The sequence below is a fragment of the Phyllobates terribilis genome, unplaced genomic scaffold, assembly GCF_046119375.1.
Source record: "Phyllobates terribilis strain yellow unplaced genomic scaffold, ASM4611937v1 Scaffold_8__6_contigs__length_399053987, whole genome shotgun sequence".
NCBI classification, from domain to species: domain Eukaryota; kingdom Metazoa; phylum Chordata; class Amphibia; order Anura; family Dendrobatidae; genus Phyllobates; species Phyllobates terribilis.
Window position 1 is genome coordinate 199,672,360 of NW_027362768.1, and position 72,089 is coordinate 199,744,448.

At 49.5% G+C, this 72,089-nt stretch overlaps 1 protein-coding gene across 1 annotated transcript; it reads right to left on the reverse strand.

Moving 5' to 3' along the window:
* Nucleotides 1-21,732: 21,732 nt before the first annotated feature.
* Nucleotides 21,733-60,212, reverse strand: B4GALT2 (beta-1,4-galactosyltransferase 2). Its single transcript, XM_073644031.1, has 6 exons — nt 59,814-60,212; nt 54,116-54,351; nt 49,578-49,765; nt 49,255-49,377; nt 25,791-25,895; nt 21,733-24,090 (listed from the first exon to the last, which is right to left on the reverse strand). Exons 1-6 carry the CDS (start codon nt 60,133-60,135, stop codon nt 23,940-23,942), a joined length of 1,125 nt encoding a protein of 374 aa, XP_073500132.1. The 5' UTR covers nt 60,136-60,212; the 3' UTR covers nt 21,733-23,939.
* Between the last annotated feature and the right edge of the window lie 11,877 nt (nt 60,213-72,089).

The following is a 72,089-nucleotide window of genomic DNA, read 5'->3' on the forward strand; positions in this document are numbered from 1 at the left end:
GAGCCAGTTTCTTTGTAGCGCTTGATGGTTTTTGCAACTGCACTTTCAAAGTTTTCCCAATTTTTCGGACTGACTGACCTTCATTTCTTAAAGTAATGATGGCCACTCGTTTCTCTTTACTTAGCTGCTTTTTTCTTGCCATAATACAAATTCTAACAGTCTATTCAGTAGGACTATCAGCTGTGTATCCACCTGACTTCTGCACAACACAACTGATGGTCCCAACCCCATTTATAAGGCAAGAAATCCCACTTATTAAACCTGACAGGGCACACCTGTGAAGTGAAAACCATTTCCGGTGACTACCTCTTGAAGCTCATCAAGAGAATGCCAAGAGTGTGCAAAGCAGTCATCAAAGCAAAAGGTGGCTGCTGTGAAGAACCTAGAATATAAGACATATTTTCAGTTGTTTCACCCTTTTTTGTTAAGTATATAATTCCACATGTGGTAATTCATAGTTTTGATGCCTTCAGTGTGAATGTACAATTTTCATAGTCATGAAAATACAGAAAAATCTTTAAATGAGAAGGTGTGTCCAAACTTTTGGTCTGTACTGTATACCACTCACATATCAGACACATACACCGCTCACATATTGTCATGCATCTGAGTTTGAACCCCAGAGCCTTTGCTTTGTTCTCAGCTTCTCTGTCCGACGAGCCGCAGCAGATACACCATTTCTCCGGGTGTTTAATTTCTGTTATCCTTGTGTGATGGTGTGATACGGTGTGTGGGGTATCATTCTGTCTATGTTCATATTCTTACTGATTTTAGTAATGTTGTCCTGTTGCTCTGTATCATTCTGTGTATTCCTCGTATTGTTTAGAGTCTTAATTACCTTACAATAGGGCCGATAATTGATAATTTGAGTTAGCTCAGTTACCATCTGCAGCCTGAATGTGTCCATGCCTCTTGATGAACCCCTGCTGACATTATCACCCCCATAGTGCCGTGATCTCTGAGGCGCCATTCTCAGGTCTGGGAGGCCTGAAAACCATCCAACCTGTCTGCCTACCCCTGGATATAAGGAGGGGGTCTGAGGAGGACAGAGAGACAAGTAAGATAGATCCTTTGTGGGATGCTGAAGTTAAGGCCAGCACCGCAGAGAGACTAATACTGATAGAGGAGCCTATGCTGAGAAGTATCTGGAGCCGCACTGCCATATTGATCTCTAAGGATTGGGACTCTCATCTCCCGGGCATTTATCCCGTTACTGGCTGTATCCGTGTTCCTGGACTATTTCATCCTCTGTGTGGTGGATTATTTTATAGATCTTTCAGCTTGCATGCAATAAAAGTTCTTGGGACTGTTCACTCTTCTCTCGCTATGTTGATTGTGTGATACCGGAGTAGGAACCCGTGACAACTTGTTTCAGATTTTTTAGGGTAACAGATGTTTTCATTTACTCATTTGCCTGCCCTATCACCTAACAGGTGCAGCCTTATATACTTTCCCCCGCTTGTATTTCCTGCTGGCGACAGTCTCATTTGGATGACTAGCCATACTGCTGTAGTTTAAGCCAGTCAGTGTATTTCCAGCTGGGGTATATCTGTAAATAACGGCCAGGAAAAAGTATGCAGCTATTGAATTCTTGTGCTATTAGAAGTGGAAATTAATAAAAACAACAAATTCTGCATAAAAATAGAGCAGCAAGATAAACCGGGTAAAAATTAAAATGTGTCTATACAGATGCACAGAGCATGGTAAAGAAACATGGAGAACTGGAGCTGCTAACACAGGAAGAGAGATATGACGTCATAGGCATCACTGAGACGTGGTGGGGTGATACAAATGATGGGAATACAAACCTTGAAGGCTACAACTTATTTATTACAAACAGGATTAACAAGAGGGGAGGAGGTGTTACATTGTTTATTAGGAAAGTGTATATATTTCTACAGAGATCCAAGCTTCAGAGAATGGTAGCTCTGTAGAAACTGTTTGGGTAAGAATACAAGGAGAGAAGAACAGAAAGGACACTATTGTAGGAATTTACTACAGCCCACCTGGACAGACTGAAGATATGGATCTTTTTACATCAGATGTTTTTTATTCTCAAAAAAAGTATGACAGTGATCATGGGATATTTTAACTATCCAGATATTTGTTGGGAATCTCTCTCAGGCAAAAGTAATGGGTCCAGAAAATTCTTATCTTCTCTCACGGACAACTTTATCTTTCAAAAGATAGAAGAGAGAACAAGAGAATCTGCCATCTTGGACCTTATTCTTACAGATAACGAGGAAATGGTTGAGGAAGTTAAAGTGGCTGGGAATTAAGTAGGCAGCGATCATGCTAACCTCGAATTTTAGATTACAAGAGGAGGAAGACCAGCAAGGACTCAGACAGGCAGATTTTAATGGACTCAGAAAGAGGGTAAGAAAGGTCCAATGGCCGGATGATCTAAAGGACAGAAATGTCCAAGAAGGATGGGAGATTGTGCAGTGAGAATTTCATTTAGCAAAATCAGTAACAATCCCAAAAAGAAGGAAGAATTGGAAGCATTTACAGTGACCAAGATGGATGAAGTAAAAAAGTATATTAAATGGAAAGAGGGAGGCATATCTAAAGAAGAATATAATGCTGTGAGCAGGGAATGCAGGGCAAGCGTTAGAAAAGCTAAAGCCAGTCATGAAGTGAGGCTTGCAAGGTAGACAAAGAGCAATAAAAAAGGATTTTAGAGGTATGTCAAAAGCAAAAGAAAAGTCAAAGATGCTATAGGATTTTTACAGGATAAAAAGGGTGAAGTGGTCAAAAATGATGTTGAGAAGACCGAACTTTTAAATTCCTATTTTGCATCTGTTTTCTCTAAGAAAGTAAATGTAACATCAACTGATCCTCACTGTCCTATCAAAAGAATAAAAGAATCCACACTATCTATAAAGAGAGAGATAGGAGGGAACACATAGCTAATTTACATGAATTTAAATCTCCTAGTCTAGATGAATTGCATCCTAGGGTACTGAAAGAGATAGCAGAAGAAATTGCAGAACCGCTAACCAAAATCTCTAAAAATCCTGGAGAACAGGTGAAGTCTCAGAAGATTGGAAAAGGGAAATGTTGTCCCCATCTTTAAAAAAGGATAGAACATGCAGCCAGGAAATTACAGGCCAGTGAGCCTTACTTCTATACCAGGAAAGATCTTTGAACAAATGATTAAACAACATGTATGTAAGTACTTGGATAAAAATACAGTAATTAACCAGAGCCAGCATGGGTTTGTAACTAACAAGTCATGCTAGACTAATCTAATTTCCTTCTATGACAGAATCACTGACTGGGTGGATCAGGGAAATGCGGTAGATATAGTATATCTTGACTTCAGCAAAGCATTTGATAAAGTATCTCACACCATCCTTATTGAAAAAATGACCAAGTATGGAATGGGCAAGGCTACAGTTAGGTGGATTTATAACTAGCTCAGTTATCGTACTCAAAGAGTGGTAATAAATGGTTGCACAGATAGTTGAAGAGTGTTTCAAGTGGGGTACCACAAGGCTCTGTCCTGGCCCCAGTGTTGTTCAACATTTTTATAAATTATCTAGATTTTATCTAATTATCTCTGGGATGATTTAGTGAATCCTGCTTTGAGCAGGGGATTGGACCACATGACCCAGGAGGTCCCTTCCAACTCTACCATTCTATGATTCTATGATTCTAGATGAGGGAACTGAAGATAAACTAATCAAATTTGCAGATGATGCAAAGCTAACACTAGAGAAGACAGAAAAAGGATTCAGAAGGGTTTAGATAACTTGTACAATGGGCAGCGACTAATAGAATGGTATTTAACAGGGAGAAATTTGAGATACATCTGGACAAGAAAAACAAAAATTACATCTACAGAATTGGAGGAATAGAACTAAGCAACAGCACGTGTGAAAAAGACTTGGGTATACTAATAGATTTCAGACTACACATTCAGGGCTGCCACCAGGAATTTCAGGGCCCATACTGGCAAAATTTTCGGGCCCCCTTGAGACTCCGCCCCAGGCTCCACCCCAGCTCCGCCTCCATCCCTCGAACCTTCTACAGTCCTTCCGCCCACACTTGGAAAAACTCCACTTCTGCACCACATCCTCACCAATCACACATTAACAGTTCCCGTTGAACACCAGATCACACACATAGCCAGCAGCTTTTGTTTTGGCCAAATGATTTTTAAAGCCGCCACCGCTATAAGGTAGACTCTTCTGGCCGGGCCCTACTCTACTCTAACCTATTAAAAAATTCTTAAAATATCCAATACTCTTTTTAGGTATATTTGTATTTATTTTTCTTTAAGGGAATGTGTCATATACATTTCTTAAAATGACCAATAATACCACATACAAGGAATACCACCACACCGTGACTAGACCACATATTACCACCACATCGTGACCGAATTCTACAATACTGATCATTAATAAAAAAAACAATGCTAATATTACTATAAGTGCCATTATACACGGTAGCTCTGTACATGGTATACAGTGTATAATGTAAGTGTACAGGTAATTTAGTGATCACCAGTGACATTATACACAGGAGCTCTGTATATAGTGTACAGGTAATACAGGGATCACCAGTGACATTATACACAGGAGCTCTGTATATAGTGTATACTGTACAGATAATACAGTGATCACCAGTGACATTATACACAGGAGATCTGTATATAGTGTACAGGTAATACAGGGATCACCAGTGACATTATACACAGGAGCTCTGTATATAGTGTATAGTGTACAGGTAATACAGTGATCACCAGTGACATTATACACAGGAGCTCTGTATATAGTGTACAGGTAATACAGTGATCACCAGTGACAATATACACAGGAGCTAAGTATATAGTGTATAGTGTACAGGTAATACAGTGATCACCAGTGACATTATACACAGGAGCTCTGTATATAGTGTCAGTGTACAGGTAATACAGTGATCACCAGTGACATTATACACAGGAGCTCTGTATACAGTGTATAGTGTACGGGTAATACAGTGATCACCAGTGACATTATACACAGGAGCTCTGTATATAGTGTATAGTGTACAGGTGATACAGTGATCACCAGTGACATTATACACAGGAGCTCTGTATATAGTGTCAGTGTACAGGTAATACAGTGATCACCAATGACATTATACACATGAGCCCTGTACATAGTATATAGTGTACAGTGTCAGTATATAGATAACACACTGACTCACCGGTGACGTCTCTAGGTGAAGTCCTTCATCTTCGCTTTTCTCCTTCATCCAGCACAGACCACCGTCACTTCTTCCAGCCAGGACTCATCTCTGCATAAAATAACACACAGTTATCAAGAGCACATTCCCCAACTTCTACATTACACAGCTGAATACAGACGTGCACCCACCATTAATATATAATTAGTCATTATGCAACCCACCATTCCAATATATAAATTGTAATCCACCACTGCGCCCCCCACTAATTGTAAATAGCCACTTCTCCAACTAATAAATATATAAATTAATTAGAACCTGTACTCTTTCCCCCAATTTATTACCAGTCACACTCCTGCATCAACGCCCCCTACTCTGTACCTCCTGCTCCCCGATTCATTATATTTACATGCACCCTCTGCCCCAATTCATTATGTCATGTCCGTTCTCTCCCCAACCCCACCCTCTATTCATCATTTACTCTCCCCACTCCCAATTCATCATGTGCTCTCCCCACTGCCATCTCCCAATTCACCATTTGCTCTTCTAAACCTCCACTCCCAATTCCCCATGCGCTCTTCCCACCCTTCCTCCATTCCAAATTTACCATGCGCTCTCCCCACCCTTCCTCCACTCCAAATTCCCCATGAGCTCTTCCCACCCTCCACTCCAAATTCCCCATGCACTCTTCTAACCCTCCCTCCACTCCAAATTCCCCATGTGCTCTTCCCACCCTCCACTCCAAATTCCCCATGCACTCTTCTTACCCTCCCTCCACTCCAAATTCCCCATGCACTCTTCTTACCCTCCCTCCACTCCAAATTCCCCATGTGCTCTTCCCACCCTCCACTCCAAATTCCCCATGCACTCTTCTTACCCTCCCTCCACTCCAAATTCCCCATGTGCTCTTCCCACCCTTCCTCTACTCCAAATTCCCCATGCACTCTTCTTACCCTCCCTCCACTCCAAATTCCCCATGTGCTCTTCCCACCCTTCCTCTACTCCAAATTCCCCATGCGCTCTTCCCAACCTCCCACCACTCCAAATTCCCTATGCGCTCTTCCCACCCTCCATGTGCTCATCCCCAAGACCATTCATTAATTTAAAAAAATAACGTTTTCATAATTACCTCTCACACGATCCCTGAAGCTGTGCTGGCATCCTGGCGCGGCTCCCGGAGTCATCGCATATGCGCCTTCACCAGCGTGTCACAGGGGAGGAGGAACCCCCTTGGAGCTGCTGCGCAGCCGTTCAGTGTTGAAGGCTGTGAGCACTCTGGGGGTCCCTGCACCAGGAGAGGAACGCGCGTTGGGTTCCCCTGACTTTTGGTCAGCTGACCAGAAGTCAGGAGAAATATGAGAGAGCTGCTGGCACAGCTCCGGTAAGGTACTGAGCGCTAAGGTGTGCGCCGCCAAAGGCAGTGCCCGGCGCTTTGCTACAGCATGGGACCCCTTGAGCAGAAGCACAAGAGGGGGGGCCCCGACTGGGCCCGGACCCCCCCTATGTACTGCTGCTCACGGGTCACCATACAGCAGAAAGGGCAGTAATGACTTGATGGCGGCCCTGCTGTGCACATTAATCAACAGTGTGATGCAGCAGCAAAAAAGGCAAACACAGTTCTGGGATGTAGTAACAGAAGCATACAGTCTAGATCACGTGAAGTCATTATCGGTCTTTACTCCTCTTTGGTCAGACCTCATCTGGAATACTGTGTACAGTTTTGGGCACCACATTTTAAAAAAGACATCGACAAACTGGAGCAAGTTCAGAGAAGAGCGACCAGAATGGTGACCGGTCTGCAAACCATGTCCTATGAGGAACGGTTGCAGGATTTGGGAATGTTTAGCTTGCAAAAAAGAAGACTGAGAGGAGACTTAATAGCTGTCTACAAATATGTCAAGGGCTGTCACATTGTAGAAGGATCATCTTTATTCTCATTTGCACAGGGAAAGACTAGAAGCAACGGGATGAAACTAAATGGGAGGAGACACAGATTAGATATTAGAAAAAACTTATCAGACACATACAACATACACACCACTCATATATCAAACACAGGCAGCACACACACCGCTCACATATCAAACACAGGCAGCACACACACCGCTCACATATCAGACACACACAGCACACACACCACTCACATATCAGACACAAACACCGCTCACATATCAAACACAGGCAGCACACACACCGCTCACACATCAGACACACACAGCACACACACCGCTCACATATCAGACACACACAGCACACACACCGCTCACATATCAGACACACACAGCACACACACCGCTCACATATCAGACACACACAGCACACACACCGCTCACATATCAGACACACACAGCACACACACCGCTCACATATCAGACACACACAGCACACACACCGCTCACATCAGACACACAGCACACACACCGCTCACATATCAGACACACACAGCACACACACCGCTCACATATCAGACACACACAGCACACACACCGCTCACATATCAGACACACACAGCACACACACCGCTCACATATCAGACACACACAGCACACACACCGCTCACATATCAGACACACACAGCACACACCACTCACATATCAGACACACACAGCACACACACCGCTCACATATCAGACACACAGCACACACACCGCTCACATATCAGACACACAGCACACACACCGCTCACATATCAGACACACAGCACACACACCGCTCACATATCAGACACACAGCACACACACCGCTCACATATCAGACACACAGCACACACACCGCTCACACATCAGACACACACAGCACACACACCGCTCACATATCAGACACACACAGCACACACACCGCTCACATCAGACACACAGCACACACACCGCTCACATATCAGACACACACAGCACACACACCGCTCACATATCAGACACACACAGCACACACCACTCACATATCAGACACACACAGCACACACACCGCTCACATATCAGACACACACAGCACACACACCGCTCACATCAGACACACAGCACACACACCGCTCACATATCAGACACACACAGCACACACACCGCTCACATATCAGACACACACAGCACACACACCGCTCACATATCAGACACACACAGCACACACACCGCTCACATATCAGACACACACAGCACACACACCGCTCACATATCAGACACACACAGCACACACACCGCTCACATATCAGACACACACAGCACACACCACTCACATATCAGACACACACAGCACACACACCGCTCACATATCAGACACACAGCACACACACCGCTCACATATCAGACACACAGCACACACACCGCTCACTTATCAGACACATACTGCTCACATACACCACTCACATATCAGACACACACAGCACACACACCGCTCACATATCAGACACAGGTAGTGCACACATATCAGACACAAACACCGCTCACATATCAGACACACACAGCACACACATATCAAACACAGGCAGCACACACACCGCTCACATATCAGACACACACAGCACACACACCGCTCACATATCAGACACACACAGCACACACACCGCTCACATATCAGACACACACAGCACACACACCGCTCACATCAGACACACACAGCACACGCACCGCTCATATATCAGACACATACAGAACACACACCGCTCACATATCAGACACAGGTAGTGCACACATTGATCACATATCAGACACATACAGCGCACACACCGCTCACATATCAGACACACACACAGCTCATATATCAGACACATACAGCACACACACCGCTCACATATCACACAGGTAGTGCACACACCACTCACATATCAGACCCATACACCGCTCACATATCAGACACATACACCGCTCACATATCAGACACGTGTAGCTCACATGCACCACTCACCCCGCTCACATATCAGACACACACACAGCTCATATATCAGACACATACAGCACACATACCACTCACATATCAGACACACACAGCACACACACCGCTCACATATCAGACACAGGTAGTGCACACATATCAGACACAAACACCGCTCACATATCAGACACAGGTAGTGCACACATATCAGACACAAACACCGCTCACATATCAGACACACAGCACACACATATCAAACACAGGCAGCACACACACCGCTCACATATCAGACACACACAGTACACACACCGCTCACATATCAGACACACACAGCACACACACCGCTCACATATCAGACACACACAGCACACACCGCTCACATATCAGACACACACAGCACACACACCGCTCACATATCAGACACACAGCACACACACCACTCATATATCAGACACATACAGAACACACACCGCTCACATATCAGACACAGGTAGTGCACACATTGATCACAGATCAGACACATACAGCGCACACACCGCTCACATATCAGACACACACACAGCTCATATATCAGACACATACAGCACACACACCACTCACATATCAGACACAGGTAGTGCACACATTGATCACATATCAGACACAGGTAGTGCACACACCACTCACATATCAGACCCATACACCGCTCACATATCAGACACGTGTAGCTCACATACACCACTCACCCTGCTCACATATCAGACACACACACAGCTCATATATCAAATACATACAGCACACACACCACTCACATATCAGACACACACAGCACACACACCGCTCACATATCAGACACAGGTAGTGCACACATATCAGACACAAACACCGCTCACATATCAGACACACACAGCACACACATATCAAACACAGGCAGCACACACACCGCTCACATATCAGACACACACAGCACACACACCGCTCACATATCAGACACACACAGCACACACACCGCTCACATATCAGACACACACAGCACACACACCGCTCACATATCAGACACACACAGCACACACACCGCTCACATATCAGACACACAGCACACACACCGCTCATATATCAGACACATACAGAACACACACCGCTCACATATCAGACACAGGTAGTGCACACATTGATCACAGATCAGACACACACACAGCTCATATATCAGACACATACAGCACACACACCACTCACATATCAGACACAGGTAGTGCACACACCACTCACATATCAGACCCATACACCGCTCACATATCAGACACGTGTAGCTCACATACACCACTCACCCCGCTCACATATCAGACACATACAGCACTCACACTGCTCACATATTGATGATGATGTTGCAGTTAGATCCCTCAGATGTATTTGTGGTCAGGTGACCTCAGGGTCGGCAATCACAGTCTTCCTCCGTGTATTACGGCGTATCATGATGGTTATTTCTCTCATCATTTACAGGTCCCAACTGCTATGCTGATGCCGCCCAGAGACGCGTGATTCCTGCTGGCCAGTACGTGTGGGTGGACGCTTGCACCAAGTGTCGGTGTCATGATGGACAGGATGTGGGCTACTGGGAAGGAAACCGGCTGGCCAAATGTGAGAAGACCAAGAACTGCAGCATGGAGGGAGGGCGGGAGAACTCATAGACAGATGGAGCCCCCAGACCTCGGACCACCCCTAGTTAGTGTAGCAAGGTATGACATGGTGCCCCACAATCCTGCCATTTGTCTGATGTGATCAGCGGGCAAAACTGTATCACCCCCAATCATATTACAAGACAAGACAGTTATCTGTAGACACAGCAGGGGCCGGACTAATCGCTCCTCGTGGGCGTAGACCGCACAATAGAAATGTTATACAAAAGTTATACTAGTTATGAAAGTAATGATATCGCACCAATGTTATAACATGAGGATACATTATAACAGGTCATCCTTATCTCGTAACAAGTCGCCCCCGATATTACGTGACAGGTTACCCCATGTGATAACGTGACCACAGTTTGCCCTTATGAGATAATGAGATAACGTGACAAGTCGCCCCGATGTTATAATGTCACGACAGGTCGCCCCGATGTTATAATGATGTGACAATATCGAGAGCATTTACAAATGGTTTGTTCAGGGGTCTCTAGCTATCATCTGGATAGCTATAAACAGGTGGTATTGCTAGGCAGCCCTGTGCGGCTATTACTAGGATGCTGAGGGTAGTAGTCCTCTGGATTAGGCTGTAAACCCTCCTTTTAGTGTTAGGTGGTGCTCGCGTGATCTGGGTTATAGGTGGTGCCCGCGTGATCTGGGTTATAGGTGGTGCTCGCGTGATCTGGGTTATAGGTGGTGCCCGCGTGATCTGGGTTATAGGTGGTGCTCGCGTGATCTGGGTTATAGGTGGTGCTCGCGTGATCTGGGTTATAGGTGGTGCTCGCGTGATCTGGGTTATAGGTGGTGCCCGCGTGATCTGGGTTATAGGTGGTGCCCGCGTGATCTGGGTTATAGGTGGTGCTCGCGTGACCTGGGTTATAGGTGGTGCTCGCGTGACCTGGGTTATAGGTGGTGCTCGCGTGACCTGGGTTATAGGTGGTGCTCGCGTGACCTGGGTTATAGGTGGTGCCCGCGTGACCTGGGTTATAGGTGGTGCCCGCGTGACCTGGGTTATAGGTGGTGCCCGCGTGATCTGGGTTATAGGTGGTGCTCGCGTGATCTGGGTTATAGGTGGTGCTCGCGTGATCTGGATTATAGGTGGTGCTCGCGTGATCTGGGTTATAGGTGGTGCTCGCGTGATCTGGGTTATAGGTGGTGCCCGCGTGATCTGGGTTATAGGTGGTGCCCGCGTGACCTGGGTTATAGGTGGTGCTCGCGTGACCTGGGTTATAGGTGGTGCTCGCGTGACCTGGGTTATAGGTGGTGCTCGCGTGACCTGGGTTATAGGTGGTGCTCGCGTGACCTGGGTTATAGGTGGTGCTCGCGTGATCTGGGTTATAGGTGGTGCTCGCGTGATCTGGGTTATAGGTGGTGCCCGCGTGATCTGGGTTATAGGTGGTGCCCGCGTGACCTGGGTTATAGGTGGTGCTCGCGTGACCTGGGTTATAGGTGGTGCTCGCGTGATCTGGGTTATAGGTGGTGCTCGCATTCTCCATGTTATTGTGCGGTGGAGCGCGCAGATCGGCGGTCGGCCTGGCATCCTGATGGCGGGAGCTGAACGTGTACGGACTTTACATTAAACACTTATATTCTTGGCTTCTGTCTCCTCTTTTGGCCGCGTTCACACTGCACGCCACTGATACAGTTGCTTAGCCCGACTGCGCTCCACACCAATAATAAGATTCATCCCACAAAATTTTCAAGAATTATTTTATGAAAACTGTAAAGACGGAGAATCGAACATCATCATATCCAAACCCCACACCGGTCATAGAAAAAGAAGTACAAGAAGCTTCCAAGGTGGAGGGACCTCCACCGATAGCAGGGCAGCGCTGCCTCCAGTCCTAGGACGCTGCGGCTCATCACCATCTGCGTCAGCAACATCGTAACCAAGCTTCAGCTCTGTCAGATTGGTTTCAGTCCTCTCTCCAGTATAGTCTCACCCCACACCTGCCTATATAACCACATAACTCCACCCACTGTGGCCTGCACCGGATACGGGGGCTCATGTCACTGGCAAACCATGATTATTACGTATGGGCCTCATTCACACATCAGCGATTTCTGCTTCTCACTGCAGGGCCACAATCGGGCCGCACATGGATGGTGTCCGCTCATGTCGCTGAGTTTTACTTGTGGAGATGATCCAAGACTCAGACCAGAAGAAGCCTCCATTTTTTTTTTTTCTTTTTTCATGAGAAAACACAATGATGTGAACAGCCGCATGAGGAATGACATGTAAGTGTTGTATCCATGACCAGTGCAAGTGTGAATGAGGCCTAACAGCAACGCTCTAGATAAGCGCGGTGGATGGCGGTCAGTGAAGGCACGTGTCAGAGATCAGATGTGGAGCTCATGGATCCGATCACCAGCATTTCCTCACCTGTTATTATGTCGTAGTGTTACCATGAGCTTGTCCACACTCCACATGAATACTCAACCAGAACGGCAGAGAAACCAACCACTTCTGATGCTCCACACCATCCCACTGGTGCAAATCCTCAGGTCACGCACAGCAGTCTGATGTCACGCTCATTCATCCCACTAGAGACCACAGACATCACTGGTCCACGCTCACACTGGGGACTCAGCGACCAGTCAGGCCTTGTTCACACATCCGATCAGTCTGTGCGGTTGGTAAGATCTTGTGCACACGTGTCAGGACTCGAACCCAGCAGCGCTTGTGCACTAGGTAGCAGCTCTTCCCTCTGAGCTATTCAGCTCGCTCAACAGCTCCTGGCTGACCCAGTTACTAGTACCTGTGTTGTTCCTGATTGGCTCTACCCTGTGAGTTCCTGATTGAACACTTAAACCTGGCCTGGCACCCCCTTCCTTGAGAGATTATTGAGCTCCCAGCCTTTAATCCAGCTCTCCTTTCACCTGCTGCCTCATCCAAGACTATACTGCTGTTCCTGTGTACTGACCCTCTCTATTCCTGACTACTCTACCTGCCGCTGCTGCCCCTAGTGGTTGCAATAACACTACTCCAACCCAGGTCAGTTCTTAATAACACATCCGTTCAGTCTGTGCAGCTAGTAAGGTCTTGTTAACACGTCCTCGGCCGGTCAGGCCTCGTTCACATGTTACTTAAGTCTGTGCAGCCGCTCGGATCTCGTTCACGCGTCCGTTCAATCTGTGCGGCCGGTCAGGCCTCATTCACACGTCCATTCAGTCTGTGCGGCCGGTCAGGCCTCATTCACACGTCCGTTCAGTCTGTGCGGGTAGTTGGGCTTTGTTCACATGTCCGTTCAGTCTGTGCTGCCGGTCAGGCCTCGTTCACACTTGCGTTTCTCATACAAAACATGTACCTATTACAATCTATTATTATTAAATATTTATATAGCGCCATTAGGTTCCATGGCGCTTTACAAGTATAGGGGCAGACAGGGACACGAACATGAAGCATCAGACGAGGCGCACTGGTACAGTAGGGCAGGGGGTCCTGTCCACGAGGGTGCACAGTCTATAGGGGGTGGGTGGGGAGACAGGAGGAAGGGGAGAGGAAAGGGTGAGATGATGTAGCAGATGGGTCTCAGTGTGGGCTGTAGGCCTGAAGGAAGAGGTGGGTCTTTAGGTTTTTCTTGAAGGTTCCCAGGGTGGGGGAGTGTCGGATGTGATGGGGGAGAGAGTTCCAGATTATGGCGGAAGCGCGAGAGAAGTCTTGTAGGCGGTTGTGGGAGGAGGAAATGAGAGGGGAGAAGAGGAGAAGTTCTTGAGAGGAGCGAAGATCGCGCGGGGGGACATATCTGGAAACCAGGTGGGAGATGTAGGGGGGGGGACAGGTTATGTATGGCCTTGTATGTTAGAGTTAGGGTTTTGAACCGTGATCTCAGGGCAATGGGGAGCCAGTGAAGGGCTTGGCAGAGGGGGGAGGCGGGGGTGAAACGGGGAGATAGGTGGATGAGTCGGGCAGCAGAATTGAGGATGGTGCGGAGAGGTGCGAGGGAGGAAGCAGGGAGCTGCAGTAGTCGAGACGGAAGATAATGAGGGCGTGGATAAGCGTTTTTGCCGAGTCCTGGTCAAGGAACGAGCGGATTCGGGCAATGTTCCTCAGTTGGAGTCGGCAGGCGGTGGCGAGGGCTTCGATGTGGGGCTTGAAGGAGAGGGAGGAGTCGAGGATTACCCCGAGGCACTTGGCGTGGGAGACGGGTGAGAGGGTGCAGTCGTTGATTGTGATGGATAAGTTGTGGAGCTGGGGAGAGCGGTTGGGGGGGAAGACAATTATCTCGGTCTTATCCATGTTGAGTTTGTGGAATCGGGCGGAGAAGAAGGATGAGATGGCGGATAGGCATTGGGGAATTTTGGATAGCAGGGCGGAAATGTCGGGGCCAGACAGGTAGAGCTGGGTGTCGTCAGCGTAGAAGTGGTATTGGAGGCCGTGGGATTTGATGAGTTTCCCCAGGCCGAGGGTGTATGCGGAGAGGAGTAGTCGTCCCAGGACTGAGCCTTGGAGAACTCCAACAGAAAGGGGGTGGGGCGAGGATAAGGTGTGGGAGTGGGTGACGCTGAAAGTCCGGTCCGTTAGGTAGGAGGAGATCCATAAGAGGGCTAGGTCAGTGATGCCAAGGGATTCTAGGATGTGGAGTAGGAGGGGGTGGTCGACTGTGTCGAAGGCAGCAGACAGGTCGAGAAGAAGGAAAACGGAGTAGTGTCGCTTGCTCTTGGCGGTCAGTAGGTCATTGGTGACTTTAGTTAGGGCTGTTTCGGTGGAGTGATGCGGTCGGAAACTGGATTGAAGGCGGTCGAAGAGGGAGGAGGAGAGGTGGGAGGACAGCTCGGCATGAACGTGCTGTTCAAGTAATTTTGAGGCAAAAGGGAGGAGAGATATCAGGCGGTAGTTGGAGACTATTGCAGGGTCAAGGGAGGGTTTTTTGAGGATGGGTGTGATTGTGGCATGCTTGAAGGATGATGGGAAAGTGCCGGATTTAAGTGATAGGTTGAAAAGATGGGTTAGGGCTAGGATGAGGACAGTGCTGAGGTTAGGGATGAGGTGGGAGGGGAGGGGGTCGAGGGCACAGGTGGTGAGGTGTAAGTGAGCTAGCAGAGAGGAGAGGGGGTCTTCTGTCATGGGGGAGAACTACATTTGGGTGAGGGGGGTTGGGCGCCGAGCGGCTTGTAGATCGAAGCTTTGTCTGACTTTGTCAATCTTGTCCTTGAAGAAGGTGGCGAAGTCGTCGGCTGAGATGAGGGGCGAGGTGCAGGGGGACGGATTAGAGAGTTGAAGGTACTGAAACGTTGCTTGGGGTTGCGGGATAGGGCGGTTATTAGGGAAGAGAAGTAGTTTTGTTTTGCATTCGTGAGAGCAGTCTTGAAGGCGGTGAGGGACTGTTTGAACAGGGTGAGGTGTTCAGCGGAGTGGGATTTCTTCCATTTCCGCTCAGCCACTCTAGACGTCTGCTGAAGTTTTTTCGTGAGGGGCGTTAGCCAGGGTTGTCTGTGTGCACGGGTTGTGACGTGTGACAGCGGGGCAGCTTGGTCGAGGGCTGTGGTGAGTGTGGTGTTGTAGAGGGTGGCGTCGGCGTCCTGAGAAGAGGCTAGGCCGGAGAGAGGGAGGAGGGACTCGGAGAGTGAGTGGAAGTCGATGAGATTGAGGTTTCTATGGGGGTGGGGGAGTGTGCGGGGAGGGGCGATCAGAGGGGGGGGGGGAGGAGAAGGTCAGTAGGTTGTGGTCAGATAGAGGGAGAGGTGAACCGATGAACCTATTCCTATTGTGGACCTTGCGTCTGGAAAAAAAAAACAAAAACACTGAGATGTCTGAATTTCATTAAAGTAGCAGATGAAAATCATCCATCCAAGTGCACTGGGGCCTATCACACAGATCATGGACTGGAGCGCGCCTGCCGAGCTTGATCCGTTGTGTGGATCAGGCCATTAGTCTGGGCCCTGTGTTTGCCGGGGACACACAGATCATAGACTGTAGCGCGCCTGCCGAGCTTGATCCATTGTGTGGATCAGGCCATTAGTCTGGGCCCCATGTTTGCCGGGGACACATAGATCACGGACTGGAGCGTGCTCGCTGTGCTTGTGTGGATCAGGCCATTAGTTTGGGCCCTGTGTCCGCCGGGGACACACAGATCACGGACTGGAGCGCGCCTGCCGAGTTTGATCCGTTGTGTGGATCAGGCCATTAGTCTTGGCCCTGTGTCCGCCGGGGACACACAGATCACGGACTGGAGCGCGCCTGCCAAGCTTGATCCGTTGTGTGGATCAGGCCATTAGTCTGGGCCCTGTGTCCGCCGGGGACACACAGATCACGGACTGGAGCGCGCCTGCTGAACTTGATCCGTTGTGTGGATCAGGCCATTAGTCTGGGCCCCGTGTTTGCCAGGGACACACAGATCACGGACTGGAGCGCGCCTGCTGAGCTTGATCTGTTGTGTGGATCAGGCCATTAGTCTGGGCCCCGTGTTTGCCGAGGACACACAGATCATGGACTGGAGCGCGCTCACCGAGCTTGATCCGTCGTGTGGATCAGGCCATTAGTCTGGGCCCTGTGTCCGCCGGGGACACACAGATCATGGACTGGAGTGCGCTCACCGAGCTTGATCCATTGTGTGGATCAGGCCATTAGTCTGGGCCCTGTGTCCGCCGGGGACACACAGATCACGGACTGGAGCGTGCTCGCTGAGCTTCATCCGTTGTGTGGATCAGGCCATTAGTCTGGGCTCTGTGTTTGCCGGGGACACACAGATCATGGACTGGAGCGTGCCCGCTGAGCTTGATCCGTTGTGTGGATCAGGCCATTAGTTTGGGCCCCGTGTCCGCCATGGATAGAGCATGGACTGGAGCGCGCCTGCTGAGCTTGATCCGTTGTGTGGATCAGGTCATTAGTCTGGGCCCCGTGTTTGCCGGTAACACACAGATCATAGACAGGAGTGCGCCCGCTGAGCTTGATCCGCTGTGTGGATCAGGCCATTAGTCTGGGCCCTGTGTCCGCCGGGGACACACAGATCACGGACTGGAGCGTGCTCGCTGAGCTTCATCCGTTGTGTGGATCAGGCCATTAGTCTGGGCTCTGTGTTTGCCGGGGACACACAGATCATGGACTGGAGCGTGCCCGCTGAGCTTGATCCGTTGTGTGGATCAGGCCATTAGTTTGGGCCCCGTGTCCGCCATGGATAGAGCATGGACTGGAGCGCGCCTGCTGAGCTTGATCCGTTGTGTGGATCAGGTCATTAGTCTGGGCCCCGTGTTTGCCGGTAACACACAGATCATAGACAGGAGTGCGCCCGCTGAGCTTGATCCGCTGTGTGGATCAGGCCATTAGTCTGGGCCCTGTGTCCGCCGGGGACACACAGATCATGGACAGGAGCGCGCCCGCTGTGTCCGCCGGGGACACACAGAGCATGGACTGGAGCGCGCCCGCTGAGCTTGATCCGTTGTGTCGATCAGGCCATTAGATTGGGCCCCGTGTCCGCCATGGATAGAGCATGGACTGGAGCGCGCCCGCTGAGCTTGCTCCGTTGTGTGGATCAGGCCATTAGTCTGGGCCCTGTGTCCGCCGGGGACACACAGATCATGGACAGGAGCGCGCCCGCTGAGCTTGCTCCGTTGTGTGGATCAGGCCATTAGTCTGGGCCCTGTGTCCGCCGGGGACACACAGAGCATGGACTGGAGCGCGCCCGCTGAGCTTGATCCGTTGTGTGGATCAGGCCATTAGATTGGGCCCCGTGTCCGCCATGGATAGAGCATGGACTGGAGCGCGCCCGCTGAGCTTGCTCCGTTGTGTGGATCAGGCCATTAGTCTGGGCCCCGTGTCCGCCGGGGACACACAGATCATGGACAGGAGCGCGCCCGCTGAGCTTGCTCCGTTGTGTGGATCAGGCCATTAGTTCGGGCCCCGTGTCCGCCGGGGATAGAGCATGGACTGGAGCGCGCCCGCTGAGCTTGATCCGTTGTGTGGATCAGGTCATTAGTTCGGGCCCCGTGTCCGCCGGGGACACACAGATCATGGACAGGAGCGCGCCCGCTGAGCTTGATCCGTTGTGTGGATCAGGCCATTAGTTTGGGCCCCGTGTCCGCCATGGATAGAGCATGGACTGGAGCGCGCCCGCTGAGCTTGCTCCGTTGTGTGGATCAGGCCATTAGTTCGGGACCCGTGTCCGCCGGGGACACGCAGATAATGGACAGGAGCGCGCCCGCTGAGCTTGATCCGTTGTGTGGATCAGGCCATTAGTTTGGGCCCCGTGTCCGCCATGGATAGAGCATGGACTGGAGCGCGCCCGCTGAGCTTGCTCCGTTGTGTGGATCAGGCCATTAGTTCGGGCCCCGTGTCCGCCGGGGATAGAGCATGGACTGGAGCGCGCCCGCTGAGCTTGATCCGTTGTGTGGATCAGGCCATTAGTCTGGGCCCTGTGTCCGCCGGGGACACACAGATCATGGACAGGAGCGCGCCCGCTGAGCTTGCTCCGTTGTGTGGATCAGGCCATTAGTTCAGGCCCCGTGTCTGCTGGAGATAGAGCATGGACTGGAGCGCGCCCGCTGAGCTTGATCCGTTGTGTGGATCAGGTTATTAGTTCGGGCCCCGTGTCCGCCGGGGACACACAGATCATGGACAGGAGCGCGCCCGCTGAGCTTGATCCGTTGTGTGGATCAGGCCATTAGTTTGGGCCCGTGTCCGCCATGGATAGAGCATGGACTGGAGCGCGCCCGCTGAGCTTGCTCCGTTGTGTGGATCAGGCCATTAGTTCGGGCCCCGTGTCCGCCGGGGACACACAGATAATGGACAGGAGCGCGCCCGCTGAGCTTGATCCGTTGTATGGATCAGGCCATTAGTTTGGGCCCCGTGTCCGCCATGGATAGAGCATGGACTGGAGCGCGCCTGCTGAGCTTGCTCCGTTGTGTGGATCAGGCCATTAGTTCGGGCCCCGTGTCCGCCAGGGATAGAGCATGAACTGGAGCGCGCCCGCTGAGCTTGATCGGTTGTGTGGATCAGGCCATTAGTCTGGGCCCTGTGTCCGCCGGGGACACACAGATCATGGACAAGAGCGCGCCCGCTGAGCTTGCTCCGTTGTGTGGATCAGGCCATTAGTTCGGGCCCCGTGTCCGCTGGGGATAGAGCATGGACTGGAGCGCGCCCGCTGAGCTTGATCCGTTGTGTGGATCAGGCCATTAGTCTGGGCCCTGTGTCCGCCGGGGACACACAGATCATGGACAGGAGCGCGCCTGCTGAGCTTGCTCCTTTGTGTGGATCAGGCCATTAGTTCGGGCCCCGTGTAAGCCGGGGATAGAGCATGGACTGGAGCGCGCCCGCTGAGCTTGATCCGTTGTGTGGATCAGGTCATTAGTTCGGGCCCGTGTCCGCCGGGGACACACAGATCATGGACAGGAGCGTGCCCGCTGAGCTTGATCCGTTGTGTGGATCAGGCCATTAGTCTGGGCCCCGTGTCCGCCGGGGATAGAGCATGGACTGGAGCGCGCCCGCTGAGCTTGATCCGTTGTGTGGATCAGGCCATTAGTTTGGGCCCCGTGTCCACCATGGATAGAGCATGGACTGGAGCGCGCCCGCTGAGCTTGCTCCGTTGTGTGGATCAGGCCATTAGTTCGGGCCCCGTGTCCGCCGGGGACACACAGATAATGGACAGGAGCGCGCCCGCTGAGCTTGATCCATTGTGTGGATCAGGCCATTAGTTTGGGCCCCGTGTCCGCCATGGATAGAGCATGGACTGGAGCGCGCCCGCTGAGCTTGCTCCGTTGTGTGGATCAGGCCATTAGTCTGGGCCCCGTGTTTGCCGGGGACACACAGATCATAGACAGGAGCGCGCCCGCTGAGCTTGCTCCGTTGTGTGGATCAGGCCATTAGTCTGGGCCCTTGTCCGCCGGGGATAGAGCATGGACTGGAGCGCGCTCACCGAGCTTCAATTGTTTATGACACCTTCCCACTGCGGCCAATTTCCATTCTTTCGAGAGCCATAACGCTTTCATTTTTCGGCCCACCCAGGCAAAGCGGGGCTTGTTTGTTTACTGGATGAGCGGCACCTCTGAATGTCACCGTTCACGTTACCGGATAGAAGACGTATAACGGGAAAAAATTCCACGTGTGGTGAAATTGAAAAAAAAAAAATATGGAATTCCGCCAATGTTGTTTTGGGACTTGGTTTTACAAGTGCGCTGCATGGTGAAGATGAACTGGCGATGGGCCGGGTCACTGCCATTACGGCGATACCAAAATTGTCCGCTTTTATTATTTTCCTAAAATAAATTTTGATTTTCGAAAAATCTGAAACTTGTAAACAGAAGAAATAATTTTTGCCGCTGCCGGCGTTTCTTGAGACCTGTGCCGGTCTTCATTCCTCGGTTTGTCTCTTGCGGGACGTGCCGACGTTCCCTGCGGTGCCTTTGTGGACAGACAAGGGCTTCTTACTGCATTTTTCACAGCAATTTGGGCTTTTGAATTTTTTGCATTTACAGAGTTTCTTGATCGGGTTAATGTCAGAACTTGGTGGATCGGCGCTTCAGGGGGATATGCTTAATATCTTTATTTATAATGGGGGAGATTCACATTGTGGGTGAGAGCCTGTGATCGACCGATCGCTTCTGGGGTGCACAGCGAGATACTGCAGCATAAGATGGACACACATGTGAACGAGGCCTTACCCAGTCGCAAAGACCCCAGTGCCACCGGTGGGCACCGCCCACACTGATGTTCGTGGTCTCTGCTGTAGGAGGAATGAGTGCAAAGTGTGGCTGCTCAGACTGCAGTGGGCGACTGGAGGACTTAAAGGGGTATTCCCATCTCTAAGATCCTATCCCAAGATGTAGTAGGTGTAATAATATTAGCAAATACCTCCAATTAGAAATGTAGTATAGTTTTTCTGATTCGCTATGTCTCTTTCCTCATGTGCAGGCATTGCAGGACCTTAGGTATTAATGGTTACGACCACTGATGTAGTGCCAGTTAGTTAGCCAGTTGATAGTGGTCGCAACCATGGATACCTAAGGTCTTGCAATGCCTGCACATGAGGAAAGAGACATGGCGAATCAGAAAAACTATACTACATTTCTAATTAGAGGTATTTGCTAATATTATTGTTATTACACCTCCTGGGATAGGATCTTGGAGATGAGAATACCCCTTTAAGCCCCCCAGACGCATGAGATGGCTACCGAGCCCCCAAGATACATGAGATGGCAGCTGGACAACGCTGCAGCCAATCAAGGTCCAACTGAGACAGGCCGTGTCCTGATTCACCGACACTCTCTCCCCCCGACAATAATAAGGGGGCCCCATACACATTATGGCGGAAGCAGCCGAGCTTAGTTTGATGTCCATGGAGTATATACACCGGCGGGACAGCAAGCAGCGCTGCGCGCGTCAGACGGGTTATTGCGGAGTGTGGACGAGCGCGCGGTGACACCTCTTCTGATAAGGGACGCTACGGTGCCATGGACGCCCCGTCCCAACCTTCTGCTGGGAGTCAGTGCAGAGCACCCGGTGCCGAGGGAGCGCTATGTGCTGCAGCGCAGAGCCAGAAGGGAGGGCGCTGGACAACGCTGCAGACAATCCCCAGATACACCGTGTCTCACTCTCCAGCGTTGTAGATAATCTCCCAGATACACTGTGTCTCACCCTCCAGTCACCTCCAAAGCTACAGTCACTATTCTGCTGGTACATCATGTCTTATGCTCCAGTCACCTCCAGAGCTGCAGTCACTATTCTGCTGGTACATCATATCTTATGCTCCAGTCACCTCCAGAGCTGCTGTCACTATTTTGCTGTTGCATCTTCTCCTATCAGAATAGTGACCGCAGCTCGGGAAGTGATTGGAATACAGACATGCTTTCTCTCTCCTCCGTCACGAAATATCGGGGTCTCGCCATTTCACAGCCAATAGTTGCTCTAGGATTAGCGCCTGAATTCTCCTCGGTGTCTAGAGGCCACAAGTGCAGGGTGTGTGGCCCCAGAGTGCCCGGAGTAGCAGTACCGCTGGCCCCACCATCCACAGAGCCGCCCCCTCCGTCCTCCACCACGGTCCGTGTCTGCGATGCCGCGTCCACAGACGATTCTGTGGGTCTCCTGCACGGACCACGCTCCTCCGTGGGATCTGATTACGGACGCTGCTCCTCCGCGGGATCTGATTGACGGACGCCGCTCCTCCGCAGGATCTGATTGACGGACGCCGCTCCTCTGCAGGATCTGATTCACGGACGCCGCTCCTCCGCAGGATCTGATTCACGGACGCCGCTCCTCCGTGGGATCTAATTCACGGACGCTGTTCCTCTGCGGGATCTAATTCACGGACGCCACTACTCTGCGGGATCCAATTACAGACGCAGCTCCTCCGCGGGATCTGATTCATGGACGCCACTCCTCCGCGGGATCTGATTCACGGACGCCGCTCCTCCGTGGGATCTGATTCACGGACTCCGCTCCTCCGTGGGATCTGATTCACGGACGCCACTCCTCCGCGGGATCTGATTCACGGACGCCGCTCCTCCGCGGGATCTGATTCACGGACGCTGCTCCTTCGCGGGATCTGATTCACGGACGCCGCTCCTCTGCGGGATCTCATGCACGGACGCCGCTCCTCCGCAGGATCTCATGCACAGACGCCGCTCCTCCGCGGGATCTCATGCATTTCTCATCTCGTGTCCAATGAACGCGCAGCCGGTAAAAAACGTGAAGAACTGAAGACTCAGGAATAAAATATAAAAGGAAACGGCAGGACACAAAGAGTTAAAAAAGTGAGCGTCCAACCAGGGGGGCCCTGCCTGCACCGCGTATCAGAGCTCATGAGGATCCCGAGGAGACCACAGGGCGACCCCAGGATTAGGGGCCAATCAGACTCCGGCATCGACAGGCGGAGAGCGTGCTCATTCACAGCTGTTCGCGGAGTCCTCTCTGTGCACAGCACTACAACTCTCACCATGCTCCGCAGTAGATCACACTTGCGTGCCGCCATGTTCCAGCACAGCAAACCTGCAGAATTGTGAGTGCAGATCTAGATGTGATTGGAGTTATGAAAGATGGCCGCCAGGAAGAGAAAGCAGTGAAAAGAGGAAATCAGTCACACATTGTAGATGAAGCAGTGAGGAACGGCTCCGGGGTTCTCCTCCACGAGGGCAGATCGCAGCAGATCCCCGGCACCAGATTCCCGGCAGCAGCAGATCTGGATTCTCCTTCTGACGAGCTCAGAAACAACCTAGGGGCCGCGTGTTATGACGGAGCCCGCGGTGGAGTCTGTGAGACGCCCACAATCCTCCGCAGATGCAGCAGACGTGTGCAGACTCCGGGAGGCGCTATCCCCTCGCAGGCCGCGGTGGGGGCTTCCCAATATCCACTGTGATGTTCGTGTACATGGGGAATTTGGCAAAATGGACGACCTGATAGCGCAGCGTGTGGATCCCGTCTTTCTTCATCGTCACCTTTGTGTTCTGGATCTTTGTGAACCTGAAAAAAATGGTGAAATTACAAAAAGAAAACACAAGACTGACAAGACAGGCAAGACTGACAATCCTCTGCTCATGACTCATCCTCCAGAGCTGCAGTCACTATTCTGCCGTTACATCATGTCTTAACCTCCAGAGCTGCAGTCACTATTCTGCGGTTACATCATGTCTTATCCTCCAGAGCTGCAGTCACTATTCTGCCATTACATCATGTCTTATCCTCCAGAGCTGCAGTCACTATTCTGCCGTTACATCATGTCTTATCCTCCAGAGCTGCAGTCACTATTCTGCCGTTACATCATGTCTTATCCTCCAGAGCTGCAGTCACTATTCTGCCGTTACATCATGTCTTATCCTCCAGAGCTGCAGTCACTATTCTGCCGTTACATAGTGTCTTATCCTCCAGAGCTGCAGTCACTATTCTGTCGTTACATCATGTCTTATCCTCCAGAGCTGCAGTCACTATTCTGCCGTTACATCGTGTCTTATCCTCCAGAGCTGCAGTCACTATTCTGCCGTTACATCATGTCTTATCCTCCAGAGCTGCAGTCACTATTCTGCCGTTACATCATGTCTTATCCTCCAGAGCTGCAGTCACTATTCTGCCGTTACATAGTGTCTTATCCTCCAGAGCTGCAGTCACTATTCTGCCGTTACATCGTGTCTTATCCTCCAGAGCTGCAGTCACTATTCTGCCGTTACATCGTGTCTTATCCTCCAGAGCTGCAGTCACTATTCTGCCGTTACATCATGTCTTATCCTCCAGAGCTGCAGTCACTATTTTGCCGTTACATCGTGTCTTATGCTCCAGTCACTATTCTGCTGTTACATCGTGTCTTATCCTCCAGAGCTGCAGTCACTATTCTGCCGTTACATCGTGTCTTATCCTCCAGAGCTGCAGTCACTATTCTGCCGTTACATCGTGTCTTATCCTCCAGAGCTGCAGTCACTATTCTGCCGTTACATCGTGTCTTATCCTCCAGAGCTGCAGTCACTATTCTGCCGTTACATCATGTCTTATCCTCCAGAGCTGCAGTCACTATTCTGCCGTTACATAGTGTCTTATCCTCCAGAGCTGCAGTCACTATTCTGTCGTTACATCATGTCTTATCCTCCAGAGCTGCAGTCACTATTCTGCCATTACATTGTGTCTTATCCTCCAGAGCTGCAGTCACTATTCTGCCGTTACATCGTGCCTTATCCTCCAGAGTTGCAGTCATTATTCTGCTGTTACATCATGTCTTATCCTCCAGAGCCTAACTCAGTATTCTGTTACATCATGTCTTACCTGGAGAATATGACACTATGTAACAGCAGAATAGTGAATGCAGCTCCGGAGGTGACTTGAGGATAAGGCTCGATGTAAGATCACGGGAGTGCCGGACGCCTTTCCTGATGACAACGTTGCAGGTTGTGGTTCGGGGACTCTTCTGATGCCCTCTCTGGAGTTTGGGGGATGTGGACCCCAAGATGGGGCTCTTGGCACCGGCTTGGTGGAGTTTGCGCCCTCTCATGGGGCGGCTTCTCAGCTTATGGCTTGGATTCGATCGACTTGTGTCTACTTTCAACTAGAAAATCTATAAAACAGGAGACGCGGGGAGATTCAGCTCACGCTCCACACATCTCCAGCTTGCTGACTGTTTCCTGCCTCAACGGTAACACTCCATAATGTACATTATGTATTCGCAGAGGAGGATTTACCGCTGGGGGTTCGGCTCGTTGTGCTTATCTCGCTCGTGTTTGATCATTCGATAACGACCAATGCGAATGTCGGGTCTGGAGACCTTCATCCCATTCAGCGTAATCCTGGGAGAGAGAGAAAAGCGGGTCAGAAATGTGCGGAAAATACAGGGTCACCTCTAGTAATGATGTAAGGGGTGTAGGGTCGTCTGTAGTGATGATGCAGGGGGTGTAGGTCACCACTAGTAATGATGTAGGGGGTGTAGGGTCACCTCTAGTAATGATGTAGGGGGTGTAGGTCACCACTAGTAATGACGTAGGGGGGTGTAGGGTCATCTGTAGAAATAATGTAGGGGGTGTAGGGTCACCTCTAGTAATGATGTAGGGGGGTGTAGTGTCACCTCTAGTAATGATGTAGGGGGTGTAGGGTTACCTCCAGTAATGATGTAGGGTCACCACTAGTAACGATGTAGAGGGTGTAGGGTCACCACTAGAAATGATGAAGGGGGGTGTAAGATCACCTCTAGTAATGATGTAGAGGGTGTAAGGTCACCTATAGTAATGATGTAGGGGGTGTAGGGTCACCTCTAGTAATGATGTTGGGGGTGTAGGGTTACCTCTAGTAATGATGTAGGGGTGTAAGTTCACTAGTAATGATGTTGGGGGTGTAGGGTCACCTCTATCAATGATGTAGGGGGGTGTAGGGTCACCACTAGTAATGATACAGGGGGTGTAGGGTTACCTCTAGTAATGATGTAGGGTCACCACTAGTAACGATGTAGAGGGTGTAGGGTGACCACTAGAAATTATGTAGAGGGGTTTAAGGTCACCTCTAGTAATGATGTAGGGGGTGTAGGTTCACCTCTAGTAATGATGTAGGGGGTGTAGGGTCACCTCTAGTAACGATGTAGGTTCACCTCTAGTAATGATGTTGGGGGTGTAGGGTCACCTCTAGCAATGATGTAGGGGGTGTAGGTTCACCTCTAGCAATGATGTAGGGGGGTGTAGTGTCACCCCTAGTAATGATGTAGGGGGGTTTAGGGTAGGTTAACCAATAGTAATGATGTAGGGTGACCTCTAGTAATGAGGTAGTGGGTGAAGGGTCAACTCTAGTAATGATGTACTGGGTGTAGGGTCACCACTAGTAACGATGTAGGGTCACCACTAGAAATGATGTAGGGTCACCACTAGTAATGATGTATGGAGGTGTAGGGTTACCATTAGTAATGATGTAGGGGGTGTAGGGTCACCACTAGTAATGATGTATGGAGGTGTAGGGTTACCATTAGTAATGATGTACTGGGTGTAGGGTCACCACTAGTAACGATGTAGGGTCACCACTAGAAATGATGTAGGGTCACCACTAGTAATGATGTATGGAGGTGTAGGGTTACCATTAGTAATGATGTAGGGGGTGTAGGGTCACCTCTAGTAATGATGTAGGGAAGTGTAGGGTCACCTGTAGTAATGATGTAGGGGGTGTAGGGTCACCTCTAGTAATGATGTTGGTGGTGTAGGGTCACCACTAGCAATGAGGTAGGGGGTGTAGGGTCACCTCTAGTAATGATGTAGGGGGGTTTAGGGTAGGGTGACCTCTAGTAATGATGTAGGGTGACCTCTAGTAATGATGTAATGGGTGTAGGGTCACCTCTAGTAACGACGTAGGGTCACCACTAGAAATGATGTAGGGTCACCACTAGTAATGATGTATGAAGGTGTAGGGTTACCACTAGTAATGATGTAGGGGGTGTAGGGTCACCTCTAGTAATGATGTAGGGTCACCTCTAGTAATGATGTAGGGGGGTGTAGAGTCACCACTAGTAATGACGTAGGGGGGTGTAGGGTCACCTCTAGTAATGATGTAGTGGGTGTAGGGTCATGTGTAGCAATAATCTAGGGAGTGTAGGGTCACCTCTAGTAATGATACAGGGGGTGTAGGGTTACCTCTAATAATGATGTAAGGTCACCACTAGTAACGATGTAGAGGGTGTAGGGTGACCACTAGAAATTATGTACAGGGGTGTAACGTCACTTCTAGTAATGATATAGAGGGTGTAAGGTCACCTCTAGTAATGATGTAGGGGTGTAAGGTCACTAGTAATGATGTAGGGGGTGTAGGTTCACCTCTAGTAATGATGTAGGGGGTGTAGGGTCACCTCTAGTAATGATGTAGGTTCACCTCTAGTAATGGTGTAGGGTCACCACTAGCAATGATGTAGGGGGTGTAGGTTCACCTCTAGTAATGATGTAGGGGGGTGTAGTGTCACCTCTAGTAATGATGTAGCAGGGTTTAGGGTAGGGTGACCTCTAGTGATGATGTAGGGTGACCTCTAGTAATGATGTAGTGGGTGAAGGGTCACCTCTAGTAATGACGTACTGGGTGTAGGGTCACCACTAGTAATGATGCAGGGGGTGTAGGGTCAACACTAGTAATGATGTAGGGGGTGTAGAGTCACCACTAGCAATGACGTAGGGGGGGTGTAGGGTCATCTGTAGAAATAATGTAGGGGGTGTAGTGTCACCTCTAGTAATGATGTAGGGGGTGTAGGGTTACCTCCAGTAATGATGTAGGGTCACCACTAGTAACGATGTAGGGGGTGTAGGGTCACCGATAGTAATGATGTAGGGGGTGTAGGGTTACCTCCAGTAATGATGTAAGATCACCTCTAGTAATGATGTAGGGGGTGTAGGGTCACCGATAGTAATGATGTAGGGGGTGTAGGGTCACCTGTAGTAATGATGTTGGGGGTGTAGGGTCACCTCTAGCAATGATGTAGGGGGTGTAGGGTCACCGATAGTAATGATGTAGGGGGTGTAGGGTCACCTCTAGTAATGATGTTGGGGGTGTAGGGTCACCTCTAGTAATGATGTAGGGTGACCTCTTGTAATGATGTAGTGGGTGTAGGGTCACCACTAGTAACGATGTAGGGTCACCACTAGAAATGATGTAGGGTCACCACTAGCAATGATGTATGGAGGTGTAGGGTTACCACTAGTAATGATGTAGGGGGTGTAGGGTCACCTCTAGTAATGATGTATGGGGTGTACGGTCACCTCTAGTAATGATGTAGGGGGGTGTAGAGTCACCACTAGTAATGACGTAGGGGGGTGTAGAGTCACCACTAGTAATGATGTAGGAGGTGTAGGGTCACCTCTAGTAATGATGTAGGTTCACCTCTAGTAATGATGTTGGGGGTGTAGGGTCACCTCTAGCAATGATGTAGGGGTTGTAGGTTCACCTCTAGCAATGATGTAGCGGGGTGTAGTGTCACCTCTAGTAATGATGTAGGGGGGTTTAGGGTAGGTTAACCAATAGTAATGATGTAGGGTGACCTCTAGTAATGAGGTAGTGGGTGAAGGGTCACCTCTAGTAATGATGTACTGGGTGTAAGGTCACCACTAGTAACGATGTAGGGTCACCACTAGAAATGATGTAGGGTCACCACTAGTAATGATGTATGGAGGTGTAGGGTTACCATTAGTAATGATGTAGGGGGTGTAGGGTCACCTCTAGTAATGACGTATGTGGTGTACGGTCACCTCTAATAATGATGTAGGGTCACCTCTAGTAATGATGTAGGGGGTGTAGAGTCACCTCTAGTAATGATGTAGGGAAGTGTAGGGTCACCTCTAGTAATGATGTAGGGGGGTGTAGGGTCACCACTAGTAATGATGTAGGGGGGTGTAGGGTCACCACTAGTAATGATGTAGGGGGGTGTAGGGTCACCTCTAGTAATGATGTAGGGGGCGTAGGGTGACCTCTAGTAATGATGTAGGGGGGGTGTAGGGTCACCACTACTAATGATGTAGGGGGGGTTAAGGCTCACCACTAGTAATGATGTAGGGGGCGTAGGGTGACCTCTAGTAATGATGTAGGGGGATGTAGTGTAAACGCTAGTAATGATGTAGAGGGTGTAGGTCACCACTAGTAATTATGTAGGGGGCGTAGGGTGACCTCTAGTAATGATGTAGGGGATGTAGTGTCACTAGTAATGATGTACTGGGTGTAGGGTCCCCTCTAGTAATGATGTAGGGGGGCATTGGGTCACGACTAGTTATGATGTAGGGGGGTGTAGGGTCACCTCTAGTAATGATGTAGGGGGGTGTAGGGTCACCTCTAGTAATGATGTAGGGGGTGTAGCGTCACCACTAGTAATGACGTAGGGGGGTGTAGGGTCACCTCTGGTAATGATGTAGGGTCACCACTAGTAACAATGTAGAGGGGGTAGGGTCACCACTAGTAATGATGTAGAGGGGTGTAAGGTCACCTCTAGTAATGATGTAGAGGGTGTAAGGTCACCTCTAGTAATGATGTAAGGGGTGTAGGGTCACCACTAGTAATGATGCAGAGGGTGTAGGTTCACCTCTAGTAATGATGTAGGGTCACCTCTAGTAATGATATAGGTTCACTTCTAGCAATGATGTAGGGGGCGTAGGGTCACCTCTAGTAATGATGTAGGGTCACCTCTAGTAATGATATAGGTTCACCTCTAGCAATGATGTAGGGGTGTAGGGTCACCTCTAGTAATGATGTAGGGGGTGTAGGGTCATCTGTAATGATGATGTAGGGGGGTCTAGAGTCACCACTAGTAATGATGTAGGGGGTGTAGGTTCACCTCTAGTAATGATGTTGGGGGTGTAGGGTCACCTCTAGCAATGATGTAGGGGGTGTAGGTTCACCTCTAGTAATGATGTAGTGGGGTGTAGTGTCACCTCTAGTAATGATGTAGGGGGTGTAGGGTCACCTCTAGTAATGATGTAGTTTCACCTCTAGTAATGATGTAGTGGGTGTAGGGTCATCTGTAGTGATGATGTAGGGGGTGTAAGGTCACTAGTAATGATGTAGGGGGGTGTAGTGTCACCTCTAGTAATCATGTAGGGGGTGTAGGGTCACCTCTAGTAATGATGTAGGTTCACCTCTAGTAATGATGTAGGGGGTGTAGGGTCATCTGTAGTGATGATGTAGGAGGTGTAGGTTCACCTCTAGTAATGATGTAGGGGGGATTAGGGTAGGGTGACCTCTAGTAATGATGTAGGGTGACCTCTAGTAATGATGTACTGGGTGAAGGGTCACCTCTAGTAATGATGTACTGGGCGTAGGGTCACCACTAGTAATGATGTAGGGTCACCACTAGAAATGATGTAGGGTCACCACTAGTAATGATGTATGGAGGTGTAGGGTTACCACTAGTAATGATGTATGGAGGTGCAGGGTGACCTCTAGTAATGATGTATGGAGGTGTAGGGTTACCACAAGTAATGATGTAGGGGGTGTAGGGTCAACTCTAGTAATGATGTATGGGGTGTACGGTCACCTCTAATAATGATGTAGGGTCACCTCTAGTAATTATGTAGGGAAGTGTAGGGTCACCTATAGTAATGATGTAGGGAAGTGTAGGGTCACCTCTAGTAATGATGTAGGCGGGTGTAGGGTCACCACTAGTAATGATGTAGGAGGTGTAGCGTCACCACTAGTAATGACGTAGGGGGGTGTAGGGTTATCTGTAGCAATAATGTAGGGTCACCTCTAGCAATGATGTAGGGTCACCACTAGTAACAATGTAGAGGGGGTAGGGTCACCACTAGAAATGATGTAGGGGGGTGTAAGGTCACCTCTAGTAATGAGGTAGAGGGAGTAAGGTCACCTCTAGTAATGATGTACTGGGTGTAGGGTCATGACTAGTAATGATGTAGGGGGTGTAGGTTCACCTCTAGTAATGATGTAGGGTCACCTCTAGTAATGATATAGGTTCACCTCTAGCAATGATGTAGGGGGCGTAGGGTGAACTCTAGTAATGATGTAGGGTCATCTGTAATGATGATGTAGGGGGGTGTAGAGTCACCACTAGTAATGATGTAGGGGGTGTAGGTTCACCTCTAGTATTGATGTTGGGGGTGTAGGGTCACCTCTAGCAATGATGTAGGGTGTGTAGGTTCACCTCTAGTAATGATGTAGGGGGGTGTAGTGTCACCTCTAGTAATGATGTAGGGGGTGTAGGGTCACCTCTAGTAATGATGTAGGTTCACCTCTAGTAATGATGTTGGGGGTGTAGGGTCACCTCTAGCAATGATGTAGGGGGTGTAGGTTCACCTCTAGTAATGATGTAGGGGGGTGTAGTGTCACCTCTAGTAATGATGTAGGGGGGTTTAGGGTAGGGTGACCTCTAGTAATTATGTAGGGGGTGTAGTATCACCACTAGTAATGATGTACTGGGTGTAGGGTCCCCTCTATTAATGATGTAGGGGGGTGTAGGGTCACCTCTAGTAATGATGTAGGGGGGTGTAGGGTCACCTCTAGTAATGATGTAGGGGGGTGTAGGGTCACCTCTAGTAATGATGTAGGGGGGTGTAGGGTCACCTCTAGTAATGATGTAAGGGGTGTAGCGTCACCACTAGTAATGACGTAGGGGGGTGTAGGGTCACCTCTAGTAATGATGTAGGGTCACCACTAGTAACAATGTAGACGGGGTAGGGTCACCACTAGAAATGATGTAGGGGGGTGTAAGGTCACCTCTAGTAATGATGTAGAAGGTGTAAGGTCACCTCTAGTAATGATGTAAGGGGTGTAGGGTCACAACTAGTAATGATGTAGGGGGTGTAGGTTCACCTCTAGTAATGATGTAGGGGGTGTAGGTTCACCTCTAGTAATGATGTAGAGGGCGTAGGGTCACCTGTAATGATGATGTAGGGGGGTGTAGAGTCACCACTAGTAATGATGTAGGGGGTGTAGGTTCACCTCTAGTAATGATGTTGGAGGTGTAGGGTCACCTCTAGCAATGATGTAGGGGGTGTAGGGTCATCTGTAATGATGATGTAGGGGGGTGTAGAGTCACCACTAGTAATGATGTAGGGGGTGTAGGTTCACCTCTAGTAATGATGTTGGAGGTGTAGGGTCACCTCTAGCAATGATGTAGGGGGTGTAGGGTCACCTCTAGAAATGATGTAGGGGGGTGTAGTGTCACCTCTAGTAATGATGTAGGGGGTGTAGGGTCACCTCTAGTAATGATGTAGGTTCACCTCTAGTAATGATGTAGGGAGTGTAGGGTCATCTCTAGTGATGATGTAGGGGGTGTAGGGTCACCTCTAGTAATGATGTAGGGGGGTGTAGAGTCACCGCTAGTAATGATGTAGGGGGGTTTAGGGTAGGGTGACCTCTAGTAATGATGTAGGGTGACCTCTAGTAACCATGTACTGGGCGTAGCGTCACCACTAGTAACGATGTAGGGTCACCACTAGAAATGATGTAGGGTCACCACTAGCAATGATGTATGGAGGTGTAGGGTTACCACTAGTAATGATGTAGGGGGTGTATGGTCACCTCTAGTAATGATGTATGGGGTGTACGGTCACCTCTAGTAATGATGTAGGGTCACCTCTAGTAATGATGTAGGGGGGTGTAGAGTCACCACTAGTAATGACGTAGGGGGGTGTAGGGTCACCTCTAGTAATGATGTAGTGGGTGTAGTGTCATCTGTAGCAATAATCTAGGGGGGTGTAGGGTCACCTCTAGTAATGATACAGGGGGTGTAGGGTTACCTCTAGTAATGATGTAGGGTCACCACTAGTAACGATGTAGAGGGTGTAGGGTGACCATTAGAAATTATGTAGAGGGGTCTAAGGTCACCTCTAGTAATGATATAGAGGGTGTAAGGTCACCTCTAGTAATGATGTAGGGGTGTAAGGTCACTAGTAATGATGTAGGGGGTGTAGGTTCACCTCTAGTAATGATGTAGGGGGTGTAGGGTCACCTCTAGTAATGATGTAGGTTCACCTCTAGTAATGATGTAGTGGGTGTAGGGTGATCTGTAGTGATGATGTAGGGGGTGTAGAGTCACCACTAGTAATGATGTAGGAGGTGTAGGGTCACCTCTAGTAATGATGTAGGTTCACCTCTAGCAATGATGTAGGGGTTGTAGGTTCACCTCTAGCAATGATGTAGGGGGGTGTAGTGTCACCTCTAGTAATGATGTAGGGGGGTTTATGGTAGGTTAACCAATAGTAATGATGTAGGGTGACCTCTAGTAATGAGGTAGTGGGTGAAGGGTCACCTCTAGTAATGATGTACTGGGTGTAGGGTCACCACTAGTAACGATGTAGGGTCACCACTAGAAATGATGTAGGTTGACCACTAGTAATGATGTATGGAGGTGTAGGGTTACCACTAGTAATGATGTAGGGGGTGTAGGGTCACCTCTAGTAATGATGTATGGGGAGTACGGTCACCTCTAATAATGATGTAGGGTCACCTCTAGTAATGATGTAGGGGGGTGTAGGGTCACCACTAGTAATGATGTAGGGGGGTGTAGGGTCACCACTAGTAATGATTTAGGGGGCGTAGGGTGACCTCTAGTAATGATGTAGGGGGGGTGTAGGGTCACCACTACTAATGATGTAGGGGGGGTTAAGGCTCACCACTAGTAATGATGTAGGGGGGTGTAGGGTTACCACTAGTAATGATGTAGGGGGCGTAGGGTGACCTCTAGTAATGATGTAGGGGGGTGTAGTGTAACCGCTAGTAATGATGAAGGGGGTGTAGGTCACCACTAGTAATTATGTAGGTGGCGTAGGGTGACCTCTAGTAATGATGTAGGGGATGTAGTGTCACCACTAGTAATGATGTACTGGGTGTAGGGTCCCCTCTAGTAATGATGTAGGGGGGCATTGGGTCACGACTAGTTATGATGTAGGGGGGTGTAGGGTCATCTCTGGTAATGATGTAGGGGGGTGTAGGGTCACCTCTGGTAATGATGTAGGGTCACCACTAGTAACAATGTAGAGGGGGTAGGGTCACCACTAGAAATGATGTAGGGGGGTGTAAGGTCACCTCTAGTAATGATGTAGAGGGTGTAAGGTCACCTCTAGTAATTATGTAAGGGGTGTAGGGTCACCACTAGTAATGATGTAGAGGGTGTAGGTTCACCTCTAGTAATGATGTAGGGTCACCTCTAGTAATGATATAGGTTCACCTCTAGCAATGATGTAGGGGTGTAGGGTCACCACTAGTAATGATGTAGGGGGCGTAGGGTCACCTCTAGTAATGATGTAGGGTCACCTCCAGTAATGATATAGGTTCACCTCTAGCAATGATGTAGGGGTGTAGGGTCACCTCTAGTAATGATGTAGGGGGTGTAGGGTCATCTGTAATGATGATGTAGGGCGTGTAGAGTCACCACTAGTAATGATGTAGGGGGTGTAGAGTCACCTCTAGTAATGATGTAGGTTTACCTCTAGTAATGATGTTGGAGGTGTAGGGTCACCTCTAGTAATGATGTAGGGGGGTGTAGTGTCACCTCTAGTAATGATGTAGGGGGGTTTAGGGTAGGGTGACCTCTAGTAATGATGTAGGGTGACCTCTAGTAATGATGTACTGGGTGAAGGGTCACCTCTAGTAATGATGTACTGGGCGTAGGGTCAAAACTAGTAACGATGTAGGGTCACCACTAGAAATGATGTAGGGTCACCACTAGTAATGATGTATGGAGGTGTAGGGTTACCACTAGTAATGATGTATGGAGGTGCAGGGTGACCTCTAGTAATGATGTATGGAGGTGTAGGGTTACCACTAGTAATGATGTATGGAGGTGTAGGGTGACCTCTAGTAATGATGTATGGAGGTGTAGGGTTACCACTAGTAATGATGTAGGGTGACCTCTAGTAATGATGTAGGGTGACCTCTAGTAATGATGTACTGGGTGAAGGGTCACCTCTAGTAATGATGTACTGGGCGTAGGGTCAAAACTAGTAACGATGTAGGGTCACCACTAGAAATGATGTAGGGTCACCACTAGTAATGATGTATGGAGGTGTAGGGTTACCACTAGTAATGATGTATGGAGGTGCAGGGTGACCTCTAGTAATGATGTATGGAGGTGTAGGGTTACCACTAGTAATGATGTATGGAGGTGTAGGGTGACCTCTAGTAATGATGTATGGAGGTGTAGGGTCAACTCTAGTAATGATGTATGGGGTGTACGGTCACCTCTAATAATGATGTAGAGACACCTCTAGTAATGATGTAGGAAAGTGTAGGGTCACCTCTAGTAATGATGTAGGCGGGTGTAGCGTCACCACTAGTAATGACGTAGGGGGGTGTAGGGTCACCACTAGTAATGATGCAGGAGGTGTAGCGTCACCACTAGTAATGACGTAGGGGGGTGTAGGGTCACCTCTGGTAATGATGTAGGGTCACCACTAGTAACAATGTAGAGGGGGTAGGGTCACCACTAGTAATGATGTAGAGGGGTGTAAGGTCACCTCTAGTAATGATGTAGAGGGTGTAAGGTCACCTCTAGTAATGATGTAGGGGGTGTAGGTTCACCTCTAGTAATGATGTAGGGTCACCTCTAGTAATGATATAGGTTCACTTCTAGCAATGATGTAGGGGGCGTAGGGTCACCTCTAGTAATGATGTAGGGTCACCTCTAGTAATGATATAGGTTCACCTCTAGCAATGATGTAGGGGTGTAGGGTCACCTCTAGTAATGATGTAGGGGGTGTAGGGTCATCTGTAATGATGATGTAGGGGGGTCTAGAGTCACCACTAGTAATGATGTAGGGGGTGTAGGTTCACCTCTAGTAATGATGTTGGGGGTGTAGGGTCACCTCTAGCAATGATGTAGGGGGTGTAGGTTCACCTCTAGTAATGATGTAGTGGGGTGTAGTGTCACCTCTAGTAATGATGTAGGGGGTGTAGGGTCACCTCTAGTAATGATGTAGTTTCACCTCTAGTAATGATGTAGTGGGTGTAGGGTCATCTGTAGTGATGATGTAGGGGGTGTAAGGTCACTAGTAATGATGTAGGGGGGTGTAGTGTCACCTCTAGTAATCATGTAGGGGGTGTAGGGTCACCTCTAGTAATGATGTAGGTTCACCTCTAGTAATGATGTAGGGGGTGTAGGGTCATCTGTAGTGATGATGTAGGAGGTGTAGGTTCACCTCTAGTAATGATGTAGGGGGGATTAGGGTAGGGTGACCTCTAGTAATGATGTAGGGTGACCTCTAGTAATGATGTACTGGGTGAAGGGTCACCTCTAGTAATGATGTACTGGGCGTAGGGTCACCACTAGTAATGATGTAGGGTCACCACTAGAAATGATGTAGGGTCACCACTAGTAATGATGTATGGAGGTGTAGGGTTACCACTAGTAATGATGTATGGAGGTGCAGGGTGACCTCTAGTAATGATGTATGGAGGTGTAGGGTTACCACAAGTAATGATGTAGGGGGTGTAGGGTCAACTCTAGTAATGATGTATGGGGTGTACGGTCACCTCTAATAATGATGTAGGGTCACCTCTAGTAATTATGTAGGGAAGTGTAGGGTCACCTATAGTAATGATGTAGGGAAGTGTAGGGTCACCTCTAGTAATGATGTAGGCGGGTGTAGGGTCACCACTAGTAATGATGTAGGAGGTGTAGCGTCACCACTAGTAATGACGTAGGGGGGTGTAGGGTTATCTGTAGCAATAATGTAGGGTCACCTCTAGCAATGATGTAGGGTCACCACTAGTAACAATGTAGAGGGGGTAGGGTCACCACTAGAAATGATGTAGGGGGGTGTAAGGTCACCTCTAGTAATGAGGTAGAGGGAGTAAGGTCACCTCTAGTAATGATGTACTGGGTGTAGGGTCATGACTAGTAATGATGTAGGGGGTGTAGGTTCACCTCTAGTAATGATGTAGGGTCACCTCTAGTAATGATATAGGGGGCGTAGGGTGAACTCTAGTAATGATGTAGGCTCATCTGTAATGATGATGTAGGGGGGTGTAGAGTCACCACTAGTAATGATGTAGGGGGTGTAGGTTCACCTCTAGTAATGATGTTGGGGGTGTAGGGTCACCTCTAGCAATGATGTAGGGTGTGTAGGTTCACCTCTAGTAATGATGTAGGGGGGTGTAGTGTCACCTCTAGTAATGATGTAGGGGGTGTAGGGTCACCTCTAGTAATGATGTAGGTTCACCTCTAGTAATGATGTTGGGGGTGTAGGGTCACCTCTAGCAATGATGTAGGGGGTGTAGGTTCACCTCTAGTAATGATGTAGGGGGGTGTAGTGTCACCTCTAGTAATGATGTAGGGGGGTTTAGGGTAGGGTGACCTCTAGTAATTATGTAGGGGGTGTAGTATCACCACTAGTAATGATGTACTGGGTGTAGGGTCCCCTCTATTAATGATGTAGGGGGGTGTAGGGTCACCTCTAGTAATGATGTAGGGGGGTGTAGGGTCACCTCTAGTAATGATGTAGGGGGGTGTAGGGTCACCTCTAGTAATGATGTAGGGGGGTGTAGGGTCACCTCTAGTAATGATGTAAGGGGTGTAGCGTCACCACTAGTAATGACGTAGGGGGGTGTAGGGTCACCTCTAGTAATGATGTAGGGTCACCACTAGTAACAATGTAGACGGGGTAGGGTCACCACTAGAAATGATGTAGGGGGTGTAAGGTCACCTCTAGTAATGATGTAGAAGGTGTAAGGTCACCTCTAGTAATGATGTAAGGGGTGTAGGGTCACAACTAGTAATGATGTAGGGGGTGTAGGTTCACCTCTAGTAATGATGTAGGGGGTGTAGGTTCACCTCTAGTAATGATGTAGAGGGCGTAGGGTGACCTCTAGTAATGATGTAGGGGGTGTAGGGTCATCTGTAATGATGATGTAGGGGGGTGTAGAGTCACCACTAGTAATGATGTAGGGGGTGTAGGTTCACCTCTAGTAATGATGTTGGAGGTGTAGGGTCACCTCTAGCAATGATGTAGGGGGTGTAGGGTCACCTCTAGAAATGATGTATGGGGGTGTAGTGTCACCTCTAGTAATGATGTAGGGGGTGTAGGGTCACCTCTAGTAATGATGTAGGTTCACCTCTAGTAATGATGTAGGGAGTGTAGGGTCATCTGTAGTGATGATGTAGGGGGTGTAGGGTCACCTCTAGTAATGATGTAGGGGGGTGTAGAGTCACCGCTAGTAATGATGTAGGGGGGTTTAGGGTAGGGTGACCTCTAGTAATGATGTAGGGTGACCTCTAGTAACCATGTACTGGGCGTAGCGTCACCACTAGTAACGATGTAGGGTCACCACTAGAAATGATGTAGGGTCACCACTAGCAATGATGTATGGAGGTGTAGGGTTACCACTAGTAATGATGTAGGGGGTGTATGGTCACCTCTAGTAATGATGTATGGGGTGTACGGTCACCTCTAGTAATGATGTAGGGTCACCTCTAGTAATGATGTAGGGGGGTGTAGAGTCACCACTAGTAATGACGTAGGGGGGTGTAGGGTCACCTCTAGTAATGATGTAGTGGGTGTAGTGTCATCTGTAGCAATAATCTAGGGGGGTGTAGGGTCACCTCTAGTAATGATACAGGGGGTGTAGGGTTACCTCTAGTAATGATGTAGGGTCACCACTAGTAACGATGTAGAGGGTGTAGGGTGACCATTAGAAATTATGTAGAGGGGTCTAAGGTCACCTCTAGTAATGATATAGAGGGTGTAAGGTCACCTCTAGTAATGATGTAGGGGTGTAAGGTCACTAGTAATGATGTAGGGGGTGTAGGTTCACCTCTAGTAATGATGTAGGGGGTGTAGGGTCACCTCTAGTAATGATGTAGGTTCACCTCTAGTAATGATGTAGTGGGTGTAGGGTGATCTGTAGTGATGATGTAGGGGGTGTAGAGTCACCACTAGTAATGATGTAGGAGGTGTAGGGTCACCTCTAGTAATGATGTAGGTTCACCTCTAGCAATGATGTAGGGGTTGTAGGTTCACCTCTAGCAATGATGTAGGGGGGTGTAGTGTCACCTCTAGTAATGATGTAGGGGGGTTTATGGTAGGTTAACCAATAGTAATGATGTAGGGTGACCTCTAGTAATGAGGTAGTGGGTGAAGGGTCACCTCTAGTAATGATGTACTGGGTGTAGGGTCACCACTAGTAACGATGTAGGGTCACCACTAGAAATGATGTAGGTTGACCACTAGTAATGATGTATGGAGGTGTAGGGTTACCACTAGTAATGATGTAGGGGGTGTAGGGTCACCTCTAGTAATGATGTATGGGGAGTACGGTCACCTCTAATAATGATGTAGGGTCACCTCTAGTAATGATGTAGGGGGGTGTAGGGTCACCACTAGTAATGATGTAGGGGGGTGTAGGGTCACCACTAGTAATGATTTAGGGGGCGTAGGGTGACCTCTAGTAATGATGTAGGGGGGGTGTAGGGTCACCACTACTAATGATGTAGGGGGGGTTAAGGCTCACCACTAGTAATGATGTAGGGGGCGTAGGGTGACCTCTAGTAATGATGTAGGGGGGTGTAGTGTAACCGCTAGTAATGATGAAGGGGGTGTAGGTCACCACTAGTAATTATGTAGGTGGCGTAGGGTGACCTCTAGTAATGATGTAGGGGATGTAGTGTCACCACTAGTAATGATGTACTGGGTGTAGGGTCCCCTCTAGTAATGATGTAGGGGGGCATTGGGTCACGACTAGTTATGATGTAGGGGGGTGTAGGGTCATCTCTGGTAATGATGTAGGGGGGTGTAGGGTCACCTCTGGTAATGATGTAGGGTCACCACTAGTAACAATGTAGAGGGGGTAGGGTCACCACTAGAAATGATGTAGGGTGGTGTAAGGTCACCTCTAGTAATGATGTAGAGGGTGTAAGGTCACCTCTAGTAATTATGTAAGGGGTGTAGGGTCACCACTAGTAATGATGTAGAGGGTGTAGGTTCACCTCTAGTAATGATGTAGGGTCACCTCTAGTAATGATATAGGTTCACCTCTAGCAATGATGTAGGGGGCGTAGGGTCACCTCTAGTAATGATGTAGGGTCACCTCCAGTAATGATATAGGTTCACCTCTAGCAATGATGTAGGGGTGTAGGGTCACCTCTAGTAATGATGTAGGGGGTGTAGGGTCATCTGTAATGATGATGTAGGGGGTGTAGAGTCACCACTAGTAATGATGTAGGGGGTGTAGAGTCACCTCTAGTAATGATGTAGGTTTACCTCTAGTAATGATGTTGGAGGTGTAGTGTCACCTCTAGTAATGATGTAGGGGGGTTTAGGGTAGGGTGACCTCTAGTAATGATGTAGGGTGACCTCTAGTAATGATGTACTGGGTGAAGGGTCACCTCTAGTAATGATGTACTGGGCGTAGGGTCAAAACTAGTAACGATGTAGGGTCACCACTAGAAATGATGTAGGGTCACCACTAGTAATGATGTATGGAGGTGTAGGGTTACCACTAGTAATGATGTATGGAGGTGCAGGGTGACCTCTAGTAATGATGTATGGAGGTGTAGGGTTACCACTAGTAATGATGTATGGAGGTGTAGGGTGACCTCTAGTAATGATGTATGGAGGTGTAGGGTGACCTCTAGTAATGATGTATGGAGGTGTAGGGTCAACTCTAGTAATGATGTATGGGGTGTACGGTCACCTCTAATAATGATGTAGAGACACCTCTAGTAATGATGTAGGAAAGTGTAGGGTCACCTCTAGTAATGATGTAGGCGGGTGTAGCGTCACCACTAGTAATGACGTAGGGGGGTGTAGGGTCACCACTAGTAATGATGCAGGAGGTGTAGCGTCACCACTAGTAATGACGTAGGGGGGTGTAGGGTCACCTCTGGTAATGATGTAGGGTCATCTGTAGCAATAATGTAGGGTCACCTCTAGCAATGATGTAGGGTCACCACTAGTAACAATGTAGAGGGGGTAGGGTCACCACTAGAAATGATGTAGGGGGTGTAAGGTCACCTCTAATAATGAGGTAGAGGGAGTAAGGTCACCTCTAGTAATGATGTACTGGGTGTAGGGTCACGACTAGTAATGATGTAGGGGGTGTAGGTTCACCTCTAGTAATGATGTAGGGTCACCTCTAGTAATGATATAGGTTCACCTCTAGCAATGATGTAGGGGGCGTAGGGTCACCTCTAGTAATGATGTAGGGTCATCTGTAATGATGATGTAGGGGGGTGTAGAGTCACCACTAGTAATGATGTTGGGGGTGTAGGGTCACCTCTAGCAATGATGTAGAGGGTGTAGGTTCACCTCTAGTAATGATGTAGGGGGTGTAGGGTCACCTCTAGTAATGATGTATGGGGTGTACGGTCACCTCTAGTAATGATGTAGGGGGGTGTAGAGTCACCTCTAGTAATGATGTACGGGGGTGTAGGGTCACCACTAGTAATGATGTAGGGGGGTGTAGGGTCACCACTAGTAATGATGTAGGGGGGTGTAGGGTCATCACTAGTAATTATGTAGGGGGTGTAGGGTCACCACTAGTAATGATGTAGGGGGGTGTAGGGTCACCACTAGTAATGATGTAGGGGGGGTGTAGGGTCACCACTAGTAATGATGTAGGAGGGTGTAGGGTCACCACTAGTAATGATGTAGGGGGGGCGTAGGGTGACCTCTAGTAATGATGTAGGGGGGGTTAAGGCTCACCACTAGTAATGATGTAGGAGGGTGTAGGGTCACCTCTAGTAATGATGTAGGGTCACCACTAGTAATGATGTAGAGGGCGTAGGGTGACCTCTAGTAATGAGGCAGGGGGGTGTAGTGTAACCGCTAGTAATGATGTACTGGGTGTAGGGTCCCCTCTAGTAATGATGTAGGGGGGCCTTGGGTCACGACTAGTTATGATGTACGGGGGTGTAGGGTCACCTCTAGCAATGATGTAGGAGGGTGTAGGGTCACCTCTAGTAATGATGTAGGGTCACCACTAGTAATGATGTAGGGGGGTGTAGGGTCATCTGTAGTGATATAGGGTCATCTGTAGTAATGATGTAGGGGGTGTAGGGTCATGTGTAGTGATGATGTCGGGGGTGTAGAATTACCACTAGTAATGATGTAGGGGGTGTAGGGTCAACACTAGTAATGATGTAGGGGGGGTGTAGGGTCATCTGTAGTAATGATGTAGGGTCATCTGTAGTAATGATGTAGGGGGTGTAGGGTCATCTGTAGTGATGATGTAGGGGGTGTAGGGTCACCTCTAGTAATGATGTAGGTTCACCTCTAGTAATGATGTAGGGGGTGTAGGGTCATCTGTAGTGATGATGTCGGGGGTGTAGAGTCACCACTAGTAATGATGTAGGTTCACCTCTAGCAATGATGTAGGGGGTGTAGGTTCACCTCTAGTAATGATGTAGGGGGGTGTAGTGTCACCTCTAGTAATGATGTAGGGGGGTTTAGGGTAGGGTGACCTCTAGTAATGATGTAGGGTGACCTCTAGTAATGATGTAGTGGGTGAAGGGTCACCTCTAGTAATGAGTAATGATGTAGTGGGTGTAGGGTCACCACTAGTAATGATGTAGGGTCACCACTAGTAATGATGTATGGAGGTGTAGGGTTACCACTAGTAATGATGTAGGTTCACCTCTAGTAATGATGTAGGGGGTGTAGGGTCATCTGTAGTGATGATTTCGGGGGTGTAGAGTCACCTCTAGTAATGATGTAGGGGGTGTAGGGTCACCTCTAGTAATGATGTAGGTTCACCTCTAGCAATGATGTAGGGGGTGTAGGTTCACCTCTAGTAATGATGTAGGGGGTGTAGGGTCACCTCTAGCAATCATGTAGGGGGTGTAGGTTCACCTCTAGTAATGATGTAGGGGGGTGTAGTGTCACCTCTAGTAATGATGTAGGGGGGTTTAGGGTAGGGTGACCTCTAGTAATGATGTAAGGTGACCTCTAGTAATGATGTAGTGGGTGAAGGGTCACCTCTAGTAATGAGTAATGATTTACTGGGTGTAGGGTCACCACTACTAATGATGTAGGATCAACACTAGAAATGATGTAGCGTCACCACTACTAATGATTTAGTGGTTGTAGGGTTACCACTAGTAATGATGTAGGGGGTGTAGGGTCACCTCTAGTAATGATGTATGGGGTGTACGGTCACCTCTAGTAATGATGTAGGGGGGTGTAGAGTCACCTCTAGTAATGATGTTGGGGGTGTAGGGTCACCTCTAGCAATCATGTAGGGGGTGTAGGTTCACCTCTAGTAATGATGTAGGGGGGTGTAGTGTCACCTCTAGTAATGATGTAGGGGGGTTTAGGGTAGGGTGACCTCTAGTAATGATGTAAGGTGACCTCTAGTAATGATGTAGTGGGTGAAGGGTCACCTCTAGTAATGAGTAATGATTTACTGGGTGTAGGGTCACCACTAGTAATGATGTAGGATCAACACTAGAAATGATGTAGCGTCACCACTAGTAATGATGTAGGGGGTGTAGGGTCACCTCTAGTAATGATGTATGGGGTGTACGGTCACCTCTAGTAATGATGTAGGGGGGTGTAGAGTCACCTCTAGTAATGATGTACGGGGGTGTAGGGTCACCACTAGTAATGATGTAGGGGGGTGTAGGGTCACCACTAGTAATGATGTAGGGGGTGTAGGGTCATTACTAGTAATTATGTAGGGGGTGTAGGGTCACCACTAGTAATGATGTAGGGGGGTGTAGGGTCACCACTAGTAATGATGTAGGGGGGGTGTAGGGTCACCACTAGTAATGATGTAGGAGGGTGTAGGGTCACCACTAGTAATGATGTAGGGGGCGTAGGGTGACCTCTAGTAATGATGTAGGGGGGGTTAAGGCTCACCACTAGTAATGATGTAGAGGGCATAGGGTGACCTCTAGTAATGAGGTAGGGGGGTGTAGTGTAACCGCTAGTAATGATGTACTGGGTGTAGGGTCCCCTCTAGTAATGATGTAGGGGGGCCTTGGGTCACGACTAGTTATGATGTACGGGGGTGTAGGGTGACCTCTAGCAATGATGTAGGAGGGTGTAGGGTCACCTCTAGTAATGATGTAGGGTCACCACTAGTAATGATGTAGGGGGGTGTAGGGTCATCTGTAGTAATGATATAGGGTCATCTGTAGTAATGATGTAGGGGGTGTAGGGTCATCTGTAGTGATGATGTCGGGGGTGTAGAATTACCACTAGTAATGATTTAGGGGTGTAGGGTCACCACTAGTAATGATGTAGGGGGGAGTGTAGGGTCATCTGTAGTAATGATGTAGGGTCATCTGTAGTAATGATGTAGGGGGTGTAGGGTCATCTGTAGTGATGATGTCGGGGGTGTAGAGTCACCTCTGGTAATGATGTAGGGGGTGTAGGGTCACCTCTAGTAATGATGTAGGTTCACCTCTAGTAATGATGTAGGGGGTGTAGGGTCATCTGTAGTGATGATGTCGGGGGTGTAGAGTCACCACTAGTAATGATGTAGGTTCACCTCTAGTAATGATGTTGGGGGTGTAGGGTCACCTCTAGCAATGATGTAGGGGTGTAGGTTCACCTCTAGTAATGATGTAGGGGGGTGTAGTGTCACCTCTAGTAATGATGTAGGGGGGTTTAGGGTAGGGTGACCTCTAGTAATGATGTAGGGTGACCTCTAGTAATGATATAGTGGGTGAAGGGTCACCTCTAGTAATGAGTAATGATGTAGTGGGTGTAGGGTCACCACTAGTAATGATGTAGGGTCACCACTAGTAATGATGTATGGAGGTGTAGGGTTACCACTAGTAATGATGTAGGTTCACCTCTAGTAATGATGTAGGGAGTGTAGGGTCATCTGTAGTGATGATGTCGGGGGTGTAGAGTCACCACTAGTAATGATGTAGGGGGTGTAGGGTCACCTCTAGTAATGACGTAGGTTCACCTCTAGCAATGATGTAGGGGGTGTAGGTTCACCTCTAGTAATGATGTAGGGGGGTGTAGTGTCACCTCTAGTAATGATGTAGTGGGGTTTAGGGTAGGGTCACCTCTAGTAATGATGTAGGGTGACCTCTAGTAATGATGTAGAGGGTGAAGGGTCACCTCTAGTAATGAGTAATGATATATTGGGTGTAGGGTCACCACTAGAAATGATGTAGGGTCACCACTAGAAATGATGTATGGAGGTGTAGGGTTACCACTAGTAATGATGTAGGGGGTGTAGGGTCACCTCTAGTAATGATGTATGGGGTGTACGGTCACCTCTAATAATGATGTAGGGTCACCTCTAGTAATGATGTAGGTGGGTGTAGAGTCACCTCTAGTAATGATGTAGGGTCACCACTAGTAATGATGTAGGGGGCTTAGGGTGACCTCTAGTAATGACGTAGGGGGGTGTAGTGTAATCGCTAGTAATGATGCAGGGGGTGTAGGTCACCACTAGTAATGATGTACTGGGTGTAGGGTCCCCTCTAGTAATGATGTAGGGGGGCACTGGGTCACGACTAGTTATGATGTAGGGGGGTGTAGGGTCACCTCTAGTAATGATGTAGGGGGGTGTAGGGTCACCTCTAGTAATGATGTAGGGTCACCACTAGTAATGATGTAGGGGGGGGGTGTAGGGTCATCTGTAGTAATGATGTAGGGTCATCTGTAGTAATGATATAGGGGGTGTAGGGTCATCTGTAGTAATGATGTAGGGTCATCTGTAGTAATGATGTAGGGGGTGTAGGGTCACCACTAGTTATGATGTAGAGGTGTGTAGGGTCATCTGTATTTATGATGTAGGGGGGTGTAGAGTCATCTGTTGTAATGATATAGGGGGGGCAGGGTCATCGGTAGTAATGATGTAGGGGGGTGTAGGGTCACCACTAGTTATGATGTAGGGGGGTGTAGGGTCATCTGTAGTAATGATGTAGGGGGTGTAGGGTCATTTGTAGTAATGATGTAGGGGGGTGTTGAGTCATCTGTAGTAATGATGTAGTGGGGGTGTAGGGTCTTCTGTAGTAATGGTGCAGGGGGGTGTAGGGTCATCTGTAGTAATGATGTAGGGGGGTGTTGAGTCATCTGTAGTTATGATGTAGGGGGTGTAGGGTCATCTGTAGTAATGATGTAGTGGGGGTGTAGGGTCTTCTATAGTAATGGTGCAGGGGGGTGTAGGGTCATCTGTAGTAATGATGTAGGGGGTGTAGGGTCATTTGTTGTAATGATATAGGGGGGGCAGGGTCATCGGTAGTAATGATGTAGGGGGTGTACAGTCATCAGTAGTGTTGATGTAGGGGGGGTGTAGGGTCACCTGTAGTAATGATGTAGGGGGGTGTAGGGTCACCACTAGTTATGATGTAGGGGGGTGTAGGGTCATCTGTAGTAATGATGTAGGGGGTGTAGGGTCATTTGTAGTAATGATGTAGGGTGGTGTTGAGTCATCTGTAGTAATGATGTAGTGGGGGTGTAGGGTCTTCTGCAGTAATGATGCAGGGAGGTGTAGGGTCATCTGTAGTAATGATGCAGGGGGGTGTAGGGTCATCTGTAGTAATGATGTAGGGGGGTGTAGGGTCATCTGTAGTAATGATGTAGTGGGGGTGTAGGGCCTTCTGTAGTAATGATGCAGGGGGGTGTAGGGTCATCTGTAGTAATGATGTAGGGGGGTGTTGAGTCATCTGTAGTAATGATGTAGTGGGGGTGTAAGGTCTTCTGTAGTAATGATGCAGGGGGGTGTAGGGTCATCTGTAGTAATGATGTAGTGGGGGTGTAGGGTCTTCTGTAGTAATGATGCAGGGGGGTGTAGGGTCATTTGTAGTAATGATGTAGGGGGGTGTTGAGTCATCTGTAGTAATGATGTAGTGGGGGTGTAGGGTCATCTCTAGTAATGATGTAGGGGGTGTAGGGTCATCTGTAGTAATGATGTAGGGGGGTGTTGAGTCATCAGTAGTAATGATGTAGTGGGGGTGTAGGGTCATCTGTAGTAATGATGCAGGGGGGTGTAGGGTCATCTGTAGTAATGATGTAGTGGGGGTGTAGGGTCTTCTGTAGTAATGATGCAGGGGGGTGTAGGGTCATTTGTAGTAATGATGTAGGGGGGTGTTGAGTCATCTGTAGTAATGATGTAGTGGGGGTGTAGGGTCTTCTGTAGTAATGATGCAGGGGGGTGTAGGGTCATCTGTAGTAATGATGTAGTGGGGGTGTAGGGTCTTCTGTAGTAATGATGCAGGGGGTGTAGGGTCATCTGTAGTAATGATGTAGTGGGGGTGTAGGGTCATTTGTAGTAATGATGTAGGGGGTGTAGGGTCATCTGTAGTAATGATGTAGGGGGGTGTTGAGTAATCTGTAGTAATGATGTAGTGGGGGTGTAGGGTCATCTCTAGTAATGATGTAGGGGGTGTAGGGTCATCTGTAGTAATGATGTAGGGGGTTGTTGAGTCATCTGTAGTAATGATGTAGTGGGGGTGTAGGGTCTTCTGTAGTAATGATGCAGGGGGGTGTAGGGTCATTTGTAGTAATGATGCAGGGGGGTGTAGGGTCATCTGTAGTAATGATGTAGTGGGGGTGTAGGGTCTTCTGTAGTAATGATGCAGGGGGGTGTAGGGTCATTTGTAGTAATGATGCAGGGGGGTGTAGGGTCATCTGTAGTAATGATGTAGTGGGGGTGTAGGGTCTTCTGTAGTAATGATGCAGGGGGGTGTAGGGTCATCTGTAGTAATGATGTAGGGGGGTGTTGAGTCATCTGTAGTAATGATGCAGGGGGGTGTAGGGTCATCTGTAGTAATGATGTAGGGGGGTGTAGGGTCATCTGTAGTAATGATGCAGGGGGGTGTAGGGTCATCTGTAGTAATGATGTAGGGGGGTGTTGAGTCATCTGTAGTAATGATGCAGGGGGGTGTAGGGTCATCTGTAGTAATGATGCAGGGGGGTGTAGGGTCATTTGTAGTAATGATGCAGGGGGGTGTAGGGTCATCTGTAGTAATGATGTAGTGGGGGTGTAGGGTCTTCTGTAGTAATGATGCAGGGGGGTGTAGGGTCATCTGTAGTAATGATGTAGTGGGGGTGTAGGGTCTTCTGTAGTAATGATGCAGGGGGGTGTAGGGTCATCTGTAGTAATGATGTAGTGGGGGTGTAGGGTCTTCTGTAGTAATGATGCAGGGGGGTGTAGGGTCATCTGTAGTAATGATGTAGGGGGGTGTTGAGTCATCTGTAGTAATGATGTAGTGGGGGTGTAGGGTCTTCTGTAGTAATGATGCAGGGGGGTGTAGGGTCATCTGTAGTAATGATGCAGGGGGGTGTAGGGTCATCTGTAGTAATGATGTAGTGGGGGTGTAGGGTCTTCTGTAGTAATGATGCAGGGGGGTGTAGGGTCATCTGTAGTAATGATGTAGTGGGGGTGTAGGGTCATTTGTAGTAATGATGTAGTGGGGGTGTAGGGTCTTCTGTAGTAATTATGTAGGGAGTGTAGGGTCACCTATTCCAGATTAATGAACAGAAAACCGGAATATAACACAATGGATGAGGTTAGCCTTAGACACCCGGAGACGATGATGATGCACACAGTGGCGATGGTGAATGATGATGCATGTAGCGGATAATTATGCATGCGGTGGCGGATGATGATGGTTGCGGCGGTGAAGGCGGATGATGCATGCGGCGGCAGCGGATGATGAACACGGCAGATGTACGGGGTGGTGGATGATGATGATGCACATTGCAGCAGATGATGCAGGAGGCGGCGGTGGATGATGATGCACGTGAGACCCTGGCGTGACGTCAGCAGTGCGGAGTTCTGCACCTGTTGTAGATATCGTCGTCCTCTCCGCCCCAGCCCCAATATTCATTAGGAAAACCATTGATCTTCAGGAACTGCGCCTTTGTCAGACCAGAAACTCCTCCGAAGTATCCGGCGTACGGGAGCCTGGAAGGGAAAAAGAACAAGACAGAGTGAAGCGTTCAGCAGGCCGGTGTGCACACAGGCGTTCAGCAGGCCGGTGTGCACACAGACGTACGGCTGCTCCAACCGCCGGCCCGGTATATACAGTGACATCTGTTCTTGTGGTCACATGATTTTCTTTCCTTGTGGAGATGCACCGTCCCTTTAATCGCAGCGTCCATTACCGGAAGCCGAACTTGTCCATGGCGATGGCGAAGTGCCGCGGCTGCTCGTAGCAGTGGTACAGGTTGCGGTCGTCCATGGGGATGAGATCCACGTCGCTGAAGATGAAGCAGTCGTACTCTGCGTCCTTCAGCGCCTCCATGAAGCCGATGTTCAGGAGCTTGGCGCGATTAAAGGTCTCCTCGCCGTGCTGCCGAAAGAAAGCGCGGGGTTAATCAGGTGTCTGACAACCGTCCTGTTCCGTAATAAGGAGCCGCCGCGGTGCGCAGTGCTGAGGACACGAGCCCCCCTGGAGACCCCCAGCCCTGAGGCCGATGTGATGGAGCAGCGCGGGATTAGAAATGGCGCAGTAAAGAAACACCAGGAGAAAATGCCGAAAATGGCAGGTTACTATGGTGTCTACTGCCTTCAGCAACCAATCAGAGCGCAGCTTACATCCAATAATCTGCAGTGCCAAGAGGAAAGTTGCGCTGTTATTGGTTGATAGGAGACACATGTGCCCATAGGTGGACCAGCCGGGGGCCCACACTGCAGGGTCAGCCATGAGGCCCTAGATCATTCACAGGACGAGAAGCATGAGGTGCAGACAGGTGGAGCGGGATTTGGTGTAGTATGTTCAAATTCAGCCGGGTATCTGTCGTCACAACAACGCATGTCTCTGGGAGGAGGAGCTATGTAAGTGGGGGGGAGTTGATGGAGCGGTGGGATCCAGCCTTCACCAAGACGAGGCTCCGCTGAGGACCCCAGACCCAGAGCGCTGTATACAGGGGATATAAAAAGTCTACACGCCCTGGGAAACACAAGATTTTTTTCATGTAGAAGAATCATCTCAGGACTTTCCCCCTTTCATGTCGCCATAATCTGCGCAAATCCTGTCTGTGCCCGTGTGCTGTCTGTGCTCGTGTGCTGTCTGTGCCCGTGTGCTGTCTGTGCCCGTGTGCTGTCTGTGCCCGTGTGCTGTCTGTGCTCGTGTGCTGTCTGTGCCCGTGTGCTGTCTGTGCCCGTGTGCTGTCTGTGCTCGTGTGCTTGTCTGTGCCCGTGTGCAGTCTGTGCTCGTGTGCTGTCTGTGCTCGTGTGCTTGTCTGTGCCCGTGTGCTGTCTGTGCTCGTGTGCTGTCTGTGCTCGTGTGCTGTCTGTGCCCGTGTGCTGTCTGTGCCCGTGTGCTGTCTGTGCCCGTGTGCTGTCTGTGCCCGTGTGCTGTCTGTGCAGCTGTGCTGTCTGTGCCCGTGTGCTGTCTGTGCAGCTGTGCTTGTCTGTGCAGCTGTGCTTGTCTGTGCCCGTGTGCTGTCTGTGCCCGTGTGCTGTCTGTGCCCGTGTGCTGTCTGTGCCCGTGTGCTGTCTGTGCTCGTGTGCTGTCTGTGCCTGTGTGCTGTCTGTGCTCGTGTGCTGTCTGTGCCTGTGTGCTGTCTGTGCCCGTGTGCTGTCTGTGCTCGTGTGCTGTCTGTGCCCGTGTGCTGTCTGTGCCCGTGTGCTGTCTGTGCCCGTGTGCTGTCTGTGCTCGTGTGCTGTCTGTGCCCGTGTGCTGTCTGTGCCCGTGTGCTGTCTGTGCCCGTGTGCTGTCCGTGCTCGTGTGCTGTCTGTGCTCGTGTGCTGTCTGTGCTCGTGTGCTGTCTGTGCCCGTGTGCTGTCTGTGCCCGTGTGCTGTCCGTGCTCGTGTGCTGTCCGTGCTCGTGTGCTGTCTGTGCCCGTGTGCTGTCTGTGCCCGTGTGCTGTCTGTGCCCGTGTGCTGTCTGTGCCCGTGTGCTGTCTGTGCTCGTGTGCTGTCTGTGCCCGTGTGCTGTCTGTGCCCGTGTGCTGTCTGTGCCCGTGTGCTGTCTGTGCCCGTGTGCTGTCTGTGCTCGTGTGCTGTCTGTGCCCGTGTGCTGTCTGTGCTCGTGTGCTGTCTGTGCTCGTGTGCTGTCTGTGCCCGTGTGCTGTCCGTGCCCGTGTGCTGTCCGTGCCCGTGTGCTGTCTGTGCTCGTGTGCTGTCTGTGCCCGTGTGCTGTCTGTGCCCGTGTGCTGTCTGTGCCCGTGTGCTGTCTGTGCTCGTGTGCTGTCTGTGCCCGTGTGCTGTCTGTGCCCGTGTGCTGTCTGTGCCCGTGTGCTGTCTGTGCCCGTGTGCTGTCTGTGCCCGTGTGCTGTCCGTGCCTGTGTGCTGTCCGTGCCTGTGTGCTGTCTGTGCCCGTGTGCTGTCTGTGCTCGTGTGCTGTCTGTGCCCGTGTGCTGTCTGTGCCCGTGTGCTGTCTGTGCCCGTGTGCTGTCTGTGCCCGTGTGCTGTCTGTGCCCGTGTGCTGTCTGTGCTCGTGTGCTGTCTGTGCCCGTGTGCTGTCTGTGCAGCTGTGCTGTCTGTGCCCGTGTGCTGTCTGTGCAGCTGTGCTTGTCTGTGCAGCTGTGCTTGTCTGTGCCCGTGTGCTTGTCTGTGCCCGTGTGCTTGTCTGTGCCCGTGTGCTGTCTGTGCCCGTGTGCTTGTCTGTGCCCGTGTGCTTGTCTGTGCCCGTGTGCTGTCTGTGCAGCTGTGCTGTCTGTGCAGCTGTGCTGTCCGTGCCCGTGTGCTTGTCTGTGCCCGTGTGCTGTCTGTGCAGCTGTGCTTGTCTGTGCCCGTGTGCTGTTCGTGCCCGTGTGCTGTTCGTGCCCGTGTGCTGTTCGTGCCCGTGTGCTGTCTGTGCCCGTGTACAGTCTGTGCCCGTGTGCTGTCTGTGCAGCTGTGCTGTCCGTGCCCGTGTGCTGTCTGTGCCCGTGTGCTTGTCTGTGCCCGTGTGCTTTTGTCTGTGCCTGTGTGCTGTCTCTGCAGCTGTGCTGTCTGTGCAGCTGTGCTGTCCGTGCCCGTGTGCTGTTCGCGCCCGTGTGCTGTCTGTGCCCGTGTGCTGTCTGTGCAGCTGTGCTGTCCGTGCCCGTGTGCTGTCTGTGCCCGTGTGCTGTCTCTGCAGCTGTGCTGTCCGTGCCCGTGTGCTGTCCGTGCCCGTGTGCTGTTCGTGCCCGTGTGCTGTCTGTGCCAGTGTGCTGTCTGTGTCCGTGTGCAGTCTGCGTCCGTGTGCAGTCTGTGCCCGTGTGCAGTCTGTGCCCGTGTGCAGTCTGTATCAATGTGCTGTCTGTATCCGTGTGTACTTGCCCGTGTGCTGTCTGTGCCCGTGTGCTGTCTGTGCTCGTGTGCTGTCTGTGCCCGTGTGCTGTCTGTGCCTGTGTGCAGTCTGTGCCTGTGTGCAGTCTGTATCAATGTGCTGTCTGTATCCGTGTGTACTTGTCCGTGTGCTGTCCGTATCCAATTGCTGTCTGTGTCAGTGTGCAGAATAGAAATTAAAGAGTGCTAGGTATTAAAGATGTTCAAAGAGAGCTAGATAGCGATAAGGAACTAGATGAATAGGTGATAGATAATACTATGTCAGGGTGCTCTATAATCAGTGCTTTGTTGTTGTTTTTTAAATAAATAAAAAAATGGAGTTGGCTCCTGGGCAATTTTCATAACCAGCAAAAGGAAAGCCGACCACTGGGGGCTGATGGTAATAATCTGGGTAAGGGGCCAATATCCCTAAATATTCCCAGGCTATTAATAACAGCTCACAGCTGTTTGGTTAGCCTGTACTGGTTATTTTAAATGACATAATGTCCCCCCATAATTTCAAATCAGCAAAGGCTATACAGACAGCTGTGGACTGATATTAATAGCCAGGGAAGGGGTCATGGATATTGGCCCCCTCCCAGACTAAGAACATCAGCCCTCAGCCACCCCAGAAATGGTGCATCCATGAGATGCGCCAAATCTGGCACTTAGCCTGGCTCTTCCCACTTGCCACAGAATAAGGCTGTTGTCACACAGCCCCTCAATTCTCTCATGATCCAAGTGTCAGTGCGCCGAGTGGCCCGCATGTGAGAATCTCAGAACAGGAGAGGAGGAGACTGAGAAAGTAACTTACCATCCCCCCTCTGCCGGCGTCTGCAGTCTGACGTGTCTCACGCTCCCATAGACTTGTATGGTGAGTGCGGTGTGATGTGTCTCACGCCCCCATAGACTTGTACGGTTACACCCCGATGTGATGTCTCACGCTCCCATAGACTTGTACGGTTACACCCCGGTGTGATGTCTCACACTCTCGTAGACTTGTACGGTTACACCCCGATGTGATGTCTCACGCTCCCATAGACTTGTACGGTTACACCCTGGTGTGATGTCTCACGCTCCCGTAGACTTGTACGGTTACACCCTGGTGTGATGTCTCACGCTCCCGTAGACTTGTACGGTTACACCCCGGTGTGATCTCTCACACTCTCGTAGACTTGTACGGTTACACCCCGGTGTGCTGTCTCACACTCCCGTAGACTTGTACGGTTACACCCCGGTGTGATGTCTCACGATCCCGTAGACTTGTACGGTTACAGCCCGGTGTGATGTCTCACGCTCCCGTAGACTTGTAAGGTTACACCCCGGTGTGATGTCTCACGCTCCCGTAGACTTGTACGGTTACACCCCGGTGTGATGTCTCACGCTCCCGTAGACTTGTACGGTTACACCCCGGTGTGAGCCCTCATGCAGCTTCCCATCAGACGCAGAGCGTACGCAGTTCACCTGATTGATGATGTAGATGCCGTACTCCACCTTCTGGCGGCGCAGGATCGGATGCAGGTAGTGGAGCCAGTACTTCAGGTGATGCTCCCGATGTCGGAAGGGAATGACAATGGCCACCCTCTCTCTGGCCCGGCAGTCGCGGGGCGAGTACCTGCCGCCCTCCGTCACCTCCGGGTTCTCACGCTGCACACGCTCCATACTCATCACAGAGCTGAACTCGATCAGTAGGCGGCCAACTGGAAGGAAGGAGAATGCTCAGCATCCAGGGACAATCACACCCAACAAAGAGCACACGCGGAGGACGTCCTGCTAGGAACAGCATGAAGTCTTGATACACTGTATCAGCGCAGCTCACATCCTTCACACAGTGGGGTGCTGTGGTCAGTTACACAGCATCGCCTGCACTGACACAGTGTGAGGGACCCTCAGCTGTGAGAGCAGGACAAGGTCCGGACCAGGTGAGTGTGAACACAAAGGCGCTGACAGCAAGCAGAGGTCCTGAGATCAGCGGAGCCCAGTAATGGAGCTGTCGTCAGGCCCAGGAGCGGGGGCACACAGAGGCAGACGGAGGAGGCCCCAGGAGCGGGGGCACACAGAGGCAGACGGAGGAGGCCCCAGGAGCGGGGGCACACAGAGGCAGACGGAGGAGGCCCCAGGAGCGGGGGCACACAGAGGCTGACTGAGGAGGCCCCAGGAGCGGGGGCACACAGAGGCAGACGGAGGCACACAGAGGGACCCAGGAGCGGGGGCACACAGAGGCTGACTGAGGAGGCCCCAGGAGCGGGGGCACACAGAGGCAGACGGAGGCACACAGAGGCAGACAGAGGGACCCAGGAGCGGGGTCACACAGAGGCTGACTGAGGAGGCCCCAGGAGCGGGGGCACACAGAGGCAGACGGAGGCACACAGAGGCGGACAGAGGGGCCCAGGAGCGGGGGCACACAGAGGCAGACGGAGGAGGCCCCAGGAGAGGGGCACACAGAGGCAGAAGGAGGCACACAGAGGCGGACAGAGGGGCCCCAGGAGCGGGGACACACACAGGCGGACGGAAGCACACAGAGGCGGACAGAGGGGCCCCAGGAGCGGGAGCACACAGAGGCAGACGGAGGAGGCCCCAGGAGCGGGGGCACACAGAGGCAGACGGAGGCACACAGAGGCGGACAGAGGGGCCCCAGGAGCGGGGACACACACAGGCGGACGGAGGCACACAGAGGCAGACGGAGGAGGCCCCATGAGCGGGGGCACACAGAGGCAGACGGAGGAGACCCCAGGAGAGGGGGCACACAGAGGCAGACGGAGGCACACAGAGGCGGACAGAGGGGCCCCAGGAGCGGGGACACACAGAGGCAGACAGAGGAGGCCCCAGGAGCGGGGCACACAGAGGCAGACGGAGGCACACAGAGGAGCCCCAGGAGCGGGGCACACAGAGGCAGACGGAGGCACACAGAGGGGCCCCAGGAGCGGGGACACACAGAGGCAGACAGAGGCACACAGAGGCGGACAGAGGGGCCCCAGGAGCGGGGACACACAGACGATGACAGAGGAGGCCCCAGGAGCGGGGGCACACAGAGGCAGACAGAGGAGACCCCAGGAGCGGGGGCACACAGAGGCAGACAGAGGAGACCCCAGGAGCGGGGACACACAGAGGCAGACAGAGGAGGCCCCAGGAGTGGGGGCACACAGAGGCATACAGAGGAGGCCCCAGGAGCGGGGGCACACAGAGGCAGACGGAGGAGGCCCCAGGAGTGGGGGCACACAGAGGCATACAGAGGAGGCCCCAGGAGCGGGGGCACACAGAGGCAGACGGAGGCGGCCCTAGGAGCGGAGGCACACAGAGGTAGACAGAGGAGGCCCTAGGAGAGGGGGCACACAGAGGCAGACGGAGGAGGCCCCAGGAGCGGGGGCACACAGAGGCAGACGGAGGAGGCCCCAGGAGTGGGGGCACACAGAGGCAGACGGAGGAGGCCCTAGGAGCTGGGGCACACAGAGGCAGATGGAGGAGGCCCCAGGAGAGGGGACACACAGAGGCAGACAGAGGAGGCCCCAGGAGCGGGGGCACACAGAGGCGGACAGAGGGGCCCCAGGAGTGGGGGCACACAGAGGCAGACGGAGGCGGCCCTAGGAGCGGGGTCACACAGAGGTAGACAGAGGAGGCCCTAGGAGCGGGGGCACACAGAGGCAGACGGAGGAGGCCCCAGGAGTGGGGGCACACAGAGGCAGACGGAGGCGGCCCTAGGAGCGGGGGCACACAGAGGTAGACAGAGGAGGCCCTAGGAGCGGGGGCACACAGAGGCAGACGGAGGAGGCCCCAGGAGCGGGGGCACACAGAGGCAGACGGAGGAGGCCCCAGGAGCGGGGGCACACAGAGGCAGACGGAGGAGGCCCCAGGAGTGGGGGCACACAGAGGCAGACGGAGGAGGCCTTAGGAGCGGGGGCACACAGAGGCAGACGGAGGAGGCCCCAGGAGAGGGGACACACAGAGGCAGACAGAGGAGGCCCCAGGAGCGGGGGCACACAGAGGCGGACAGAGGGGCCCCAGGAGTGGGGGCAAACAGAGGCAGACAGAGGAGGCCCCAGGAGCGGGGGCACACAGAGGCTGACGGAGGAGGCCCCAGGAGCGGGGGAACACAGAGGCGGACGGAGGCACATAGAGGCAGACGGAGGAGGCCCCAGGAGCGGGGGCACACAGAGGCGGACGGAGGCACACAGAGGCAGACGGAGGAGGCCCCAGGAGCGGGGGCACACAAAGGCAGACGGAGGAGGCCCCAGGAGCGGGGGCACACAGAGGCAGACGGAGGAGGCTCCAGGAGCGGGGGCACACAGAGGCAGACAGAGGAGACCCCAGGAGAGGGGGCACACAGAGGCTGACGGAGGCACACAGAGGCAGACGGAGGAGACCCCAGGAGCGGGGGCACACAAAGGCAGACGGAGGAGGCCCCAGGAGCGGGGGCACACAGAGGCAGACGGAGGAGGCCCCAGGAGCGGGGGCACACAAAGGCAGACGGAGGAGGCCCCAGGAGCGGGGGCACACAGAGGAAGACGGAGGAGGCTCCAGGAGCGGGGGCACACAGAGGCAGACGGAGGAGGCCCCAGGAGCGGGGGCACACAAAGGCAGACGGAGGAGGCCCCAGGAGCGGGGGCACACAGAGGCAGACAGAGGAGACCCCAGGAGCGGGGGCACACAGAGGCAGATGGAGGCACACAGAGGCGGACAGAGGGGCCCCAGGAGCGGGGACACACAGAGGCAAACGGAGGAGGCCCCAGGAGCGGGGACACACAGAGGCAGACAGAGGAGGCCCCAGGAGCGGGGGAACACAGAGGCGGACGGAGGCACATAGAGGCAGACGGAGGAGGCCCCAGGAGCGGGGGCACACAGAGGCGGACGGAGGCACACAGAGGCAGACGGAGGAGGCCCCAGGAGCGGGGACACACAGAGGCAGACAGAGGAGGCCCCAGGAGCGGGGGCACACAGAGGCGGACAGAGGGGCCTGAGGAGCGGGGACACACAGAGACAGACAGAGGAGGCCCCAGGAGCGGGGGCACACAGGAGGCAGACGGAGGAGGCTCCAGGAGCGGGGGCACACAGAGGCAGACAGAGGAGGCCCCAGGAGCGGGGGCACACAGAGGCTGACGGAGGAGGCCCCAGGAGCGGGGGCACACAGAGGCTGACGGAGGAGGCCCCAGGAGCGGGGGCACACAGAGGCTGACGAAGGAGGCCCCAGGAGCGGGGGAACACAGAGGCGGACGGAGGCACATAGAGGCAGATGGAGGCAGCCCCAGGAGCGGGGGCACACAGAGGCGGACGGAGGCGGCCCTAGGAGTGGGGGCACACGGAGGCGGCCCTAGGAGCGGGGGCACATGGAGGCGGCCCTAGGAGCGGGGGCACACGGAGGCAGACGGAGGAGGCCCCAGGAGAGGGGGCACACGGAGGCGGCCCTAGGAGCGGGGGCACACGGAGGCGGCCCTAGGAGCGGAGGCACACAGAGGCGGATGGAGGTGGCCCTAGGAGCGGGGGCACACGGAGGCGGCCCTAGGGGCGGGGGCACATGGAGGCGGCCCTAGGAGCGGGGGCACACAGAGGCAGACGGAGGAGGCCCCAGGAGAGGGGGCACACGGAGGCGGCCCTAGGAGCGGGGGCACATGGAGGCGGCCCTAGGAGCGGGGGCACACAGAGGCAGACGGAGGAGGCCCCAGGAGCGGGGGCACACGGAGGCGGCCCTAGGAGCGGGGGCACACAGAGGAGGCCCCTGCTGCTGCTGTTTTCAAACATTGGACTAGACAATTACACACAATATATAAAGTCGACATCACCGTTGTGTAAAATGGCGACCTAGTGACAATCGTCAAGGCGACTTATGAAAATTCTGCCTCCTCTGACACTTCATGTCTCACATCCAATGGCTGCAGCGTCTGTGGCCCAAAGTTTCTGAACAGCAGAGCCGGACGTGCGGCCGGACCACCTGTCACAGCAATGGCTCCAGAAGACGTCGCCAGCAGCTGGTGACAGCAAGATGGTGGCTCTGAAGTGGATGTGACCACGACAAAGGCCGGCGCCTCCATACAGAAGCCCACCGCTCCCTCCATGCCAGACCCTACACGCAATTAACTCCTTCACCACCACAGATCGCAGACGTGAGCACAGATAACCAGGCACAGAAAAAGCAAGAACCAAAATATGGCAGAAGAAAGGAGCGGATCAATAGCAGAAAACAAAGAGCAAACCTATGCTCCAGTCACCTCCAGAGCTGCATTCACTATTCTGCCGTTACATCGTGTCTTATCCTCCAGAGCTGCATTCACTATTCTGCTCTTACATCGGGTCTTATCCTCCAGAGCTGCATTAACTATTCTGCTCTTACATCGGGTCTTATCCTCCAGTCACCTGCAGAGCTGCGTTCACTATTCTGCTCTTACATCGGGTCTTATCCTCCAGAGCTGCATTAACTATTCTGCTCTTACATCGGGTCTTATCCTCCAGTCACCTGCAGAGCTGCGTTCACTATTCTGCTCTTACATCGGGTCTTATCCTCCAGAGCTGCATTAACTATTCTGCTCTTACATCGGGTCTTATCCTCCAGTCACCTCCAGAGCTGCGTTCACTATTCTGCTCTTACATCGGGTCTTATCCTCCAAAGCTGCGGTCACATCATGCCTATCCCCCAGTGACTTTACAGCAGGGGTGGAGCTGGTGAGTGATGGCGGACTCTGGCTCCCCAGATTTCGCTCTGGGTGGTTCGGAGCAGCTTTAGTGGCCCCCGCTGTTAAGCTGAATGAGGGGGTCAGATGTGACGGTCGGGATGGGGGGGGGGGTTTGGTCGGGGGATGGGGCAATGATCTGGGCCTCTACACCTATAAGTCGCCTTTCCAAAGCACAGCAGGGCACAGGGTAGAGACTACTACCCCCATCAGAGCGCAGACCCCAGTCCTTAATGTCTCATCATGTGATCGCCTCTAGCCCCAATGGACGGTGTTAGTCTGTGCTTCACATCTTCACCTCCACACCTCTGCCTGCTGTCAGTAAGAGGGGTTGTGGAAACTTGTCCTGTTCTACAACTTCTCACAGCTGTGCATCTGTTACAATGTATCAGTGCAGCAGTTTAGGTGTCACCCACCACCCTGCTGCACTGATACGTTGTAACAACCCCAGCAGAGACAAGCCTGAGAGCAGAGAGCCTCCTGCCGCCTCGGTGGCCACTTACCCAGGCCTGGCGGGGAATCTTGGCATGGAGGAAGGGGCTTCTCAGTCACCGTCTGGTTAGGATCCGTCTTGGCGCTGGCAGTGAGGGTCTCGGCAGCGGAGGTGGCGGCGGCGTAGCTGTGAGCGGTCCCGTTGGGCCGGGTGAAGTTGTAGTAGGGGTGACCCCGCGACGCGTTCCTGACACTGAAGCGAGTAAAGAAGTCCAAGCGCTGAGCGTAGACATCGAAGTAGAGGATCATGATGATGACGAAGTGCACGAGGCAGAGGAGCAGCACCGCCTTACAGACCCGCTCGAGAGTGACGCCCAGCAGCAGTCTGGTCATCTTCTGATGTGGGGGGGCACAGACCGGACACCATCAGCCCCCCGGGGTGGGGGCCCAGTACTGTCCGCAAACGGCACGAGTCCTGGGGAGGAGAGCAGAAAGTGAGGACCCCGCCACCAGCTATATACAGCATGCCCAGGTTATACCAGCTGTACATATATAATTATATAGAGGAGATGCCCAGGTTATACCAGCTGTACATATATAATTATATAGAGGAGATGCCCAGGTTATACCAGCTGTACATATATAATTATATACAGGAGATGCCCGGGCTATACCAGCTGTACATATATAATTATATACAGAGATACCCAGGTTATACCAGCTGTACATATATAATTATATACAGGAGATGCCCAGGTTATACCAGCTGTACATATATAATTATATACAGGAGATGCCCGGGCTATACCAGCTGTACATATATAATTATATACAGAGATACCCAGGTTATACCAGCTGTACATGTATAATTATATACAGCATGCCCAGGTTATACCAGCTGTACATATATAATTATATACAGCATGCCCAGGATATACCGGCTGTACCTATATAATTATATACAGCATGCCCAGGTTATACCAGCTGTACCTATATAATTATATACAGCATGCCCAGGTTATACCAGCTGTACCTATATAATTATATACAGCATGCCCAGGTTATACCAGCTGTACATATATAATTATATACAGCATGCCCAGGATATACCGGCTGTACATATATAATTATATACAGCATGCCCAGGTTATACCAGCTGTACCTATATAATTATATACAGCATGCCCAGGTTATACCAGCTGTACATATATAATTATATACAGCATGCCCAGGATATACCGGCTGTACATATATAATTATATACAGCATGCCCAGGTTATACCAGCTGTACCTATATAATTATATACAGCATGCCCAGGTTATACCGGCTGTACATATATAATTATATACAGGAGATGCCCAGGTTATACCGGCTGTACATATATAATTATATACAGGAGATGCCCGGGCTATACCAGCTGTACATATATAATTATATACAGAGATACCCAGGTTATACCAGCTGTACATGTATAATTATAAACAGCATGCCCAGGTTATACCAGCTGTACATACATAATTATATACAGCATGCCCAGGTTATACCAGCTGTACCTATAAAATTATATACAGCATGCACAGGTTATACCGGCTGTACATATATAATTATATACAGCATGCCCAGGTTATACCAGCTGTACATATATAATTATATACAGCATGCCCAGGTTATACCAGCTGTACATATATAATTATATACAGGAGATGCCCGGGCTATACCAGCTGTACATATATAATTATATACAGCATGCCAGGTTATACCAGCTGTACATATATAATTATATACAGCATGCCAGGTTATACCAGCTGTACATATATAATTATATACAGCATGCCCAGGTTATACCGGCTGTACATATATAATTATATACAGAGATACCCAGGTTATACCAGCTGTACATGTATAATTTTATACAGCATGCCCGGGTTATACCGGCTGTACATATATAATTATATACAGGAGATGCCCAGGTTATACCAGCTGTACATATATAATTATATACAGCATGCCCAGGTTATACCGGCTGTACATATATAATTATATACAGCATGCCCAGGTTATACCAGCTGTACATATATAATTATATACAGCATGCCCAGGTTATACCGGCTGTACATATATAATTATATACAGCATTCCCAGGTTATACCAGCTGTACATATATAATTATATACAGCATGCCCAGGTTATACCGGCTGTACACATATAATTATATACAGCATGCCCAGGTTATACCAACTGTACATATATAATTATATACAGGAGAAGCCCAGGTTATACCGGCTGTACATATATAATTATATACAGGAGATGCCCAGGTTATACCAGCTGTACATATATAATTATATACAGGAGATGCCCGGGCTATACCAGCTGTACATATATAATTATATACAGCATGCCCAGGTTATACCAGCTGTACATATATAATTATATACAGGAGAAGTCCAGGTTATACCGGCTGTACATATATAATTATATACAGGAGATGCCCAGGTTATACCAGCTGTACATATATAATTATATACAGGAGATGCCCAGGTTATACCAACTGGACATATATAATTATATACAGGAGAAGTCCAGGTTATACCGGCTGTACATATATAATTATATACAGGAGATGCCCAGGTTATACCAGCTGTACATATATAATTATATACAGGAGACGCCCGGGTTATACCGGCTGTACACATATAATTATATACAGTAGATGCCCAGGTTATACCAGCTGTACATATATAATTATACACAGGAGATGCCCAGGTTATACCAGCTGTACATATATAATTATATACAGGAGATGCCCAGGTTATACCAGCTGTACATATATAATTATATACAGGAGACGCCCAGGTTATACCAGCTGTACATATATAATTATATACAGGAGATGCCCAGGTTATACCAGCTGTACATATATAATTGTAAACAGAAGATACCCAGGTTATACCAGCTGTACATATATAATTATATACAGTAGATGCCCAGGTTATACCAGCTGTACATATATAATTATATACAGGAGATGCCCAGGTTATACCAGCTGTACATAAATAATTATATACAGGAGATGCCCGGGTTATACCGGCTGTACATATATAATTGCATACAGGAGATGCCCGGGTTATACCGGCTGTACATATATAATTATATACAGCATGCCCAGGTTATACCGGCTGTACATATAAAATTGTATACAGGAGATGCCCGGGTGATACCGGCTGTACATATATAATTATATACAGCATGCCCAGGTTATACCGGCTGTACACATATAATTATATACAGGAGATGTCCAGGTTATACCAGCTGTACATATATAATTATATACAGGAGGTGCCCAGGTTATATCAGCTGTACATATATAATTATATACAGGAGATGCCCAGGTTATACTGGCTGTACATATATAATTATATACAGGAGATGCCCAGGTTATACCGGCTATACATATATAATTATATACAGGAGATGTCCAGGTTATATCGGCTGTACATATATAATTGCATACAGGAGATGCCCAGGTTATATCAGCTGTACATATATAATTGCATACAGGAGATGCCCGGGTTATACCGGCTGTACATATATAATTGCATACAGGAGATGCCCGGGTTATACCGGCTGTACATATATAATTATATACAGGAGATGCCCCGGTTATACCGGCAGTACATATATAATTATATACAGGAGATGCCCAGGTTATACCGGCTGTACATATAAAATTGTATACAGGAGATGCCCGGGTTATACCGGCTGTACATATATAATTATATACAGGAGATACCCAGGTTATACCAGCTGTACATATAAAATTGTATACAGGAGATGCCCGGGTTATACCGGCTGTACATATATAATTATATACAGGAGATACCCAGGTTATACCAGCTGTACATATAAAATTGTATACAGGAGATGCCCGGGTTATACCGGCTGTACATATATAATTATATACAGGAGATGCCCGGGTTATGCCAGCTGTACATGTATAATTATATACAGGAGACGCCCAGGTTATACCGGCTGTACATATATAATTATATACAGGAGATGCCCAGGTTAAACCGGCTGTACATATATAATTATATACAGGAGATGCCCAGGTTAAACCGGCTTTACATTTATAATTATATACAGGAGATGCCCAGATTATACCAGCTGTACATATATAATTATATACAGGCGATGCCCAGGTTATACGAACTGTACATATATAATTATATACAGGAGATGCCCGGGTTATACCGGCTGTATATATAAAATTGTATGCAGGAGATGCCCAGGTTATACCGGCAATACATATATAATTATATACAGGAGATACCCAGGTTATACCAGCTGTACATATAAAATTGTATACAGGAGATGCCCGGGTTATACTGGCTGTACATATAAAATTATATACAGGAGATGCCCGGGTTATACCGGCTGTACATATAAAATTATATACAGGAGATGCCCAGGTTATACCAGCTGTACATATAAAATTATATACAGGAGATGCCCGGGTTATACCGGCTGTACATATAAAATTATATACAGGAGATGCCCGGGTTATACCGGCTGTACATATAAAATTATATACAGGAGATGCCCAGGTTATACCAGCTGTACATATACAACCCCTGGCAAAAATCATGGAATCACCGGGCTCGGAGGATGTTCATTCAGTTGTTTAATGTTGTTGAAAAAAAGCAGATCACAGACATTGCACAAAACTAAAGTCATTTCAAATGGCAACTTTAGGGCTTTAAGAAACACTAAAAGAAATTAAGATTAAAAATGTGGTACTCAGTAAGGGTAATTTTTTTCAGACCAAGCAGAGGGAAAAAATTATGGAATCACTCAATTCTGAGGAAAAAATTATGGAATCACCCTGTATATTTTCATTTCCAAAACTAACACCTGCATCACATTAGATCTGCTAGTTAGTCTGCATCTAAAAAGGAGTGATCACACCTTGGAGAGCTGTTGCACCAAGTGGACTGACATGACTTATGGCTCCAACACGAGAAATGTCAATTGAAACAAAGGAGAGGATTATCAAACTCTTAAAAGAAGGTAAATCATCACGCAATGTTGCAAAAGATGTTGGTTGTTCACTTCACAGTCAGCTGTGTCTAAAATCTGGACCAAATACAAACAACATGGGAAGGTTGTTAAAGGCAAACATACTGGTAGACCAAGGAAGACATCAAAGCGTCAAGACCGGAAACGTAAAGCAATATGTCTCCAAAACAGGAAATGCACAACAAAACAAATGAGTAACGAATGGGAGGAAACTGGAGTCAATGTCTGTGACCGAACGGTAAGAAACCGCCAAAGGCTGTGTGCCCACGATGCGTTTTTTAAGCGTTTCCGCAGCGGCAAAAACGCTGCAGAAACGCTTAAAAAAACGCATGTTAGAAGGTCTGCCATGTCCCCCAATGATAATCCGCTGTGCTGTGCACATGCTGCGGAAATTTCTGCTGCGGATTATCATTGCGGAAAAAAAGGCAGCACTACCCTTTTGGAAGTGCATTGAGGTGAAGGGTGCATTGCTGGAAAAGGGAGATAAAAAAAAAACTCTTTAAATCTCTTAGTTTGCGAGTGTGAACGAGCTGCGTGTGTCCGGAGCGTAAGTGCGAACGAAAGTAAGTGTGTGACTTGTTTTTCAGTGACTTTGGATTCAGGGAGTTTGGAAGGGAGGACTTTGGACTGAATTGCTGACTGTATTTCATTAATTCTTTACTTTACTTTTTACTTAACATTCTGTATATTGCAATCCCCATTAGGAAATGAGCTCCATTATTGACAATGCTATCCAGTGTACATCTTGCCACATGTATGCATTCCTTGAACAGCCGGTCGGGGTTGCTTACTGCTGCGCGAGATGTGTGCACATTGTGCGTTTGGAAGCCCAGGTACTGGATCTAAATGAGCAGCTGGCAACACTGAGATCCATTGACAACATGGAAAGGAGTCTGCTGCTCACTGGGGTAGATGTGGGGGAGGGTGGTAGTCGGGAGCTGCAGGACAGTGAGGTCGCTAGTTGGGTGACAGTTAGAAGGGGTGGTAGAGGGAAGAGTGCCAGGGAGGCTAGTCTTGATCTTGCACACCCCAATAAGTTTGCAAAGTTGGCAGATGAGGGGAGTGACGGTACAGGGGTAGCACTGCTGCAGCAAGGCATGTCCCCTGAAAGCCGGAGCAGTGTCAGCTCCAGTAAAGAGGGAAATAGGAGACTAGGGCAGGACAGGCAGGTGCTGGTAGTGGGGGACTCAATTATTAGGGGAACAGATAGGGCAATCTGTCACAAAGACAGGGATCGTCGAACAGTGTGCTGCCTACCTGGCGCTCGAGTCCGGCACATCGCTGATCGGGTTGACAGATTACTGGGAGGGGCTGGTGAGGACCCAGCGGTCATGGTGCACATTGGCACAAATGACAAAGTTAGAGGTAGGTGGAAGGTCTTAAAAGATGATTTCAGGGAATTAGGCTGCAAGCTGAAAGCAAGGACCTCCAAGGTGGTATTCTCTGAAATACTACCGGTACCAGGTGCCACGCCAGAGAGGCAACGGGAGATTAGGGAGATAAATAAGTGGCTCAAGAACTGGTGTAGGAAGGAGGGATTTGGGTTCCTGGAGAACTGGGCCGACTTCTCAGTTGGCTACAGACTCTACGCTAGGGACCGGCTGCACCTCAATGGGGAGGGTGCAGTTGTGCTGGGGGAGAAAATGGCTAGAAGGTAGGAGGAGTGTTTAAACTAGGGATTGGGGGGAGGGTATTCATTTTATAGGTGGGGAAGATAGTGCAGATAGTGACCTGGGCACAAATAAAGAAATTGGGGGTGGGGTTAGAACAGTCAATAAAGTAAGAAGGAATAGAGGTACAGAGAGATACATAAAATGCATGTACACTAATGCCAGAAGCCTCACCAACAAAATGGAGGAATTAGAATTAATTTTGTTGGAAAATAATTATGACATGGTGGTGATATCTGAGACATGGCTGGACAAGAGCCATGACTGGGCAGGTAATTTACAGGGCTATAGTCTGTTCAGAAATGACCGTACAAACAATCGAGGGGGGGGGGGGTTTATATGTAAAATCATCCTTAAAACCTGTCTTGCGGGAGGATATATGTGAATCTAATGGAAACGTAGAGTCCCTGTGGGTGGAGATAAGGGGGGGGGGGAATAATAAATTACTGATAGGGGTTTGTTATAAGTCAGAAAATAGCAAAAGGCAATGGTACTCACCAGCCAAGGTTTCAAGAAAAAATGCACACCAGGACACGGCAGGCCCCTGGTGCCTTCTGCTATTTTCTAAAAATTCTGTCTATTGTTCTGGCTATGCTGTCTGTTTTTAATGTTAGAGTAGGGACTCGCAAAACCGTGAGGACCCTTGATGATGGGTTGCGAGCTTACGTATTTTGGCCAAAATATCAACTAATACCTCATATGATATTTTTTGCACTTGTTTTATCTGCCAGGGCACGGCCAGGCCGAGTAATGGTGACCTTGTGAGTTGGGGCTTCACAACTCTGCAATGCACGGAAAGGGTGCCGGGCATCCCGCCTAGTCGAATAGTAGGGGCATGTAATAGGATGCTGGCTGGGCACGGTGCCGCGAGTGTGTGAATTGCACCCTACTGCAAGTTTCATCTGTGTGCAGTTTTAGTGCTGGGCAGTCGCCCCTCCAGTGAGAGTGGATGAGGGCGATTGTTCATCAGCATTCTGCAGCTGTGTTACCTCCTTCTAACAAAAGGGGGTCGGCCGTGTCCTGGTGTGCATTTTTTCTTGAAACCTTGGCTGGTGAGTACCATTGCCTTTTGCTATTTTCTAAAAATTCCTTCTATTGTTCTGGCTATGCTGTCTGTTTGTTATAAGTCTCCAAAAATAATGGAAGCAGCGGAGAATATCCTCGTAAAGCAAATAGATCAAGCATCGACTCAAGGAGAAGTCATTATTATGGGGGACTTCAACTACCCTGAAATACATTGGGGGACAGAAACCTGTAGTTCAAGCAAAGGAAATAGGTTTTTAACAACTATGAAAGACAATTACCTTTCACAACTGGTTCAGGACCCAACAAGAAGGAGGGCACTGCTAGACCTAATATTAACCAACAGGCCAGACCGCATATCAAATATACGAGTTGGGGGTCACTTGGGTAATAGTGATCACAAAATAATACGTTTTCATGTAACCTTTAATAAGATGTGTAGTAGAGGGGTTACAAGGACACTAAACTTCAGGAAGGCAAATTTCCAACGGTTAAGAGATGATCTTAGTGCAATAAACTGGGACGATATCCTGAGACATAAAGCTACACAAAGCAAATGGGAGACATTTATTAGCATCCTGAATAGGACCTGTGCACAATATATACCCTATGGGAATAAACATGCTAGAAATAGGAGGAAACCACTATGGCTAAATAGAGCTGTAAGGGGCGCAATAAGTGACAAAAAGAAAGCATTTAGAGAACTAAAGCAAGTAGGTAGTGATGAGGCATTAAATAAATACAGAAAATTACATCAATTCTGTAAAAACCAAATCAAGGCAGCAAAGATTGAGGCAGAGAGAATCATTGCCAGAGAAAGTAAAAATAATCCCAAAATATTCTTTAACTACATAAATAGTAAAAAACTAAAAAATGATAGTGTTGGCCCCCTTAAGAATAGTCTGGGTGAAATGGTGGATGAGGATGAGGAAAAAGCCAATGTGCTCAATGATTTTTTTTCAACCGTATTTACACAAGAAAATCGCATGACAGAAAACATGATTAGTGATAACAAAAATTCTCCATTAAATGTCATTTGCTTAACCCAGCAGGAAGTACAGCGGCGTCTAAAAATCACTAAAGGTGACAAATCCCCGGGTCCGGATGGGATACACCCGCGAGTACTGTAGGAATTAAGTAACGTCAAAGATAGACCATTATTTTTAATCTTTAAAGATTCCATAATAACAGGGTCTGTACCCCAGGACTGGCGTATAGCAAATGTGGTGCCAATATTCAAAAAGGGGACAAAAACTGAACTTGGAAATTCTAGGCCGGTAAGCTTAACCTCTACTGTGGGTAAAATCCTGGAAGGTTTCCTAAGAGATGCTATACTAGAGTATCTGAAGAAGAAGAACCTCATGACCCAATATCAACATGGGTTTACGAGGGGCCGTTCCTGTCAGACTAATCTGATCAGCTTTTATGAGGAGGCAAGTTCTGGACTGGACCGAGGAAATGCAGTGGATGTTGTGTATATGGACTTTTCAAAAGCTTTGGATACAGTTCCACACAAAAGGTTGATACATAAAATGAGAACAATGGGGAAAGGGGAAAATATATGTACAGTACAGACCAAAAGTTTGGACACACCTTCTCATTTAGAGATTTTTCTGTATTTTCTTGACTATGAAAATTGTACATTCACACTGAAGGCATCAAAACTATGAATTACCACATGTGGAATTATATACTTAACAAAAAAGTGTGAAACAACTGACAATATGTCTTATATTCTAGGTTCTTCACAGTAGCCACCTTTTGCTTTGATGACTGCTTTGCACACTCTTGGCATTCTCTTGATGAGCTTCAAGAGGTAGTCACCGGAAATGGTCTTCCAACAATCTTGAAGGAGTTCCCAGAGATGCTTAGCACTTGTTGGCCCTTTTGCCTTCACTCTGCGGTCCAGCTCACCCCAAACCATCTCGATTGGGTTCAGGTCTGGTGACTGTGGAGACCAGGTCATCTGGCGTAGCCCCCCATCACTCTCCTTCTTGGTCAAATAGCCCTTACACAGCCTGGAGGTGTGTTTGGGGTCATTGTCCTGTTGAAAAATAAATGATGGTCCAACTAAACGCAAACCGGATGGAATAGCATGCCGCTGCAAGATGCTGTGGTAGCCATGCTGGTTCAGTATGCCTTCAATTTTGAATAAATCCCCAACAGTGTCACCAGCAAAGCCCCCCCACACCATCACACCTCCTCCTCCATGCTTCACGGTGGGAACCAGGCATGTAGAGTCCATCCGTTCACCTTTTCTGCGCCGCACAAAGACACGGTGGTTGGAACCAAAGATCTCAAATTTGGACTCATCAGACCAAAGCACAGATTTCCACTGGTCTAATGTCCATTCCTTGTGTTCTTTAGCCCAAACAAGTCTCTTCTGCTTGTTGCCTGTCCTTAGCAGTGGTCTCCTAGCAGCTATTTTACCATGAAGGCCTGCTGCACAAAGTCTCCTCTTAACAGTTGTTGTAGAGATGTGTCTGCTGCTAGAACTCTGTGTGGCATTGACCTGGTCTCTAATCTGAGCTGCTGTTAACCTGCGATTTCTGAGGCTGGTGACTCGGATAAACTTATCCTCAGAAGCAGAGGTGACTCTTGGTCTTCCTTTCCTGGGGGGGTCCTCATGTGAGCCAGTTTCTTTGTAGCGCTTGATGGTTTTTGCAACTGCACTTGGGGACACTTTCAAAGTTTGCCCAATTTTTCGGACTGACTGACCTTCATCTCTTAAAGTAATGATGGCCACTCGTTTTTCTTTACTTAGCTGCTTTTTTCTTGCCATAATACAAATTCTAACAGACTATTCAGTAGGACTATCAGCTGTGTATCCACCAGACTTCTGCACAACACAACTGATGGTCCCAACCCCATTTATAAGGCAAGAAATCCCACTTATTAAACCTGACAGGGCACACCTGTGAAGTGAAGACCATTTCCAGTGACTACCTCTTGAAGCTCATCAAGAGAATGCCAAGAGTGTGCAAAGCAGTCATCAAAGCAAAAGGTGGCTACTGTGAAGACCCTAGAATATAAGACATATTTTCAGTTGTTTCACACTTTTTTGTTAAGTATATAATTCCACATGTGGTAATTCATAGTTTTGATGCCTTCAGTGTGAATGTACAATGTTCATAGTCATGAAAATACAGAAAAATCTTTAAATGAGAAGGTGTGTCCAAACTTTTGGTCTGTACTGTATAATACAGTATACAGTCAGGTGTATGAGGAGAGGAGTATATATAATACAGCATACAGTCAGGTGTATGAGGAGAGGAGTATATATAATACAGTATACAGTCAGGTGTATAAGGAGAGGAGTATATATAATACCGTATACAGTCAGGTGTATGAGGAGAGAAGTATATATAATACCGTATACAGTCAGGTGTATGAGGAGAGGAGTATATATAATACCGTATACAGTCAGGTGTATGAGGAGAGGAGTATATATAATATAGTATACAGTCAGGTGTATGAGGAGAGGAGTATATATAATACCGTATACAGTCAGGTGTATGAGGAGAGGAGTATATATAATACAGCATACAGTCAGGTGTATGAGGAGAGGAGTATATATAATACAGTATACAGTCAGGTGTATGAGGAGAGGAGTATATATAATACCGTATACAGTCAGGTGTATGAGGAGAGGAGTATATATAATACAGTATACAGTCAGGTGTATGAGGAGAGGAGTATATATAATACCGTATACAGTCAGGTGTATGAGAAGAGGAGCATATATAATACAGTATACAGTCATGTGTATGAGGAGAGGAGTATATATAATACAGTATACAGTCAGGTGTATGAGGAGAGGAGTATATATAATACAGTATACAGTCATGTGTATGAGGAGAGGAGTATATATAATACAGTATACAGTCATGTGTATGAGGAGAGGAGTATATATAATACAGTATACAGTCATGTGTATGAGGAGAGGAGTATATATAATACAGTATACAGTCAGGTGTATGAGGAGAGGAGTATATATAATACCGTATACAGTCAGGTGTATGAGGAGAGGAGTATATATAATACAGTATACAGTCAGATGTATGAGGAGAGGAGTATATATAATACCGTATACAGTCAGGTGTATGAGAAGAGGAGTATATATAATACAGTATACAGTCAGGTGTATGAGGAGAGGAGTATATATAATACAGTATACAGTCAGGTGTATGAGGAGAGGAGTATATATAATACAGTATACAGTCAGGTGTATGAGGAGAGGAGTATATATAATACAGTATACAGTCAGGTATATGAGGAGAGGAGTATATATAATATAGTATACAGTCAGGTGTATGAGGAGAGGAGTATATATAATACCGTATACAGTCAGGTGTATGAGGAGAGGAGTATATATAATACAGTATACAGTCAGGTGTATGAGGAGAGGAGTATATATAATACCGTATACAGTCAGGTGTATGAGAAGAGGAGTATATATAATACAGTATACAGTCAGGTGTATGAGTAGAGGAGTATATATAATACAGTATACAGTCAGGTGTATGATGAGAGGAGTATATATAATACCGTATACAGTCAGGTGTATGAGGAGA

What these genes read in the sequence shown, in the direction of transcription:
- B4GALT2 (XM_073644031.1), bottom strand. Translation starts at nt 60,135, where the DNA reads ATGACCAGACTGCTGCTGGGCGTCACTCTCGAGCGGGTCTGTAAGGCG. An exon ending in GCATCTACATCATCAATCAG is followed by an intron (nt 49,766 to 54,115) that starts GTGAACTGCGTA and finishes TTCTTTCGGCAG; the next exon opens with CACGGCGAGGAGACCTTTAA. An exon ending in ATGGACAAGTTCGGCTTCCG is followed by an intron (nt 49,378 to 49,577) that starts GTAATGGACGCT and finishes TTTCCCTTCCAG; the next exon opens with GCTCCCGTACGCCGGATACT.